General features: G+C 52.6%; 5 protein-coding genes across 7 annotated transcripts; 3 read left to right on the top strand and 2 right to left on the bottom strand.

Annotated features, from left to right (window-relative positions):
• The first annotated feature begins 14,642 nt into the window (after window positions 1-14,642).
• Window positions 14,643-24,118, top strand: DHCR24 (24-dehydrocholesterol reductase). Its single transcript, XM_041483462.1, has 9 exons — window positions 14,643-14,981; window positions 16,081-16,236; window positions 16,680-16,785; window positions 17,018-17,136; window positions 17,231-17,494; window positions 18,180-18,323; window positions 19,243-19,440; window positions 20,197-20,375; window positions 21,933-24,118. The coding sequence occupies exons 1-9, from the start codon at window positions 14,724-14,726 to the stop codon at window positions 22,084-22,086; spliced, it is 1,578 nt and encodes a 525-aa protein (XP_041339396.1). The 5' UTR covers window positions 14,643-14,723; the 3' UTR covers window positions 22,087-24,118.
• Window positions 24,119-29,535: 5,417 nt separating this feature from the next.
• Window positions 29,536-32,307, top strand: PARS2 (prolyl-tRNA synthetase 2, mitochondrial). The gene is made up of 2 exons (XM_041483345.1): window positions 29,536-29,606; window positions 30,275-32,307. Exon 2 carries the CDS (start codon window positions 30,292-30,294, stop codon window positions 31,702-31,704), a length of 1,413 nt encoding a protein of 470 aa, XP_041339279.1. The 5' UTR covers window positions 29,536-29,606; window positions 30,275-30,291; the 3' UTR covers window positions 31,705-32,307.
• A 278-nt stretch (window positions 32,308-32,585) lies between these two features.
• On the top strand, window positions 32,586-39,886 carry TTC4 (tetratricopeptide repeat domain 4). Its single transcript, XM_041483346.1, has 8 exons — window positions 32,586-32,749; window positions 33,573-33,650; window positions 34,409-34,533; window positions 34,815-34,901; window positions 35,756-35,970; window positions 37,087-37,168; window positions 38,232-38,314; window positions 39,200-39,886. The coding sequence occupies exons 1-8, from the start codon at window positions 32,599-32,601 to the stop codon at window positions 39,297-39,299; spliced, it is 921 nt and encodes a 306-aa protein (XP_041339280.1). The 5' UTR covers window positions 32,586-32,598; the 3' UTR covers window positions 39,300-39,886.
• A 381-nt stretch (window positions 39,887-40,267) lies between these two features.
• On the bottom strand, window positions 40,268-41,531 carry TMEM205 (transmembrane protein 205). The gene is made up of 3 exons (XM_041483379.1): window positions 41,148-41,531; window positions 40,893-41,056; window positions 40,268-40,711 (listed from the first exon to the last, which is right to left on the bottom strand). The coding sequence occupies exons 1-3, from the start codon at window positions 41,245-41,247 to the stop codon at window positions 40,412-40,414; spliced, it is 564 nt and encodes a 187-aa protein (XP_041339313.1). The 5' UTR covers window positions 41,248-41,531; the 3' UTR covers window positions 40,268-40,411.
• A 2,729-nt stretch (window positions 41,532-44,260) lies between these two features.
• ACOT11 (acyl-CoA thioesterase 11) lies at window positions 44,261-58,454 on the bottom strand. Of its 3 annotated transcripts, XM_041483241.1 has the most exons (18): window positions 58,330-58,454; window positions 54,151-54,226; window positions 52,543-52,741; window positions 51,576-51,645; window positions 49,690-49,740; window positions 48,623-48,683; window positions 48,342-48,443; window positions 47,953-48,088; window positions 47,511-47,667; window positions 47,047-47,166; window positions 46,827-46,971; window positions 45,922-45,977; window positions 45,727-45,793; window positions 45,558-45,641; window positions 45,336-45,469; window positions 44,916-45,047; window positions 44,717-44,843; window positions 44,261-44,628 (listed from the first exon to the last, which is right to left on the bottom strand). In XM_041483241.1, the coding sequence occupies exons 1-18, from the start codon at window positions 58,350-58,352 to the stop codon at window positions 44,473-44,475; spliced, it is 1,896 nt and encodes a 631-aa protein (XP_041339175.1). In that variant the 5' UTR covers window positions 58,353-58,454; the 3' UTR covers window positions 44,261-44,472. The 3 variants fall into 3 exon arrangements, with proteins under 3 accessions (XP_041339175.1, XP_041339176.1, XP_041339177.1); XM_041483242.1 differs by lacking the exon at window positions 49,690-49,740; XM_041483243.1 differs by lacking the exons at window positions 49,690-49,740; window positions 54,151-54,226 and having other exon boundaries at window positions 58,330-58,443.
• Between the last annotated feature and the right edge of the window lie 8,996 nt (window positions 58,455-67,450).

Raw genomic sequence — 67,450 nt, 5'->3', positions numbered from 1 at the left:
TTATGTTATTTCAAGGTGTTAGTTATCAGATGGGCCCACTGAATGGAAAGCCAAATTACCTTGTAGTGAAAGAAACACTACCTGATCTAATCAACGTTTAATGAAGGAATCTGATGAGAAGTGAGATTTAGGAAAGCTGCAGGAGTGGGAGCCCCAACAGCCCACTCCAGCTTTTGTCCCAGGGTCACAAGTCCAAAATGCCACCTGGGCTGGCTGTGGCCAGTGGTTCCCAGCTGTGGCCACCCGCTGGGAAGGCAGTCCTGTTCCTGGTCTGAGAAAAGGCAGAGCTCCCCTCTGCAATGGGGGCATGTTTGGATGCTCCCTCCTGAATGGCAGGGGCTGGGCTGAGCTGAGATGGGGAAGAGACTGTTGGAGATGGTGTTCGATGCTGTCAGGGATCAGCATCCCCAAACCATCACTGAACACGAGCAGGACACAGCAGAAGAGCTGGACTCGGGTTGCCTTGCAGCAGGAGATGCTCAGGAGAGCACAAGGACCCCAGTGACTTGTGAATGCAGCTCCTTTGGACAGCAATGCATTTTCATGTAGAAATTTCAGCATATTGTTTAGAGGAAAAAAAAAACCCATCACCCAAAAAAACCCCTACAGCAAAACTCTCAATCCAACTGCATGGAAATGCCAGGTCACTCCAAACTGAGACGCTGGACTGAACCTGCACTAAGAGTTGAAATGTTCACCTCCTGCAACAAACACTCTCCTCATCCTGGGGTCAGACTGGTGAGGTCTGGGAGATGCTCTGAATTCCCCGGTGAGATTTAGGAGATGCTGTGATTCCCCTGCCTGGGCACGGGGAATTTTGCAGCCTCCAGCGCTGAGCACATCTGGGAGAGCTGGCAGCGAGGGGGAGGCGGAGGGAAGGTGGAGAAGCCTCCGATGGAGGAGCCTCTGGGAGTGATGGATTGACAGCTCCAGAGAATAAACTCTTCTCCCCTGACGAGCCCAGCGCAGCGCAGGGAGCTCCCGCAGCGCCCGTGCGGGGGCAGCTCCGCCGCGCTGGTGACACTGCCACGGCTGGGTGACATTGCCACCGCACCGTCCCCTTGCCGAGGCCCCTCTCGGGCTGCCACAGCCCTCCCGAGCCTCTCTGAAAGACCCGCGGTGTTTTCTCAGCACAGCAAGCGCTGGAAGAAGAGTCTGAAGCAGCAGGGAGCGAGGTGCGAGGCTGGGGCAGGACCCGAGGCTCCCGCAGCCTCTCCCGGCTCCGCTCAGCATCCGCACAGCAGCTCTCCCTCCCCACGAGCATTCCCAGCACAAGTTTTCACGGAGCCACAGCAACTGCCGGCTCTCAAACAGCCCTCTCCACTCTCCGAGCCCGCCCTGACATTTTGTTCTGCCCTGTCTCCTCCTCTGCCCTGCTCTGGAATAGTTTTCCGGGGAGTAGATTTGCACGTTTCATGTACAAACAGATAATGTTGATAGTTTACATAGTTCCAGCGAGCCGCTGAGAACAGCAGCCCCCATATAAAGTTATGCAGATGGTGATTCATAGGGTCTACTAAGCATTACTCAGAAAAACGCTCTTTTCAAGCAACACGAGAAAAGAGTTTTGAACCTCTCCCACCGCCATCAAGCAGAAATCCACCTCCAGGCACTTACAGACCGTCCTTCCGTGCGGGCCGGACACCTTTAATCACAGGAGAAGAACGCCGGGCAGGGATGCACCAAACACAGCGTGAGCGCGTCTTTAGGGAGATCCCTTCCTGCCTCTGTCCAAATCTGCTGTTTTGTTGTGACAATCACCAGCGAGGGTTTGCTCCCCATTCAAAGCAAAGTAACAGCGATGCCTCGGAAAAGCTTCCAAGAACTGCGGCGCGCTCATCCTCCCGAGGCAGGCGCGGGCAGAGGAGAGCCCGTGTGTCCCCTCAGAGCCTGTGTGTCCCCTCAGAGCCCGTGTGTCCCCTCAGACCCCGTGTGTCCCCTCAGAGCCCGTGTGTCCCCTCAGAGCCCGGGTGTCCCCTCAGCCGGGCTTCGGGGCCGTGCCTGAGCCCCGCGTCCCCTCTCCGCCGGTGGCGTCCCCTCGGCACCCGCGGGGTCTGTCCCCGGCACAGCCCCGTCCCGCCCGGCACAGCGCCCAGCCGGGGGTTCCCGTGTCCCTCCCCGTGTCCCCCCGTGTCCCCGCCGCGTACTCACCGCCGCCGGCAGCCCCGCTCCGCCGAGCCCGGCCCGCGGGGCGGGCGGGNGGCGGGGGGCGGCTCGGGGCGGGCAGGGACCGGAGCTCCCTCCCGGCACGGCACGGCACGGCACGGCACGGCACGGCTCCCCGCAGCCCGCTGCCGGTCCGTCCCGTCGGGATTTGGGCATGCAGAGCCCGGGCGGGTCCCCTGCGGCTGGGACAGCCCTGCGCTGGGGACATCGCCGCTGTCCTGTGTGTGGGACAGCCTCGGCAGGGTCTCAGCCTTGCTTTGTGAGCACTTTAGTTCTGCTCACCTCTGCGTCAAAAGCTAATGTTGTCCCTTTTCCTCGTTTATGGAATTAAAACGGTTTGGAAGGACCTTTTAAAGTCCGTGTAGTCCAACCTCCCCGCAACCAAAATCTCCACTTTGATCAGGCTGCTCAGAGCCCCATCCCACCTGGCCTTCAGTGTTTCTGGGAATGGGGCATTCACCACCTCTCCGTGCCAGTGTTTCATCAACTTCACTGTAAAAAAATTTTTTTTCTTTATAGCTAATCTAAGTCAACCATTTTTTTAGTTTAAAACCATTACCCTGCAGCACTCAGGACACCTGGATGTTAAACAAGCTGAGGGTGCTGTGATCTGAATCTCAGGATGGTCTGGTATGACAGCATCTGGATTCAGGCACAATTCCTCACCACGGAGCTGGAGGGAGATTTGATCAGGAGCTGCTGTGCCGTGCTGTGGCTGTGCATCTCACACATCCACAGATGCGCCACAGATGCTGCCCTTGGGCTACAGCTGAGCATCACTGACAGGTATCCATTTCTCTGGGTACCCTGGGCTGCTGTTCCTGCTCTGCTTGGAGCTCCCCATCTCACCAGCTCACAACCAGCTCAAGCCTCACCCGCACGTGCTGCAGGGACTGATGCAAAGCCCCGCTGTGGAATTCACATCTGCTTCCTACATGATTGGAAGTCACTCAGCCCAGCTGAGAACCTGTGGGTGTACAGCTCCATTTACCTGCAGCTACTGTGGAGTTTTACAAATGCAAACTGAGGCACACAGAGGGCTGGCTCACACAGGAGTGGCCCTGCAGCAGCTTGGGTCTCCATCCAAGAGAAGCATGGGGCAGAAGTCCCCAAGGCCAGCACCCAGTGATGTGGGGGCACTGTGAATCAGCAGCCACCCTGTTGAAGGACAATAAGACAACTTTTTCTGCTCCTTACCTGCTCAGATATTGTATTTAACTGAAATTTGATTGTCAAACAGCATCTGAAGCACTTCAAGGTGGTGTCAGTGCATGGCTCCATGCTATTCCCAGCACAGGGCTGCAGAGGGAGATGGCTTTGTGCCAGCACATTGGTTTTTCATCCCCATAACCATCCACAACCTTCTGCCTTGCCCAGAGATCTGGTCTGCAGGCGGCCACGAACCCATGACAAATATTCCACCACAAGGTAGAGGCTGGAAGTGCTGAGTGCTGCCAGCACCTCTGTCTGCTTAGCAGCACCTTGGCCAAAATGTGTTTTCCCTCTCTGAGAACTTTCCTGCAGGTGGACAAGGTGCTGAAACACAGGGCAGAGGGAAAAAGCTTCTCCAGAATAAAGACAGAATATCTGTGCAAAATATGTGAAACATCCCATCTACAGTGAAACTGAAGTGGAGAAAACAAGGAGATATAAAAGACAGTTACAGCCCCTGCAAGAACAAGAACAAAGGAGGAACGGGGAAGGAGATTGTTTCAGTAATTGCCTCCCCCAGGTAAGGATGCTGAGCCTGAGCAACGCTGCTGGCACAAAAAAAAAAATCTGCTTTTTGATTCATTGTTCACCTAATTTTGCTGCTGCAGCAAATCACATGTAAAATAGTGCATTTCACTGTATAATCAAGATAAACAAGCCAGCTTTTTCATTAGGGGTGTGTGTGCAGATGCATGCACTCTCTGCCCTCTCACGACAGGATGGGTGACACCAAGAGCACCAAGTCAAGAATGAATTTGGATGCACCAAGTCCAGAGCACAGGCTCCCTGCCACAATCCTTATTTGTGGCACCTGGGCCAGGCCACAGGTGTCTACAGTGATTTGGCACACAGGACACTCATCCCATGCCCAGCTGCCCCCAGCAAGCACCTCTGGTCACAGCCCCTGTGACAGAGTCACTAAAGATCCACTGATGTGGCTTCAGGGGTGACATCTCTGCAGGCACAAGGTGCCCACGTTGTCCAGATCCGTGGAGAAGCCATTCCCAAGGCTGGCACACCTCGTGTTTCCCTGCACACTGGGTGCAGCCTGCCAGGCTGATAAGGGGCTGCAGCACACAGCCATGAAGATGTGCAGATGGGAGAGAGTTCCTGCATCCAGCACGTGGAAAGCAAAGGAGAAACCTCCTGCTGTTTATCTTTGCCTTAATTTGCATCTTCTTAAAATGCCTGATTAGTCGTGCTAGTTGATATACTGGCTCAGGCACTCCTACTTAATCCAGTCAGCAAACCCAGGTTTGGAAATATTTGTCCTACGTCTTCACACGAGGCAACATTCCCCGGTGTCCTTTGGGGTTGAACCTGCAGCTGGACCTGGATCTCTCAGTGGAGGTCCTGCTGCGTGGGCAGCTGGAGGGTTTGGGAGCCCTCCTTTGTGGTCTCCATCAGGAAATGCCAAGCATTTGGATGTGAAAGGGGATCAGCCCTCTGACCTCAGAGTTGTGGATGGTTTTTTGGCTAGTTCACCTAGAAGTACTCCTGCAGATCTGCTGTGGTTTTGACCCAAGACTTTATTGAATGCCAAAGTCCTTTTTGTACCATAATTTGTACTTTGTAAGATATCTTAATATTTAGTTCCAATGGCTTTACTGAGTTTTAATTATAATAGGAGAAGAAGATGTGCATAAAATTGTTTAATATCAGTTTCTGTTGTGGTTCCTCCACTAGCTTTGTCTGTCATCTAGCAAGCCACTGGACCCAAGACCTTTGAGTGTTTTAAAGCTTAAATGTTTCCTTACTCAACTGTAATGATGTCCCAGCCAGCAGCCTCTAAATCTGCATCACACTGAGGAGCACAACTGTGGTGGAAAGTTTTGGAAAGGGACTGGGAAAGTACAGACAGCATCGTCCACAGAGGGCTTTTTGGACAAGCAATGTTCTCAAATTCCTTCAGCTCCTTGTCTGGGACTTGTGTCAGTAGAGGAGCACCTGGCTGAGGTGCCAACTCCTCTTGGGGCTGTTGTGTAGAGAAATGGGTGTGACAAAGCTTTGGGTTTCCTGTAAGGGAAATTTCTGTGTTGCAGATGAGGACAGAAGGAGCATCCCAGGAGCTTTCTAACAAAATCTGCAAAGGATTTGAAATTTGCCCAACAAGAGGTGGGGGAAGAAAATAGTTAAATCCTGATGCCTCATCTCAGCCTTTACTCAGACAAAACTTTTCCTGAGCTCCTGGAGATTTTTGCCTCGGGGAAGCCCCGTGTCTGAGCTTCTTTCCTTCTCCATGAAGAGGCACCAGGGTTGTGTTACACGTGGGTAACCCACCATGCAGCGTGCTTTACATGCCACAGCTGCTGCAGCTCTGCTGGAGTGTGAGCTGCAGCGAGGAAACATTGATTTCCAGCCCTGTGGGCTCCTCAGTCAAGCTTGATGTCAGTCACATCCATCTCACCTGAGCAGAGAGGGCTGTGGGAGACAGGCCCTGGCTGCCAAAGCACAGCAGCAGCTTGATTTACTCCTCACATTGGATATCTGAGCTTGAAGCTCCGTGTGTATCCTTGATTCCAAATGCTGATGTTCAAAGAAGCAGCAAGGACTTTGATTAAACACAAAACTGGCTAAATTTGCTTCCCAGTGAGCTCAGCATGAGATGTGAGATGAACCACAGCTATGCTGACATCTCCAGGACCTGGTGCTTCTCCATGCCTCTGCTGCATCACAGAGCTCTCCAGGGAGCAGGGAATGGGTTGGGCTTTGTTTATTTTTCAGCACAAAAATGCAAAAGAGAAGCTCAAAACAGCATTAATTACAAATTTTAGAGGAAAAGGGTGGAGCAGCCATCTAGCTCTTCTGGTTGCCACCACATGTGAAGCCCTCAGTGTCCAGCACACATCTGTCCCAGATGTTCCACAGCTGTTTTCCAATGCCCCTGCATTATCCCACTGCCTGCCTTGGCACTGGGCTGCCCACAAGCCCTTGTTCACATCAGTGTGCTGTGCTGGGAGGTGGCTGAGGCTACAATGCTGCCAGCAAACCTTGCAAACATTTTGTTGGAAGCATGACAGCCTGGGGAGAGACACAAGGAATGGCTGAGAGGAGGAGGGTTTCAAGGTTTCTCAAAGAATCAGCAGCTAAGGTATCAGCAAAACCAGATTTAATAAGAAAGTGACAGCACAATGAAGTTTGATGGCAAGGTTGACTCTATTACTTACTAATGGTTAAAGCATAGAGAGGAAAAAAGCAGATAAAAAATCCAATGTCAATCAATCCAAACTGATAGAAACACAACATTATCTATGTGAAGGCTAGGCTGGGGAGGGGGAGACAAAATGACAGGAGACAGTAAGGATAAAAAGGAATACATCCAAAAGGCACAACAGCTCTTCAATAAACAGCATTTAAACTTAACAGCACATAAACCTAACATATTTAACTTATGTTGTCAGTTAAGCCAAACAATACAGCAAAGAATTCATATAGGATTTACTATACCACAAGAGTAACTTACCTACAGGCCTAACTTCCTTCCAAATCTAAAGCACTTCAGAACCCAGGAGAGCAGCATTCCCAGGATATTTGATGTAGCATATGCACACCTGCATGCACAATGACATCAAGAGTCTGTACAAAATACCTGTAAGGAATTCCCTTCTAATTCAGTGAAATACTCACCTGGGATGCCTTTGGTGCCCTGCTGTGCCCAAAAGCCTGTCTGCTTTCTTCACAGCTCATCTGCAACATCAGCTGTTGATGTTGGGCAGAAATCCCAGTAAGAGCTCTGGGATTTCTGCCCGCACACCTTGCCTCGCTTTAACCCAGAACATTTTCATCTCCTTACACGGGTTTCTAGGTAACTAGAAGGATTTCAAATTGTCTAGGAAGACAACTTGAAACTCTCCAAGAAATGACAGGAGGTGAGTTTGGGAAATAACAGGCTGCAGCTTCTCTGTAATGGCATTAGAAGGGTCAGAGGATATCAACGCCCATCTCCAGTGCCACAGCTCCCTCAGGGGGGAATTTGCCTCGCACTCTGCTTAGCTCTGTGGTGTGAGGCTCTGAGGAGACCCCACTGCTGGTGTTCTCCTGATTTCTGCTTGAAAGGAGCAGCACTAGCAGGAGATTTCCCCTATGGAGGTTTACAAGCAGGTTGTTCCCATCTCTTCCCTCAGCCTGTAAGAGAAAAACTGACTCAGTACTGACTTGGAAGAAAGAGGGGGATGTGAATGTGAGTAACAGGCATTTGCAAAGATGCCTGTGAAGAAACAACTGGAAGACATTGCCTAAGTTAGCTACCTTCAGACTGAAAGACAGGTCTCAATTTACCATCTGCAGATGACTTAGATCAGCACCTCAGACTGCAACAGGACATCACAGAAAGCACCCATGAGCAGCATCCCTGAGACACAGACCTGCCATCCCACATGGAGAACACAGGCTTCCCTGCTTGACCTCCCTGGGACGTCACCCAGGATCCAGAGAGTTAATCTTGCTCCCCAAAATGTATCCTGTCCTTTTCTTTGGCTATTTATCTACTTGAAAAGGTGTGGTTTCCCTCCCCTGGCACTTCTCCTCTACCAGAGAAGTGCCAGCTCTTGGTTGCCTCACAGAGGGATGAAACTCTCCTGCCCTGATTCCCACTGCCAGTTCCACCATGAGGGAAATCCATCCCAGCCCTATAATCTTCATTGGCCTGGATGTAAGCAGACATCTGAGTGCAATAAAAGTTCAGAGCTTATTACAGGCTCTGGGCTGATACCGTAGATAATGGTAATTAACCACTCTGGGATGGCAGTGGTTTATTGCTGGCTGATTTCTCAATGTTTTCCTTAAGCATTATGTAACAAAAAAAAAATGGGCACTGCCAAGGATGGAGAGGGCAGGAGGAGACAGAAAGCAGCTGAGTCTGCAGCTCAGCCCATGAGGGGCTTGGAAGTGCACCTGGAGTTTACCATGAGCTGGGGCAGGTTCAGTGCATTTACCCATTCTCAGATTTATTTGTGAAATTTGCCACATTTGGGTGGGCATTTAAAGGCCACTCTTCCCCATGGACAGGGTGCTGCAGCAATCATATTTTGATGCTTGCTGAAGTACTAAAAAATTGGGGTTTGGTTGTGTCAGAAGGCGCTGAAATTGCTGTCTCATTTTACTAGGTATGGCTCCAGCCAAGTTTGCCAAGCTGGATTCTACAGAAATTCCCTGTATTAAAGGAAACTGAGCAATCACATCCTCATCACCTTCTGTGCAGACAGCTTTTCCAGCCACTGATTTGCAGAGCTGAGGACCAGTCAATTTATCCAGTCCTCAGCCTGGAAATCATTCTGTATCTCCATGAGATGCTCCACACACGGGAGCACATCTTGTTCCTCTCCACAGAAAGGGGCAGGAACCTCTTCTCAAAGCCTCCAGCTTCCTTCTGCTCAGTTCCACACACGTGGGAGTCGCTTCCAAGGCACATCTGCTGTTGAAAGGAGCCGAGCAACGTGGAGGGAACAAACACTGGCAATCAGCTTTCGACCTGATTTTGTACTGAGTTTTCCAGTGGAAAAAAAAAAAGGACATTTGTAGTCTATCAGCATAGCACTGAACCACGTTAAATACGCCTCCATTTATCTTCAATAAGACCAATAACAGTTCCTTATTATTGGAACAATGGTATATTTTTGTCACCCTTAATTATTAACTTACCTGGCTGCAATTTCTTCGTTTATTAAAAGGATATTCTAGGTGACTTTAACAGCTATACAACTCTTACATAACCAACATATTAAACTCTTTTTTTTTCCAGCCATTCTTTTCCTTTTTTTTTGCTTTGCTCACAGGTTTTCTATTTTTCTTTGGCATCAGTAAGTAAACCCAAGGGGCCAGATCCTACAGTTACACTGATGTTTTTGGAGCATGGCCTGGAGTTTTATCAGTTTACATCGTCTGGGAGTGGGCCCATGAAATTTTTAAAACGTTGAAATAAATGAAAGCAGACAGGTGACAGAGTGACAGCACCAGGCAGAGAGAATGGCCACAGCCAAGGCAGTGCAAGCCTTAGCTTTATTTGGAGGAAAAGGACCTGCAGCTACATCTGGTACTGGGAGCCTAAACACACAGGCAGGTTTGCTGGGAGCTGAAAACGGGAGAAAAACTTGGCCTGTACAGAAAAACAATTTGCAGTGTTTCCTCAGGTGACACTGGCAAGCCTTCACCATCACCAAAGGATTCCTGCATGTTCCCACAGCATTTGCCACTCCAAGCAAGAAGAGTCCAGAGGCAAGTGACGGGAGAGGGTACCCTGCAGTCACTCCCCACCAGCTGTGATTCACAACTGCCTTCATGACAAAGTTCACCCTGAGCATCCTGGAAGCCACTGGCACTTGTGTCCATTTTGCCATGAGTCTGAAGTAATGCATTTATTGCCTTTCAGTGACTGCAGCTGGTTTCTGCTGCCCAGCACAGTCGCTGTCCCCAGGATCTCAGCGACAGAAGGAGATGGGAGCATCACAGTTTCTTCACCCACTTTTTCTCCTCACTCTCAGGGCTGTGAAGCCAACTGATGGCTGCCATGAGCTCACTGTCCCCCCTGCTCACCCAGAGGAGTGTGACCTCCCTCAGCCTGTAGTTTGAGTTCTGGAACCCCAAATTCTCCGGTGACCAGCTCTCCACACCCGCTGCTGTGCCACAGCCATTTCGTTTCGGCCACAGAGGACATTACCCTGGTGACAGTGAAGGGAGGGCTGAATTCCTTTCCCAGTCTGGCTCGCTGTTTTGACAAGTGATTCTTTTTATAAATCCCAGACAGGGTATCCCTCCAGAGTCAATTGTAAAGCTGGATTTAATGCACATCACAGAGAATACACGAAAGCTCTCGTACGTTCTGCAGCACTGGGGGGGTTTTTTGGGCTCTGTGAATGTGCTGACCAGCAGCTGACCTTGTCTCCTGATGCAGAGCACAGCCACTGAAGGATAGGACACACTCTGCCATCGTCAGGATTCCCAATTTCACTTCACACCCTGCATCTGCTGCCCCCCAAGGTGGTGATGGGTCCCACCAGACACCTCCAATAACACAGTAACTCATCACAGGGGCATGATTGCTGTCAGAGCACAGGGGATACAGCCCAGGTATCCTTGACTCCTGCAGCACCAATTATTGCTTCTCTTGGTGAAGCCCTTCCCAGTGTGAACAGGGTGGCTGCAGCCTTGAGAGGACAGAGGAAGGCAAGGAAAAAAGAGAAAAGTCACCCCAAGGACTCAGTGTGCTTAGGGTGAACCAATCCACATGGAGAGCTTTGCCCACCATAAATGTTAAACAAGTCCTTCCACATTAGGTCCACCTAAAATAGCCTCACCAATCTCACCTTGCCTAAGCCTTTAGTTGGTGTTTCACTTCCCCTGAGAGCTATGTGGAAGTTTCTAAAGTAACTAAAAATGCATTTTCCCTTTTTGACCGATTTTCCAAGGGCCACCCCAGCTACAGCTGCTGCACCAAACCCTCTGCCCTCCTCCTCTTCAAGCCACCACACACCTCTACTCCCTCACACGAAACAGCTGTGAAACCTGAGAAATCGGTCCTGGGCAATAGAAATCCCATTGATAAATACCTTTCAAAAAAAACCCATCTGGAAGTTGGTCAGTTGAGTCCCATCAGGAAAACACAGGGCCACCACGTTCCCCTGCTGGCTTTTCCTTCAGGGTGACTGAACATACTTTGGATTTCTCAGCAGAGGGAGCTTCTCACAAGCAGTTTGAGCACCACCTCCCTCCAACCCTCGGAAACGCTCCCGTTTCAAACAAGCTTTTCACCAAACCCACGTGCAAAAACCAAAGGCAGCTGACTCCTAACCCCAAGTAACCATCGGCTGGTTTCTTTACAGATTTAAGCAGGCTTGCAGCCTTCCCAAAATTCTTTATTAGCTTTCATAACTATTCCTATTAAATGCTTATCCCTTGAACATCCTGGTACTGCTCAGCAGCAGCTCTGTGGCAGTCAGTACCAGGGCTCTGAGAGTTTGCAAGAAAAAATGGGCTTTTTAGTGCTTTTCAATGCCTTCCTTTGGTGCCACTGAAGGCCTCTTGATATTTTTCTTATGGAGACAGAGTTCTTCAGCCTACTTTTGTGTGCAGCTCAAATGCTCTGTATGTTATGGCCATGCAGTGTGGCCAGCAGGATCAGGGCAGGGATTGTCCCCCTGTGCTTGGTGCTGATGAATCCATTCCTGGAATCCTGTGTGCATTTTGGGGCCTCTTGTGACAAGAAAGACGTTGAGGGGCTGAGGTGTGCTCAGGGAAGGGCAGCAGAGCTGGGAAAAGGGCTGGAGAACAAGTCTGAGGTTGAGGGAGTGGTGGGGTTTAGCCTGGAGAAAAGGAGGCTCAGAGGGGACCTTCTCAGTCTCTACAACTCCCTGAAATGAGGTTGGAGCCAGCTGGAGGTCAGGGTCTTCTCCCAGGGAACACGGGACAGGACAGGAGGAAGCAGCCTCAAGCTGTGCCGGGGAGGTTTGCATTGCGTATCAGGAACAATTTCTTCACATAAAGGGTTATCAAACACTGGAACAGGCTGCCCTGGCAGTGGTGGAATTAGCATCCCTAGAGAGGTTTCAGAGCTCTGTGGATGTGGCATTTGGGGTGGTGGCCTTGGCAGTGCTGGGGGAACAGCTGGACTTGATCTGAGGCAGCTTTTCCAGCCTAAACAATTCTATGATTCCATGACTCTGTGTCCCTTCTCCCTGTCTCCTTGGACAAACAGCTGCATCTCTTATCCAAAAACCTTTTCATGGTCACCACCAAGCTGGGTAAGGAGCAGAGTCCTGTGCAGGGCTGGCAGCACTGTCTGGGATGAGCTGTCCCAAAGAGGACAGGGAGCTCTGGCACAGTCAATTCCAGCCCCCTGCTCTGCTCCCAGCACAAGCATCAGTGGGGTGAGCTCCACCAGGGAGCTGATCCAGGCAGGAAAAAAAAACTGATTTGAAAAGAAAATGTTTAATTCTTCAGTCAGATCAGTTCTCCAACCTGTTTTACTGAGTGACAGCACTTGTACTGCACAGCATGCCCAGAACAGCATGAGTGGGCGGATGGGATGGCAGGAGAGGGAGGCAGGGAGGAGAGGAAGGGAAAAGGACTGCTTTTTTAAGAAGCACTAACAGCTTAAACACACTTAAAATGTTAATTTAATTGAAGAAACCAAGGATTTTCATCTCACCAAGGTACCAAGAGAACCTTAGCTCTTCTAACCAGATTTGCAGATGATGTCTTCCTAAGCCTACATAGATTGCTGAATAATGGTTTGCCCAAATAATTAGAATAACTAGAACTGAAAACCAGCAGCATTTCTAATATCTATCTGCCCTTCCCTCATCCCCTTCTCATCCCTGTGTTTTCTATGTTTGGCATCAGTACCTACACGAGCAATTTGACCATAATCTGAACGTGGTTCACTCCTCTGCTTTAAAGGAGTTTCACATCACAATCTTTGAGCTCACCTACCCCCTTCTTGTTGCCTAGGGCCTTACAAAAACAAGAGCAAAACATGAAAAACATTATAAGCATTTGTAATGGTTCTTCATAAAAACAATTTCAAAATAGCATTTACACTGAGGGCATAAATATCCCCTTATGAATAAATGATGCTGTTATTCAGTAAGCCTAGTGCTTGATCACATTCAGATCAGGAATAATTATTTAGGTCCTTCAGAGAGGTTAAAACAACCTCTCTTAGAGCATGGGAACCTTCTTTTGCATGAATAATTTCCATCAGCAGATGAACTGATAAATAAAAGCAGATAACATCAATCAGCTCAGATGTAAGAAGAGCTAGTGAGCAGACTAGGGACAAGTGCAACAAATATAATTTGGCTATAAATAAATTTAGTCTCAAAATTAGGAGACCCTTTCCAAATATAAGAGCTGTGAAGTCTCAGTCTAGCCCTTCAATAAAAGCAGTGGGACAAACCCCAAAAGAGCAGTGTGCTAAAATTTCCATCCCTGGAATTGTTCCAGGCCACGTTGCGGGGGGACCTGAGCAAACTGCTCTAAGGGAAGGTGGCTGTGCCCATGGCCAAAGGGCTGGGACCAGGTGATCTTTAAGGTACATCCAACCCAAACCATTCTGCGAATGATTCCATGAAATCCTGAAGTGGGCTTCAAAGCAAAGCCTTCCATGTGTCTGAAGAGAGCTGGAAGGTGTGGCCGGCTCACAGCTGAGCTCTGAACCTTGATCCCTCCCTGTCTGAAGTTTCCATCTGCCAGCTATCAAACAACTAAAGGACAAGGTCAGCATTTCTCCTGCAGGCAAAGAGGAGTCACTTGTGTGACTCCTGACACTTGTGTCACATCACCATGGCTGTGTCCTCATGGAACACCTGGATTCCATGTTCCTCTCTGAACCCAGTGGTGCCATGGCAAAGTCTCTGCCATTCCAGGGTCCCTGGCAGCGCTGGCTGTGCCAGTGGCTGTCACTGGACCTCTGTCACTGTCCTCTCAAGCAGCACATCCCTTGAGGGATTTTAACTTCAAAAAACAAAGCCTCATCTTTCTCACAGGCTTTATTTATCTTCTGTCACGTGGTTCCATCACGGATAGGAGTTTTCTGCCAGGGTTTTAGAGAGTAAGCCGTGTTATGAAGGGAGGTGCCCCCTTCTTTATTCTAGAAATGGAACTGCATGGCACTTCGGAGACACCTGCACTGCCGGGTTGTTGTGCCTACAACACCAGAGGGGTGCACAGGTGAGGGATGCACAGGTGAGAGATGCGGAGATGTTCTGCTCCAGACCCCGACCTAAAGGCACCAGGATGCATCCCTCGCTCAGGGGACACTGGTCACCACAGCACCACCACGGGCCTGTCCCCACCGTGACCGGGGAGTCCCCTCTGCCTCAGCCCTTGTCCCAGCCCTGTATCCCCATTCCCGGCCCCTGTCTCAGGACCAGCGCCCAGCCCTGCCCGGGGTCTGACCCGGCTCCCCCAGCCCTCACTGGGTCTGATCCCCATTCCCAGCCCTGCCCGGTGTCTCACCCTGTCCCGGTCCCCATTCCCAGCCCCGACTGAGGGTCTGACCCTGTCCCGGTCTCCATTCCCAGCCCTGACCAGGGTCTGACCCTGTCCCGGTCCCCATTCCCAGCCCTGCCCGAGGTCTCAGCCGAGTCCCCCTCAGTCCCCAGGCGGTGACACCCCCGCCGCGGGGGGGGCCCTGTGGCCGCGGCGATGAGGGGGAGCGCGGGGCCGGCCGCGCGCAGCCAATCGGCGCCCTCAGCGCCTGGTCCGATCTCCGCGGAGCTCTCCGATTGGCCGCCTCCCTCCCCTCGCCTCACGCCTCGGCCAATGGGGGCGGAGGGGCGTGGCCCGGGCGGCGAGCGCGCGAGCGGCGGGCGCGGCATGGCGGGGTCCCATAAGGGAGCGCGGCCGTGATGGAGCGCGAGCGGGCGGTGGGCGTCATGTCGGCGCTGTGGTCGGTGGGCGCGGGGCTGCTGCTCCTGCTGCTGTGGGTGCGGCACCGCGGGCTGGAGGCCGTGCTGGTGCACCACCGCTGGGTCTTCGTCTGCTTCTTCCTCCTGCCGCTCTCCATCCTCTTCGACATCTACTACCAGCTGCGCGCATGGGCCGTGTGGCGCCTCCACAGCGCCCCGCGGCAGCACGCCCAGCGCGTCCGGCACATCCAGGAGCAGGTGAGGCTTGGCCGGAGCGCGGGACACCGCGGGTGCCGCGGCTTGGCGAGGGGACAGCGTGTCCTTGTCCCGCTCTCTGTCATCCCGCCATTCCGCGCCCGGGGCAAAGTGCAGCCGGAGCGGGGAAAAGCGAAGGGATCAGCGGCGGCGGGGCTTTCGCCCTCCTGCAGGAACTCCTGTGGAACTCCGTCCGTGCGGCCGCTGGCGCTGCGGTGTGCTCGGGGTGTGCTGAGAGCCGGGCTGGGCACGCACCGGGCTCAGGGACACACGTGTGTGCAAGATGGAAAAGCATCTGTCTGGATCTCAGGCTCAGAAGCGTGTTCTGCCTGCACTCACACCCTGCTGCTCGGCACCGCCAGCCCCAGGAGCTGCTTCGTGGGCAGATTAAACTTTTCCTCCACCCAGAAATGCAGATGTGTGTAGTTGTGATTCTGTGCTCTCTGGTGTTTGTGGTAATTCTGTCACGTCCGCTTCTGTTTCCTGCCTTGTCTCTCCCGTCACTGATACAGATGGATATTCATGTGCATGGAATTATTCTCAGAGGGGTTGGGGTTGTTGATTGGGTTTTTTTTTTTTTTTTTACCAGCTGTAGTAGCAGCTCAGCTTTGAAGAAAATGCAGTTGTTTGTTCTCTGGGTGTTAACCACTGTGGCTTTGCAGAATTCATATGGCTTGCACATTTTCCTTCTCAACTTTTCATAGAATCTTAGGAGGCTTTGCGTTGGAAGGGACCTTAAAAATTATCTTATTCCAACCCCACCTGCCATGGGCAAGGGCATCTTCCACTAGACCAGGTTGCTCAAGGTTGATTCTACTAGACCTGGTCATTTGGAGGCTCAGACCACTTTTTGTGTGTTTTGGATTAGAACTAAGATTACAACAGTGATAATACCTCCCTTAGAGGAGGGGTTTTTTAACTCTGTTAGTGTCTTTTTATCTTTCTGAATCCTTCTTCCAGAAGAAAACCCCAGAGCTACAGGATATTAGAAATGTGTCCTCTACATAACTAAACCACTCTGGTCATACTTTATTTAGAAGTTCAGAGATCTGCAAAGAGGCTTCCCGAGCATCGCTGCTGTGACAGCTGTTGGCTCTTGCAGGTCCGGGAATGGAAGAAGGAAGGCAGCAAGAGGTACATGTGCACGGGCCGGCCCGGCTGGCTGACGGTGTCCCTCCGTGTTGGCAAGTACAAGAAGACTCACAAGAACATCATGATCAATTTAATGGATGTTCTGGAAGTAGACAGTGAAAGACAGGTAACAAATCCCACAACAAAGCATTCACTGTAATGGATTTTGTACTTTTCTTCACGATACTCAGAGCTGAAGGGATTAGATTGCACAAAGAACAAAATTTTGTAGCAGACCTATCACATTTCAAGGGTTTGCAATGTGGGCTTGGATCGTTCCATCTGAAAAACCCAGCATATGGAATTGCTTGGCTTTTATGTGCTGAAGTCTAAAAGACCAGATTGATTTATGGGTTTGGGCACTGAGCAACAAGATGTTGAGGCAGAGGAGGAATCACTAAACAGTTCCCACTATTTTTAGTAACTCTCTTAGGAAAGTGAATCTCTGAGTTCTGATAACAGATGGAGGTGTAACCAGTTAGCCATGTTTTGTCATCATTAATGCTGAACTCTTAATTTGTGTTTGTTGAGAACTTGGGGGTGGGTTTTTGTTTTTATTTTTCCTTTCAGGTTGTTCGTGTGGAGCCTTTGGTGTCCATGGGCCAGCTGACTGCTTACCTGAATCCCATGGGCTGGACCATTCCTGTGGTGCCAGAGCTTGATGATCTCACAGTAGGTAAGGATTGCTGATGACAAGACTCACTGATTTTGCTGCACTTTCATTAGGGATTTTTAATTGCATTGTTTTAAAGATTCTAGAAGTACTCTCTGTTGAGCCTTGTTCTTTGTGGTATTTATGTTATAAGCACTTTTTTTTTTAATAGTCTTAGCTTATAAAGTGGAGGTTTATAAATCACCCACATTTTGGACTGTGTTTCATTTGATTTGTTGTGTGCTCTCTTAACAAGGTGGCTTGATCATGGGAACTGGCATTGAGTCTTCATCCCATATCTATGGACTTTTTCAGCACACCTGTGTGGCCTATGAACTTGTTCTTGCTGATGGAAGCCTTGTGAGATGTTCACCAGTAAGACAAAATGTTACTTTGCTATCATTTACAATGTCATTGACAGTTATTGGTGTGGATATATGATTTAGTATGACATACATACTTTTTGCAGACTGAAAACTCAGACCTATTTTATGCAGTGCCTTGGTCTTGTGGTACTCTGGGTTTCCTGGTTGCAGCAGAAATAAAAATGGTTCCTGCCAAGAAATATGTCAAAATACATTATGAGCCAGTAAGAGGACTGCAGAAGATTTGTGAGAAGTTCACTGAAGAGTCTAAGAAAAAGGAGAATAGTTTTGTGGAAGGACTTATGTATTCCTTGGATGAAGCAGTCATCATGACAGGAGTCTTGACTGATGAAGCTGAGCAAAACAAGGTAACTAAAGGGAAGTTACTGGCAATGACAAAAATACTCCCAAGGTCTAACTGAAGCTAGGATAAAACCATTATAGAATTGGACATGATAACATAGGATTAAAATTTGGATCAGTCCATCAGAATATTTTAATTCCTACTATGACAGAATCTGTTCTCTAAATCTCTTTTATTGGTGAGAAATGACCCACTGATTTAATTGTTCTGAGAAGGAGGAAGAGAAGGATCTTTTCTCATAGACTGAACAATGCTGCTTTGAACTGCAGTTATTCAGAGTAACTCTCTTTCTAGCAAGCTTTTAATGCTGGTAATATTAATAAAAACACATCAGGGGCATGCACAGGAGGGTCATGCTAAGTGTTCATGCAACCTTCCACCTGGATGTTTCCTCTCTGCCGTGTGAGATTTTGGATTAATGGTGGGTTTGGAGATTGGCATTTTAGGAATTCAGTTCTGTCACATTCATGGGTTCTTAAATAGCTTGTCAGTGGCAAGCCTTACTTAAACCTTAATGGCAAGAAAGGAAAGAAGGAGCCTTGCAAGTGGGGTGAAGGCTCCCTAGATGCCTTGTCACAGTCTTATCCAGAGGGTATAACACAGATTCCTCCCAGAAAAGGAATTTGGGGACATACTCTGTTGTCTAGCAAGGTGTAACTGTTACCTAATGAATTCGTGTTTTCTTGTAGATAAACAGAATTGGCAACTACTACAAGCCATGGTTCTTTAAGCATGTGGAGAAGTATTTGAAAGCTGACAGGACTGGAGTGGAATACATTCCTTCTAGACATTATTACCACAGACATACACGCAGTATCTTCTGGGAGCTCCAAGTAAGACCAGTTCCAAAATTCAAATATATCTGCAGGAGGGTACTCTGCCCTTTCCCAGTGTAGGTACAATGTGCCTTCTTCCCCTTGGCAGCTACTTCTGTCTTTAATGGCAGAAAAAAATGGCAAAGTTTATGGCAAATCCAAGGACACTTCTTGACATATAAGGTGTTGTATCAGAAACTCCTAATTTTTGATTTAGTGCTTTTCTGAATTTAGACCTTAAGCATGTATGTTACTTACATAACTAAGTATTAAATTTCAGCATTATATTTTTGTATCTACTGAGTGATTTCCAAATTCAGATAGTGGAAAAAACATGAATGTGAAATTCTGGCTAAAAAACTGCCCCACCTAAAGTAATTATGTAATCAGGTCATTACTCAGAATTTTATAAATGTGTTTATTGTTGTGTGTACTTACGCAAAACTTGATTTGACATTCTGAAATATTCCTGTTACTACATTTTGAATCTCTGGAGTGAGGTACCAGATCCTTTCAGCTCCTGCAGAAGGTAAACAGCAGTTGGCTGTGCGGGTGGTAATTAAAATTGTACAGCTTTAAAATGCTATTGAGAAATTTGGTTATTCTTGCAAAACTTCTGTAAAGTTAGCTCCTTTTGCACTCCTCCCTTGGCTGTTGCAAGATAATAGCCTGTTGCTCTCTTTATTTTCTGACATTATTTGGGGCTGGGTATGTTGTGATTCATACAACTGAAAACCAGAGGAGGCTTGGGGCAAGGCTCTGTACCGAGTGCAGTCCATGCCCCCTAATTTGCTAATTTGTGTTTTAGTACTTTAGCAAAGTATCACCAATTAAATTTATTGAAAATCTGGCTTAATATTACCCTGAGGGCTCTGAAGTGTTATTTTGATCCACTCACACATTCTTCAGTCAGACTCTTCTTCTTTCCTCTTGGAAGGATATCATTCCTTTTGGCAATAACCCCGTGTTCCGTTACCTGTTTGGCTGGATGGTGCCCCCAAAAATCTCTCTGCTGAAGCTCACCCAAGGAGAAGCCATTAGGAAGCTGTATGAGCAGCACCACGTTGTGCAGGACATGCTGGTGCCAATGAAGAGCCTTGAAAAATCAATCCAGACCTTCCACGTTGACCTTAATGTAAGAACTCATCTCCTTAGAACCTGGCAAATCTTGGGTTCTTTGTGATAAGACTGTGACTGTTGATGTTAGACATAATATCCTGCTTGTGCAAAAGGTCATAATTGTGTCCTGGGGAGTGCTGTGTTTTGTGAGTCCATGATGCAAGGCTGCAGCAGAAATAAACACAGCTTTCTGAAAAAGAGAGGCATTAAATAAAAGATTCAAGCTTTGGTAGAAACCGACACTTCTAAAAGATTTTATCACTTACTGAAATTTGAACTGATCTTCACATAATGATTGGTGGTCTCCCCAAACACCAACTGTGGAGCTTCATTTCCCTTTCTTGCTTTTATTTCTGAATTGATTTTCGTTAGTGTAGAATTTCAATTTTGATAATTTCAATTTTGGACTGACCTGGAAAAGAAAACACTTCCTTCTCTCTTTGCTCAGAATGTTTATTCAGTTGCTGCTTTGAGATCAGGGGGTGATTTATTTGTGGGTGTTTTTTGGGGTTTTTTTCCCTTTTAAATTCATATGTTTAAGGGGAGGAGATACAATTCTAAGAGGACATTTTCAATCTATTTGTGTTATGGTCATTAGAAAGTGCAGCTAAAAACAACACCAGGACAGCTGAGAAGGAAGAGCTGAAAGCAAAGTTTCAGTCCAAGACTGGGAGAAAGTTCTCTTAACTCTTTATTTTGCCACATGTATTAAAGAGCTTAAAGGATGATTGTGTTAAAAAATAAGTGATAAAGTGTTTTCCTGCCCCTGCAGGTGTACCCTATTTGGTTATGTCCTTTCATATTGCCCAACAATCCTGGTATGGTCCATCCCAAAGGAAATGAAGCTGAGCTCTACGTGGATATAGGAGCTTATGGAGAGCCCAAAAGCAAACAGTTTGAAGCCAGGGCTTCAATGAGGCAAATGGAAAAGTTTGTAAGAAGTGTGCACGGGTAAGGACCCCACTCCTCAGAATAGTGATAGTGTCATATAATTCACACTCTGTGGTTTAATCACAGTTATTTATCCCACAGAACTTTAATGTTTAATACTGCATTAATTTAATAACCACAGTAATTGAAAACTAATTTAAATTTCTAATTTTGGTGAGTTTTAAATATGATTTCACTTCATTATTTGATTGTGAAACCAACCATACAAAAAAACACACTGGCTGAAGTCATTGCGGTGTAGTTGGGAGCTGGGTGACTTCAGATCACCTTTCAGCTCCAGGCTGCTCTGGGAGTACACTCTGCTGCTACAAAAGACACCCTTGGAATACATCATTGAGGAATCCCAAAAGTTTGGACAGCTTCCCTGCCTGCCCTTGGGACTGTTCTCCCTGCAGTCCTTGCAGCCTCATGGAGCCGCTCTGCCCCGTCCTTGCACCGGGATGTCCTTGCCCAGGGGGCCAGCCTTTGCTGTCCCTGCAGTCAGTCCCTGTGTGCTGGTGGCATTCTTTCATCCCTCAAAACTTGTGCTCCAGAGCTTCCTTTTCCCTGCCTGGGTTCTGATTACACAGGACCACAGTGGGCGTGAGGCATGTGCCCACCATCTGTCACAGACTCGAGCCAGCCTAATTTGCTGGAGCGGTGTCAGTGGAGAAGCAGCCACAGGCTGGTTTCTCAGGAACAAAAAGCAACTACATGGTATTTTTACACCATCAGTCTAATTTATCCCCGTTTCTATTTTGACCTACTTCTCAGTCTAACAGTGATCATGTCCCATGTGGCTGAGCAGTAATGGCAAGGCTGCTTCGAGATGATTTGGGGACTGCAAATTACTTTGAGCTGCAAGAAGTGATTTGCCAGAGAACAAAGCAACCCAAAGTCAATTTTAAGCTTTTTTTTTTTTTTTTCATTAACTTGAAATTGAGATTTTAATTTAAAGCTCTTTACTGGCAAAGTTTGGTCTGTTTTCTACCTGTCACTGGGAAATGAACAATGGATAAATGCTTAATCTTCCAGTTTCGTAATCACACAAAACAATAGAGCTTCTATGTTAGGTTGTGTTTTGCTGCTGTACTCTGATGGTAGCTGCAGCTTAGAGAGCACACTGGGAGTGAGGAAGAGTCCACAGCTGAAGAAGGATTTAATTTGTAAATGGACCTTTGTTACACCATGGTTTGTTTACACTCTGAATTTATCTTCTTGGCCTGGTCTCATTTTGCCTTCCTAGTTCTGTTCTTAATGTCCAGAGAAATGAAAAAGTCAAAGGATGTATTGTTACATCTGTCTTGAATGGATATTGTAATACGGCAAATATGAGATTCTATGATTGTACCTACAGGGATCCTAAGAAAAAAACTACTAAATCCACAAAGTATAGTTGGCTGAGTGTCCCAGCATAATCCACATGAGCTATTGTATTTGTTTTTTAAAAAGCATTGTTGATGGTTTTGTTTAAAGTATTTGCTTTTCATAGCTTGCACTGATTTTTTTTTAAACATTCTGTATCAAATCTTGTGGCTCAATTAACACTGAATCTCTGTCTCTTTGCCTTCTCTCCAGTTTCCAGATGCTGTATGCAGATTGTTACATGACACGTGAGGAGTTCTGGGATATGTTTGATGGCTCGTTGTACCACAAGCTGAGGGAGGAGATGAATTGCAAGGATGCCTTTCCAGAAGTGTATGACAAAATCTGCAAAGCTGCAAGGCACTGAGCCTGGCTGAGCTCACCAAGCAATCAGGGAAAGAGGAATTTACTTATAGCTAGTCAGTATATCCTTTAAAAAAAAAGCTTTATCGCTCTCCAAATAAGCTCATTCTTATTGATGTTTAAAGGTACGAATTCCTGCTTTACACATTTATGTTTAGTATTTCTTCGTATGTTTTAAAACCATTTTTCCAAACTCAGAGTGATTGTTTATAAAAAATCTGAAGTGCTAGCCTTTGTATCTAATGTAGTGACATAGGTGAGTTCACCTATTTCCAAGCAGAAGAAAAATAATGGGAATGGATGAAGACACTGGAGTTACACCAGCTATATTTAACATGACTTCTGAAAACAGGACGGAGGGCTCAGAAATAGGTGCCAAAGCTGAACACATTATCTAATTAATCATGTTGTTAAAAACATTTGCCTCCAGTCAGTGTCCTGGAGCAGCTCTGCAGTGGCTCATCCCCACTCCATCCTCCTCCAGCTGTGTGATGGTGGTGCTGGGCTGCTCACCTTGTCCTGCAGGGCAGCTGAGCTCCCCAGGCCTGGCTTCTGCTGGAAAACTGAGCACTGAGGTGTGAAGAAGATGCTTTTTACTTGTGCCTATCAGATTTGTACTGATTTTGATTATGAAGTGTGAATGGATGTAGGTTTTTAGGTGTTTTGTAGTTGGCCAACAGTGCATTGGTGTTTTTTTTTTTTTGCCCCAAAGTATCAATGTTCTGGCTTTGTAGACCACTGATAAAAAAATTGCTGCTATTTCATATAGCCAAATTTTAATTTCTTTGTGGGTCAGTTCGTTTGGGTTTCTTTTGGGTTTGTGTTTTTTGGGGTTGTTTGGTTGTGGCTTAATTTTAGTGCCTTATAAGTACTCAGTTGGAGGAAGATATGGCTCATCTCAGATTGTTCTGTCCTGGCCAGTGGGAGAAGGAAGTCAAGGCTGCATTTATGGGAGGTTTGTTAGAGCAAGTGGCTGTGGATAAGAGCTCTTGATGTGAATCTTGATACACACAGGCTTTGGTTCTGACTTGAGTGACATTTTTGCTTTTCATTTTAGCTGGGTTAGGTTGATAGGCTTTGTAAAAGGACTGTTTCAGTCACCTGGAGAGGGAATAACAGCAAGTACTGTTAGTTCCCTCTTCTGCTGCTCGCAGGTGAAAATGGCACAGTCATGGACTTGATACAGTTGAGTGTAGAAGTGTGGAGATGTTTTGACCCTGTAGCCAGAATCAGGGTTCCAAACCAAGCCTGTGTCTTGTCCAAGCAGTACTGAAAATTGTAACTTGAAACCTTACTAAGCCTGAGGGAAAAGAGTCATTTTCTTGAGGCTTGTGTAGGAGGTAACACGGAGAACTTCTCAAACAGTTACCAATGGGAGGTGTAATTTTATTATGTGTGCTAAACCAATGATTTTATTTATTGATAGATGGATGTTTAAGGTCCAGATGAAACCAATGATAAAGCAGTAGCAGGAATAAGCTTGGGCTGTAACTCAGTGATGCAAGTAAGGTACCCCCTCAAATCCTGCACAGGGGCAGCATTCCATGGGGAGACACAGCCAGTGCAGAGTGTCCTCAGTGCTGCCCGGGCCCTGGAGCTGTGTCAGTGATCCAGGAGTGCCTGCCATGCCTCCTGGCTGCACCAGGGGTACACAGGAAGGCAAGTGTTGATTCTCAGGGTGTGACCTGCCTTCCTGCCCCCACGAGGGAATTGGCCCTGGGGTTGAAGCTACGATCAGCCCAGTGCTTGCATAGTCTGCACAGAGCAAGAATGGTTTGGTTAGCTTTGAAAGGGCAATGTTAAAACAGCTAGAGGATATGCAAATACTTCTACTTAGGCTGTGTTTCACTTATGTACTGATGATCTTTAGGTATGCACTGTGTTTGTTTTTTCACTCCTTAATTTATTGGCAAACTTTGTATGCCGTGATTGGGTCCTGCACTCTATCAGTCACACATACACACCATTGCTGTTGCTCTTGGTTTTTGGTTGTATGGGCTGTTGAAAATAAAGCTCTGGCCGGCGTACTGTTCCAAGGGGTGTCTTTTAATGAGTGTTTGCTTGCTTTTCAACAGCTGTTTATCATTTCTCTCGTGCTTCTTGTGTCGTTCCACATGGCCTTTGATTACTGAGAAAAGTCTGGGTAAGACACCCAGGGCATTGTGAGGGAGGTGGTGGGAGGTGAGGTTTGTAGGAATGTCTTTGAAGTCTGTGAACCTTCACTTATCTTTTCCCCAAGATACACCTGCAATAAAAGAAATACCTCATAGCTGAGCCTTTAACCCTTCACTTATGCCCCACTAGCTCCACACAGCCTCATGATGCTAATTGTCCTGATTTTTCACACACACCACTTCCTTCTTTCCCCATGACATTATGTCTAAGGAGGACAAACTCCCATTTTGCATTTAGGTGCTACCTATTGACAGTGGGTAGTTACTTCATTCTCATTTCATGCTAATAACTCTAATCCCTGCCTTGAATGAGCAGCCAAAAGTGAGACTGAAGACTCAGTGCACTCTTCAGCCTGGGGAGTTTCACACCCACCCCTTCTGTCTCCTTGATAAATGTCTCCAAGCAGCTCTGGAGGCTCAGTGGGAGGTGCTCCTGCCCCTCCCTGATCACAGCTGGTACACCTTCTCCCAGGGTGCACACTGCTCTTTTCCCAGGGAGAAAGCCAGGCTGCCAAGTGCCTCAGCCCTGCTGAAGCTGCAGTTCAGGTGCCAAAGCCCTTCCATGCTGGCCTTGGCTTGGGCTGAATTTCACAACCCTCCTTTGTTGCCCCGGCAGCATTTCTCTACCCTCCCTCACTCCCATCACTGCTCAGGCATTTCCCTTCAGAGACCTCCTCCTTTGGAACAATAGCCAGGATTTCCTTAAATCGCTGCAGTTTTACCTGTGTTCCATTATCTCCCCCCACCAAATGATAATTGCAGATTAATTAGCATACTTAATCAGCCACAACTAACATGTAATTACATCTAGATTTAATTATTCCTGTCTGGTCTAAACACTTGTACAAGACCTGATAAACTCAACTCTAGGAGAACCAATGTGCTCCCAGTACATTTTTATGGCCAGCTTTTGTTGCTACTGACATTTTCCACTCATCCCACTTTCTCCACTGCCTCCAGGTTTTCTTTCCCTGCTCATCTTTGCTATGGTAGCACTTTTCCAGACCCACTTCTCTGTGGAGTTGTGGACCTGGGGCTGCTCAGGTGTGGTAACACCACCCAGAACAGGTGTGTGCAACTCCTCTAGGTAGTAGCAGGGTTTGAAAGGATGTGTTTAACCCTGAGTGAGCTGTGTGCACCATCACACCTTCATTGGGAGGATGTGCAGGATCTGGCATCCTCTTCTCATGTATGTAATTTCTGTAAAGTCCCAGCTGAAAATAGTTAATTACTGCTCAATTACAGTGTCATTGCCCCCCCCCCCCCACCCCTCCTTTAACTCTCTGTGTTCAGCCAGGCAGAGTGAGGACGGGGAATCCTCTCTGTCATGCTTCCTGTCAGCCCTATCTATTGCAGGGAAGGCATGGTACAATTCCAGCACTTTGTCTCTCTTGTCTTTTGCTCCTGGGCCTCCCCAGCTCCCATCCTGTGAATGGCAGGCTCCTGAGGTTCCCCCAGTTTGAGAAAGCCCCTGAGGAGCAGGCTCATTGTGCCAGCAGCAAGTGATACAACAACAGTGGCACATCTCAACCAAAGGGAGCCCACACTGCAAGGAGGGAGGAGGACACAGAGCCCCACCACTCCTCCAGAAGCAGCTCTGGCCACAGCAGGCCATAAAGAGTTGATTACCCCTGCAGGCTTGAGCTCACTCTCCTGTCCCCTCCTGCCAGCTGCAGTGAAGGGCAGCAGTGTCACAACCTCCCCACTCAAGTGTAATCTGAAAGTTCCCCACCAATTACCAAGATGTCTTGACCTCTTTCAAGCTGCCTGTTCCTCACTCAGCTGGATAAAGGAGAGAAGCCATGTGCATTCCTGCTGATCATCCCTAGCCAAGGTGGACTATTTCAGACTAAAGCTTTCCCTGTCTGCTTTGAGCCCTTTAGGTTTTGTTCTGGTTCTCCATGGGGAAGCTGCAAAGATGAATACAGCTCCAGGAATGGGTACTGAGGGAAGGGCTCCTACCTGCACTGGCTCTGCAATGTGCTGCTGATGCTGCTAGAGGAAAAAAAATGGCTTTTAAACAGCAAAGTATGACTTTTTTTGAGGATACAAGGAGCTCCTGGCACCTGAAAGGACTCAAACCCAGCCGCCCTCATCCATGAAGTGCATCCGCTTGCTTGCAGGTGAAACAGAGTAAAACTAATGGGAAGGGTTGTCCAAGCATCCCTTGAAAAGGGCAAAGGCCTGAGGATGCAGGCAGAGGCAGTGTGGGCACTGCTGAGCTCCTGCCAGGCTCACCTGCCTGTGGGCAGCCTGTGCTCCCTGCTGGCTGCTCAGCACATCCCGTGCTTCCACCCCAGGCTGCTCCCAGCTGGAGCTGCGTGTCCTGCACCATCCTGTGCAGAATCCCTGTGCAAGGAGCTGCTTCAGGCAGGCACAGACAGTCTGGGAGGTGAGAAGAGCTACCCCCGTAAGTCCAGCTGCCCCCACACATCCAGCTCTCACCTGGCTGCCCGTGTCCCCAGGGCTGCCTGCAGCCACATGCTGACAGCTCTGGTCCCCAAGGACCACGGGGATGGTGGCAGCCCTTGCCATGGCAACCATCACCGTGGCACCCAGCATCTCCATTCCCCAGGGAATGTCCCCTCCCCTGTGCAGGCAGGGCTGGAAAACAGCAGGGAAAAAACAAAGTGTTGTCTGCTCAGGAGGAGCTGTCTGAAAGCACCCGAGGGTTACCCAGAGGGACCACCTTGGGCAGCTGCCAGCATGCAGGGGCTGTGCAGTAATTTTATATTCCTCAAGGGGCAAATCAGAAGCAGGACCCGTAACCACCACTCCACTGGGCATAAAAACGTTGTCCAGCAGTTACAGTAACATCACGGGAGGGGATCAAATTGGTGAGCCAAGGGTGTGAGCCAGCACTGGGGGGTCACAGACCCTACAAGCTGTGTAGGAGCCTGTCCACGGGTGGATGTGATGTGCCACCAGTCTGTGCCCACCCCAAGCCCAAACTGCAAATCCTCTTCAGGATGGAGAGAGGTTTGACCCTGAATGACTTGGCCTCTCACCTGCCCTGACTTCTCTTCCCTAGCCCTGCCCTGGTGCTGCCTGGGGATGCTGCTGGAAAGGGAAGAACCATTTTCCACCAGCCAGTGGCTACTCTCACACTGACCCCTTGGTCTCTTTGGTGCTGTGCCAGGCACTGATTCAAGACAGCTGCTGTTGCCTGCTTGGTCTCTCATTTATCTTCTCCCCATCCTCAGCGTTTTCCCTCCCGGAAATCCCTCTGGAGGCCCCAGACAGGAGCTGAGCCCCTCCTGTGCAGGGCACGCCCCTCTCAGGCCAGGCCTTTGGCCCCAGTGCCATAAATCAGCCCCAGCAAAGCAGCAGGGGAGCAGTTTGGTGAAAGGCTGCAGGGACGGCAGTACCTTTATTAGGTTCCCCCAGCACAGCTGGAAAAAATAAGGGGCCCAGACAGGCTTTGAGGCACATAACCCCTGAGCTGAGCCCCGCACTCAGTCCTGTCTGCTGATTTAATAAGAGATCAGCTTTCCCCACAGACCACGTCTCCTGTGCAGCCTTAAACCCTCCTGGTTAAAACACTGTCCCGGAGAATCAATCCAAGATGGTTTTGTCCCTTTGATCAGCACAGCAGGTAATAAGTCACCAATGGAAATGTGTTTCACTTCTCTGGCTCCAGCAATGGCAATGGAGACAACCCCTCTGTCACGAATGCCTGGTGAAAATCTCACTGTTCCTGGGGAGATGGACAAAGGGGTTTGCAGAGTGGCTCTGGAGGTCCCCATGGACACACAGCAGCACCTGGGTGAGCAAATTCCCTTCCCACAGGGATCCATCCTGATCTCCAGCCTCACAGCACAGCCACAGCGTTTGCAGTGCCTGTCTAATTGTGGTGACAAACACGGAGGGAGAAGTGATTGCCTGACAGAACCAGGGCAGGCTGGTCTGGGAGCTGCCAGGAAACCTGGGCCAGATCCCAGCTCCAGCACGGAGCTGCCGAGGGACTGCCACAGTCCCTCTGGGCACACAGGATATTGAGTCACCTGGCAGAACTGACTCAACTGTTTAATGACTTTAATGCTTCTAGATAACCCGGAGCATCAAAGATGTGCTCTTTAATTCCTTGCTTTTGCCCATTTCCAGCCCTCTGTAAACATGAGGACTTCACATTATAAAAGAATTGTGAAGATTTCTTCAAATCCCATTTTTAAAATAAGGATTTATTCTTATTTCCCTATACTCAAAGAAGATTATTTAACTCTTCCTTGAAGTGCTGTCTCCTCCTCCAGTGGAGTACCTTATACTGTGTGCTCCAGAGATGTTAAACTCCCTCTGAGCTGAGGGAGGAGGCTGAAAGCGCAGTGTGGAGATGGTCACTGGGTGTCAGGCTATGCCTGGCTGCCAGACAGGGTTGGAGAAAGCTGGAATGAGCTAAGAAGATGGCTTTTGATCTCTCAGCTCTCCCTCAGGCACCCTCCAAGTGCTTCCAGCCCTGAACACTCAGGACATGCTGCCCCAAGACTGAGCCTGGAAGGGGAAGCAGGTGGGCCCATTACTTTCAAGGACTCTTTTTGTCCTGTCCTGGCTCTATTTACTATTTTTTACTGTTACACGAGGGTGGGCACTGTGCAAAAACTGTTCCTGGTGGACAAAACTCCTGGGCCAAGCCGTGGAGTTTGACCCGGGTGATGCAATTCCCAACCTGCAGTTCCCCAGGGACAAACAGAAAACATTTGGCATCGAGTGCAGGTCATTGCCCTGGGCAGTGTGGCTCCACTGAGAGCTTGTGGTGCCTGCTGCAGACACAGCTTTGGGCAGGTGAGGCTGGAGAAACACCGGGGCAGAGATGGAGCAGGGGGTTAGGAAAGATGAGGAATTCCCAGCCGGCGCCTGCGGAGCTGAGGGCGGTCTGCCATAAGCACCCTCTGGACATGCCCCAGCGTGGAAAGCCATGACCAGCGGGGGAGGATGGAGCTGCCAAAGAGCTGTTTGAGGTGATGAACGCCAGTTCTGCCAGGGGCAGGACGGACAAGCGGCCACAGTCCCTCAGAGCCGGTGGGACGGCAGCAAGCTCCACAGCAGCAGCCTCTCCCAAGAACCAGCACCTTCTCGGTTTTCCAAGCCTTGGGAAGGCGTCCCAGTTAGGAAGGGACACCCAAATCCTGACGGTGCCGGTGCTGTGCGAGCCCTGTCCCCGTCCCGGTGCCACCCGCTGTCCCCTCACAGCGCTGCAGCCGCTCCTCCCGCCCGACAGGGAGCGCCCGCCGCGCCCGGCGGAACCATAGAGAGCGGCGCGCGCCGCCCACCTCCCGCGTGTGTCCGCCCGCGTGACAGGGAGGGGCTCCCCATTGGCCGCGCCGGCGGGGCCGGCCGCGCGCCCCCCGCGGGTGTAAGTGCGCGCGCGGGTGTGCGTGCGTGAGTGTGCACGTGTGTGAGTGTGCGTGTGCACGTGTGAACGTGTGTGAGTGCTCAGGTGTGCGCGTGCGCGTGCACGTGTGTGTGTGCGCGTGTACGAATGCTCAGGTGTGCGTGTGCACGTGTGTGTGTGCGTGTGCGCGTGTACGAATGCTCAGGTGTGCGTGTGTGCCCTTGTGTGAGTGTGAGTGCTCAGGTGTGCGTGTGCGCACAGGTGTGTGCGTGTGCCCTTGTGTGAGTGTGAGTGCTCAGGTGTGCGTGTGCACGTCTGTGCGCTCAGGTGTTCCCCCGCGGCATCCCTGACCACACCTGCACACCCCGCAAGGTGTTCCCCGGCTGCCCGTGCAGCCAGGTGTGCGTGTGCCGGTGTGCCCGTGCAGCATTCCCGCGTCCGTGCCCGGGTACCTGTGCGTCCCGGAGAGCGTGCAGGGGGGTGAGCGCTGTGCAGCGCTCGGATGTGACAGGGTACCTGTACGTGCACACCTGGGTGCGTGTGCCGGTGTGCCCGTGCAGCATTCCTATACCTGTGCATCCTGGAGAGCGCTCACCTGTGCGCCCCCAGGTGTGCGTGGGTCCGTGTGAGCCCTGCTGCCCCTGCGGCTGCAGACCCTGACCCCTGCTCCGTCCGCTCTCCCTCCGCAGGCTCTCTCGGTGCTGCCATGGAGGCCTTGCTGAGGAGCTGCCGTGTCCCGGCGCTGGGCGCCCATCAGCGCGGGGCCAGGGCCCGGCACGGCGGCACCCCGGGCAGGAGCAGGCGCCTGCTGCTCTCGCAGCTCTTCCAGCCGCTGGCCCTGCCCGTGGGCGGCCAGGCAGGCTCCGAGGGCCGGCCCGGGGAGCCCACCTGCCGCAGCCAGCGGCTGATGCTGCAGGGGGGGCTCATCCATCCCACCAGCCCCGGCTGCTTCTGCTACCTGCCGCCCACCGTCCGCGCCATGGAGAAGCTGATCAAGGTGATGGACGAGGAGATGCAGGCGGTGGGTGGGCAGAAGCTGAACCTGCCCAGCCTGTGCTCGGCGGAGCTGTGGCGCACCAGCGGCCGCTGGGATCAGATGGGGCCGGAGCTCTTCCGGCTGGTGGATCGGCACAAGCACGGCTACTGCCTGGGCCCCACGCACGAGGAGGTGGTGACGGCGCTGGTGGCCTCGCAGAGCGGCCTGTCCTACAAGCAGCTCCCGCTGCGCCTCTACCAGGTCACCAGGAAGTTCCGGGACGAGCCCAAGCCCCGCTTCGGCTTGCTGCGCAGCCGGGAGTTCTACATGAAGGACATGTACACCTTCGACAGCTCCGAGGAGGCGGCTCGGCGCACCTACGAGCAGGTGTGCGCTGCCTACTGCCGCCTCTTCGCCCGCCTGGGCCTGCCCTTCGTCAAGGTGCAGGCGGCCACGGGCAGCATCGGCGGCACCATGTCCCACGAGTTCCAGCTGCCGGCGGACATCGGCGAGGACAGGCTGCTGCTGTGCCCTCAGGGACATTTCGCCGCCAACGTGGAGACGCTGAACGGGGAGCGAACCTCGTGCCCCACGTGCGGGGAGAAGCTCACCGAGAGCAAAGGCATCGAGGTGGGGCACACGTTTTACCTGGGCACCAAGTACTCCTCCGTCGCCAACGCCGTCTTCTCCTCCGCCGAGAACAAGCCCCAGCTGGTGGAAATGGGCTGCTACGGCCTGGGCGTCACCCGCATCCTGGCGGCCTCCATCGAGGTGCTCTCCACCGAGGACGGCATCCGCTGGCCCAGCCTCATCGCGCCCTACCAGCTGTGCTTCATCCCCCCCAAGAGGGGCAGCAGGGAGGAGGAGGAGGGAGCAGCGCTGCTGGAGCAGGTGTACGATGAGCTGGCCGAGGCGCTGCCCCGCCTCGCCGGCGACTCGGTGCTGGACGACCGCAGCCAGCTGACCATCGGCAAAAGGCTGAAGGATGCCAAGAGGCTGGGCTATCCCTACGTGGTGGTGGCCGGGAAGAGGGTCTGCGAGGACCCCCCGGTCTTTGAGGTTTGGAATCAGAATGCCAGCGAGGTTTTGTTCCTCACCAAAGAAGGGGTAATAGAGCTGCTGAGTAAAGTGCAAGTCCCTTAAAGCTGAATCCGTCATCTCTGCTGCAGTGAGTTCGTCTGAGCAGCCCTGGCAATAGCTCTGGGTGAGCAGAGGCAAATCCAGCTCATGTCACAGAGCCAGCCATGGTGTCCTGGGTGCACCAGGTGCTGAGGTTGAGCTGGAATCAGCACACATTCCACCACGGGGCTGGGGACGTTCCTCCCTCTGGGTACCGGTCCCTGGAAGCTGCTTTTTCCAGCACTTGTAGCCTCGTGTGGCTGTGGGGGCACTGGCAGGGCCATCCCCTCCCTGCCTGGCAGGGACAGACTGGCCATGGCCTCTCTCAGGAGCACAGGACAGCCAAAGCTGCCCAGGGAGACAGGAGGACTCCTGCCACGCTCTCAGCATGAAGGATTCTGAGAGACAAAGGAAGGTGACTTTCCTCTGTTTGCATCTCTTTGGGAACACCCAGGTCCCACGAAGGTGGAAACTTGGGGCTCCTGTGAGGAACTGCTTGGTGCCATCCCAGCAGCACTGATGGGACAGGGAGCTGCTTGGAGGGGCCACCTCACCCTGTGCCACAGCTCCTCGGTCTGAGATCTAGAGATCATGAGCAACACTGTAATAAAATCACAGAATCATTTAGGAAAAGGCCTTTAAGATCATTTAGCCCAGCCATTAACCTAAGCCACCACTAATCCATGTCCCCAGGTGACATATCTACTGCCCCTTAAATCCCTCCAGAGATGGTGACTCCATCACTTCCCTGAGCTGTTCCAACGCCTTCTGATGAAAAACAGCCCGGCCTTACCCTGCCCTGCCCTGTCCTGCCCAGCCCTGCCCTGTCCTGCCCTGCCCTGCCCGGCGTTGCCCTGCCCAGCCCGGCGTGTCCCTGCCCCAGGCTGACCCCGCTGCATCCCCACAGAGCTGGCCAGGATGTACAAGAACGAAGGGAACGAGTACTTCAAGGAGAAGGACTACGGGAGAGCGGTGGCCGCTTACTCGGAGGGGCTGCGGCGGCGCAGCGGGGACGCCGAGCTGGACGCGGTGCTGCTCACCAACCGGGCGGCTGCACATTTCCACTTGGGTAAGGAACGTTGCCACATTTCCACGCGGCTCCACGCTCCAGAGCTGCTTTTCCTCCCCTTTTGGGGTTTTCTTTTTGTTTGTGTGATAGGTTATCCGTGAGAAGGAGGCTCCTTGAACGCTGAAGAGCTGGCTGGCTCCAGCGCATGGCTGCGTGCAGGGTTTGTTCTCTGCTCCTTCCAGCTGTTACCTGCTGCTCGAGCCTTGGCTCCAGGACAGACAAAAACAGTGGGGTTTAGGATCAGAGACTGGTTTGGGTTGGAAGGGACCTTTGTAGGTCATCTGGTCCAACCCCTCTGCAAGGAGCAGTGACATCGTCAATTAAACAAGTTTGTTCAGAGCCCTGTCCAGTCTGGCCTTCAATGTTTCAAGGGATGGGGCTCCTACCACTGCTCTGGACAACTTTTGCCAGTGCCTCACCACTCTCATTGTCAATTTTTTTTTCCCTTATATCTAGTGTAATTCTACCCTCATTTAGTTTAAAACCATTACTTGATGATCTTGGAGGTGTTTACCAACCTTAATAATTCTGTGACTCTCTTCCTACCAACAGGGAAGGTGTTCTGCGCCTTTTAATGCTGCTGTGTGTTGCAGCAGGGAGGTGACCTGCTCACACCACCTTATTTACCTCTCACCTGTATGATTGGTCCCTGTCCTTGCACTTCTTGTTCTTAATTTGCTCTTTTTTTACCTTTCTTTCACCTCGCTGTGATTGTAGGAACAGTGAATTACCGGGGCTCTGCATAAACCTTTTTGCCACCTTGGTGTCTGGTTGGATTTTAAATACAAGTGGAGGGTTCTGAGCACTTTTACTTGCTTTACAGGGAACTACCGTTCTGCTCTGAATGATGCCATCCAAGCCAAAAAGCTGAAGCCCACCCATCTCAAAGCCATCATTAGAGGTGAGAGTTAAAGCTGGTGTTGCTGCATGGAGCAGGACTCCTTTCCAAACACTTGGCTGATGTTATCTTTACTGATTGGGTTGTTATTGTTACCAGCCCTGAAACAGACTGTTGTTACTTGTTGCCTTGTTTCCTTGTGTGTTTCTGGTGTGTAATAATTGTGTTTATAAAGCTTTAATTACTGTGAGGGGCATCATGCTTTGTTTCTGGACAGAATTTATTTCAGAAAGGGAAAGCAGTTACTGGAAGAGATCTCTTCACTTGTTATTGCTGTTTCTCCCCAAAACAGAGCTTTGCCTTTTGCTTTGCATTTTCAGTCAAAATATCCTTCTGTTCTTCATCTGCTATATCTATCAGAGGCACTGGACCCATTTCTGTGGAGTATGGGATAACTTTTCCTGTTTTCCACAATACTCTTTTTGGGGTCTGTTATTTTTTCCCACTCCATAGAAACCCCCCTTTTATTTTTCCTAAAAGCCAAATACTGAAATGTTAATTACAGTGATAAAATTTAGTTTGTAGAGACACTTTTAGCATAATTCTGCTGATATCTGTGTCTAAGTGATATGAGAACTGACGAAATACTTTACATTTTCTTCTCAACTGACCTGCTGGAAGTTTCTGGTTGAACATGACCACACAAGACAGAAGTATTTAGTACAGAAGCACCAGACCTAATGCTGTCTTTATAATAACCACTTTTATAGTAGTTGTACACTGACTCCAACACTGGAAACTTAAAATATTAATCCTTCCAGGAGCTCTCTGTCACATGGAGCTAAGGAATTTCGTGGAAGCAATAGCGTGGTGTGAGGAAGGCTTGCAAATAGACTCAAAAGATAAAAAGCTTGTGGAAATGAGAGCTAAAGCTGACAAATTAAAGGTAAGGATGAGGCAGCCTGGCATGTGCAGTGCTTGTCCCTTGGGGATCCCTGGAAGGAGGAGGGAGGCTGCTCCCTTGGGGTTTCTGTGTAGTGTGGTGTCCCCAGACAGCACTGAGTGGTGCTTCCGTGGGCTGTGTGCTGGGATGTGCAGGGAAACGAGCTTCAGGGGACCTTCCTGGGGACCCAAACTGATTTCTGCAGCAGGAGAAAATGTCAGGGGAGAGCAGTGATGGGCACTGACCTGCTCTGTGTGACCTCAGCATCCTTTTCTTGCCCGTAGCGAACCCAGGAGCGGGATGCCAGGAAAGCAAAGGTGATGGAGAGCAAGGAGCAGTGTCAGAAGGAAATTTTGCTTGCAGCAATAAAGGTGAGTCACTGAGAGGAGCTGGTTTTGTGTGGTTTGGGTTTTTTTTTTCTCTCATTTTTCTCTAAAAGTTGGTTCTCATACATTGGCTTTTGAGGGCTAGAGCAAAAAAATTTGAGTTAAAACCATCATTCTCCAGGTCTGCGTGGCTCTAGCCCCACCTCCCAGCTTTCTGTATTTCAGGTAATAACTAATGCAAAAACAGACCCAGTGTTAGGAGATGGGCTGAGCTTTGTGAGTGCTCTGGCTGCTGGGCTGTAGCATCACATCAGCCCAATGAACCTGGCTTTCTTTGCTGGCCACAGGCATTAATTGTGGAAGAACAGAACATAACCATTCAGTAGGGTAGAACAGGGAATCAGTCCTAAATCCTCTCCTTCCTCAGTGAATGTTTAAACTGCATTAAAATATTCTGGGCTTTTACAGTCAGATCTCTTCTGCTGTTTTCCTTTCTCCAAGGAAAAGAGTGAGCTTTCTTCAGTTCTCTGAAAGAGGAGATGTTCTCAGGAGCTGGTGTGTGTATTTGCACCCTGGAGTGGTGCCTGGCAGGCGACAGAGAAAAGGATTTTAGGTGCATCCCTTTCCACGTGTTTTCTCAGGCTCTTCTCTCCACACGTGGGTTCCTTTGGATTCCCACCTCTCCTCATTTGTTTGTGGATGTCTGGCTAAGGTTCTGGATTCTACTGGGAAGTCCAGTCACCTGAGTCTGATACTGAGGGAAAGCTTTGGAGCTGACTCACTAACAAGGACAACATAATTGGACCTTTTACTGACTGCTAATTTTTTGTTCTTATTCTCCCCACCATAACTGTTCGATTTTTAGTTGGGTTTTGGTCTTTCCCCTCCATCCCCTCCAGGAAAGAAATATCAAGCTGGTTCTTGAGCCTTCAGATGAAGAGGAGGAAGTGTCAGATGGCCTGGCTGAGATATCCTTGGATGGGTTCCACTCTGGCAGTGCCACGGGGGCCAAGGTGCACTTGGATGCTGATGGCAGCCTGAGCTGGCCTGTCCTCTTCCTGTACCCTGAGCACGAGCAGACAGATTTCACTGTGGCTTTCCACGAGAACTCCAGGTAAATGCACTGCCAGCAGCGTTCTTGCAGGTGTTTGAGGAGATGAGAACAGCAGCAAGTGAAACACTGCCATGCTGGAGCAGTCCCAGATTTCTGATCACACAGCTGACCCTGCTTTTGAGCAGGAGGCTGCACTAGATGTGCTCCTGAGGCCCTCTCCCACCTGAATTATTCTGTGATTTACCTAAATTTATGCTGCAGACAAACACATTTAGCCAGGGTGACTGAAGGGGCTTGCAGTTCAATTACTCAGACCAGTAATTAATTAGTTGCCAGGGATACCTGTGACCATATGTGTGGATTTTAGAGATTCATTAAGGTGCTGTTTCAAAGCCCTCCAAATATATCTCAGAAAAAAAAGTTTAAAATTATGAGAAGCTTCCAAAGGGGACCTCTCATAACCAGCAGTGACCCCAAAGTTCTCCTCAGGGCCTTCAGCAGATCTGAAGTGCTGCAGACCTTTCAGACTGGGAGTGACTGGCAAGGTCAGAATTCCACTCTCCTTGATGTTAACTTCAATTTCTCATCTTGTAATGTTAAACAGACTTGGAATTGTAGCTTTTTGTTTGTTGGAAGGCATATTCCTCAGATTTATTAATAAGTTTAGGACTTAAAATTACAGTGCAAGCAGGTTGGTGAAGTTGTAGTACTTTTATGGTAGTGTTCACTGTGCTTTTTTATGACTCAAGGAAGTGGAAATGGATTTTTAGGACAAACTGGCCTCCCAACACTCCTCAAGTACCAAAATAAAGAAGGCTTTGACACACAGACATATTCTCATCACTCTGATCTGGTGAAGCATGGGACTGTGTAGAAGGAAAATCCATTTTGGACAAAATGCAGGATGTTTATTTTGACATCTTTTTCAGTATGAAAATGTGAAGTTAATAATTAGTTGTTGCACTGCTCAAATTTGAAGCCAATAACCTGAGTTACAGGGCCTTGGATTCATTGGGAAAGTGAGTTTTAAAGAAAGGAACTATTGGTGATCTAAACTTTCTTGCAAATCTGTTGTTAAATTTGCTAATGTATTTTTGCCATCATTCAAATGCAAGTATACAAGTTACTGAAGCTGAGCACTTTGTCTAAGCTGACCAAGAGTATTTTGGCTTTTAGGTTTATTGATCATTTAATGGTGATGTTTGCTGAGTTACCTCCCTGGGATTTAGAAAAAAAGTACCTTCCCAACAATCTTGAGGTGAGAATTTTGACTTCCTTTCAATTTCAGGGTTGTTGTGTTGTGGGTTTTTTATTTCTGGAGTGAGAAAGTGCACAGCTCTGAGGGTATGGAAGTGTTGGCATCTGTTTACCTTGCACAGATGTGAAACAAGAGAGCTGCCCTCACTTATAAACTCAAACATTGTCTGCACGTGCTGACAGAATTCACTGATGAAAATGGAAGTTGTCTTCCACTAACACTGTATTTGACAGAAGGTATTTATAGCTATTGCTTAGATTCCATCTTTGTAACAATAATTAAGATTTAAATCATCAGGCTGATAGATGGCCTGGTTTTTTAATTGCATCATGGAGTTGCTCAGTACAAATAAGAAAGTTTTTTTTTTTTATTATTTTCAGAACAAAGTGGATTTACTTGAGCACATAATCAGATCTAGATAATGTATCTCTATTAACACTTTAGCAAAGGAGGGTTGTGAGTTGGTGCAGCAAGTTTTGAGAATTTTTCTGAAGTTGTACACAAAAGGATGGGAATGTTTATTTTTCATTTTCCACTTCAGTGTCATCTGTGCCAGGCAGCAGCAGCACAACCCTGTGTACAGTGAGCAGACAGGTCCAGAAGGACAGTGGCTGTGTACTTTTCCAGGTTAAATCCTGTGTGTATTTACAGTCTAAGGCACCATTGCTGGATTTTAATCTCTTAAATCAACTCTGTTTTGTTCAAACACCTCTAAACCTACTCAGTTTATCTCACAACATTGCTGCATTTCACCTGTAGAAATGCAGCCCTTAGATTTGGATTGATTGCCTGTAAAGCATGGGAACAGCCTGTGTATTTTGCCTTCCTGCTGCCAGGAGAGCCTAAGCTGCTTTTTACAGGGAAAACTTGGAATTCACACAAAACTTGGAATTCAAACCAATTTCTGCCTTGCTGAATTTTGCATCCAACAGTTGGGTCAAGCGACAGAGGTTTGATAAACCCCCAGCTGATAATGGTGTGCTGTTACTGGGCTTTCAGCAGCTTAGTGCTTTCCTTCATGTACCTTAGGCATTTAATAATCCCCAAATTTTTTTTTTCCCAGCTCTATTTTGAAGATGAAGAAAGAGAAGAAATGTATGAGGTGAACCCAGAACACACATTGCTACAAGTGCTGCAGCACGAAAGGTGAGGCTGTACCTGTCCATGTCCAGGGGAAAAAAGGCAAAAAGTATGAGTTTGTTCTTAAATAGTCCTAACTTTTCTCTGACTTAATAGTCCTGCCTCTTGAAGGTATAAAGCTGCATGGATTTTGTGCCTGGCTTTAGCAACTGACCTGTGTTTTCCCCCCAAAAAAATAACAACTCTTTCCAGGAGTGGATGGAGATGGGAAAGGGAGCTGGGCACAGCTGAGCAACACAGAAGAGCTATTCCAGATCCCATCTACACAATACTACTTTAAAAAAAAAGAAAAGAAGAAGAAAAACAGGCAGCAGCCTATAAAGAGCATGTTGAAGGTTAACAATGCTCTCGCTGTTCCTGCTGCTGCGTGAGCAGCCCCTGGCGCAGCACGCTGCACTCTTCTGCTCTGAAACTGCCTTTCAAGAGTTGTGCTGTTATTGAGAGAGGAATTTGCTGTTTGGGAAGCCAGAAAGTTCCTGTGCAGCCTGTGCTGTTGAGCTGCAGCATCTCATAGCTGGCTGGAGCTGCTGCACAGCGTGGGGGGCTCGCTCTGTCGCAGTGGGAGCGGGGTCTCTGTCACCCCATAAAATTCAGCAGTGTCCATAGGCCCTCACATTTCAGGCTGTAAGGGCAGTTGCAAAAGAACCCTCCTTCCAGAGGGAGAATAACAGCTGCCTTAATTAAAAGAAGCTGTTGGGAGAGGAGTTGATTCATAAAACACTCCTCCTCAGATGTGCTTAGCCCTGGCTCCAAGAGGCTCTGCTAATCAGCACAAAATCTCGTCACCAGCCTTTGGGAGGTCAGTCTTTATGGAGCTGGGCAGGAGTCACTTGCTTTGCAGGACACTGGGCCAGCTACAAGAAAGCCAAGGACTCCTTTTAATCTTTGCAGGTATTTTGTAAAGGCCGGGACCCCGACAGTTTTGGTGTTTGCCAAGCGTTCTCCTTTCTCTAAGAAATACTTCTCTGGCAAGAAAGTGCATCGACTGTAATGAGCAAGAAAGAAACAAGGAATCCTGTGCAAGAGGCTGCTGTTTGTTAGCCCAGCTCCAGGCTGCAGACTTCTGCTTGAACAAAAATACCTTGCACTCTTCAGGGGAGGAAAACAATCTTGGCACACAGAGAAGCTTCCAGGGGAGCAGCACAGGAGAAGGAAGGGCTAACATGAGGGGATTATTTGTTTAAAAGGGAACCCAGCTGGCTTGCAGAAGGTCTCCTCTATGATAGGCTGCATGTGGTTTTGAAATAAGCCTGAAGCAGTGCCAAACACTGGCTGTGGCTGCAGTAACAGCAGCTGGGAATCTACTTCCCTACCTGAGAAAATCACAGATCTGCTCGGAGGTGGGCTGTGGCTGCTGGGGTCAGCAGCAGTGGCCTGGGGAGATAGCTGCCTGCTGCAGCAGGGTCAGTGCAGTCAGGTGCCTGCCTGGGACAGCAGCTGCTGTTTTGTCCCTGCTTGGCTGTGCTGCTGGCCAGGCTACAGCAGAGCTCTTTGTTTGGAGCAGTGTTTGACTGACCCTTTTGATACCTTACTGAACATCCTACAGAACCTGCAATAAACATGGCTATTTTAAGTAGACTGACTTCTGCCTAATGAATGAGACGACGCTTTGTAAATACCAGAGAAGGACAGACACTGATTGTAAACCCCAACATAACGAATGAATGAGACAACGTTTTGTGAAATATCAGAGAAGGACAGACACTGATTGTAAACCCCAACATAACACCCTTATCCATTACATTAACTGGTACAGCCAACACGCAGGGTCTTCTGCACTTCTGTATTAGCGCTTGGCTTTTAATCAGAAGTAATTCTCAATCTCTCATTGCTTTCTCTTCTGCAGGAATACACTGCAGCTTTAGACACAGTCAATGCATGGGGCATTAGAAAGCTGTTCAGCCATAAAACACTCCTGCTTCAATCACAGAGGCTGGCTGCAGGCAGCTCTGGAGAAAACATTTCCATTTCACTATTCCTAAATTTCAACACAGCAAGAGTATCTCCACCCGAGGATGCTGCACTTTAATGCCCAAAGCTGGGGGTTGCTTTACAGCGAGGCAGCAGGGGCTGGGCACTGTCCACCATCCCCTGGCAGTGCCCTCAGAGGGCAGAGAGCTGGCCAGCCAGGTGGTAGAGGCTCAGCCCGTTGCACACGATGCACAGGAGGTTGCAGAGCGAGGACAGAGCGTGGTAGAGGGCGAAGCTCCGGGCCAGCTGCCTGTAGCCGGGGTTGGAGGCACGGAGCTGCCTGCGGGGCTCGCTGGCTGCCAGCCCCACCTCCTGCCCCAGCCCCTGGCTCTGCTCCACCAGCTGCAGCTCGGCCACCAAGTCAGAGGCCACCTGCCCAAACCACTGCGTGTTCAGCACCGCGGCGGCGACGCAGACGAGGAAGACGATGATCTGCGGGGAGCGAAGCCACCCCACGTGTGGTGGGTTAAATTTCTCCCCCAGGCCCCCTGGCTCGCTGCAGTTTGGGTGCTTGTGGGGTTCTTTTAACTGTGCGTGGATCTCCGTGGTTTGCAAGCCAGCCAGAGGAGCAGAGGAAGGGGTTTGGGCTGAGTGTGAGGAAGGGGGAGGCTACCTGGGTCATGTGCTGCTCGCCGAGCTGCTCGCTGGGGTGGGACATGGCAAACAGGGTCAGGTTGAGGAAGGCACAGGTGGAGCTGATGTGGAAGTAGTAGGGGAAGAGCTGCCGCTGGATGGAGCCGAAGGTGTGGCGAGGGAGGTGCCTGCTCATCACAAACCCTGCGAGGGGAGAGCAGGGAGAGAGAGTCCTCCAAAGCCCCGTGCCCTGTGCCACCCCCGTGGGCAGAGAGCACAGCACAGCCCGACCTACCGGCCACGAAGGTCACCCACACCTGCATTCCCCAGGAGGTGGAGAGGAAGAGCAGGTGCAGCAGTTTGATGGTGTTGGAGGGCTCCGTGTCACTTGCCATGGCGTCCTGGATGGCGACAGGTCCCTTCGTGTCAGCCGGGTCACCCCAAATTCGGCGCTGAACTGTGGCTGCTGCTGTCACCTTGCTGCTCGCAGGGCAAATGCAGTTCAGGTTCACAAACCTGCTTACTCAGGGAAAGCTTTGGAGCTGGCACAGCCCCGTTCCAGCCTCACCACCACACACCCGACCGGGCTGCAAAGCCGCTGTTCAGTCCCCTCGTATCTCAGGGCAGGGCTCTGCGTCAGCACCTGGGAGCCACATGGCTGGGGTGGACTTTTGGCAAAGTCCAGCCAACGCCCCACTGACCCCTGGCAGCAGGAACAAGCAGAAAGTCAATAAAAAGGGGAAGAGAAAAGCTGTGACAAATCCACCTGCCCACGCTGTGGCCACCAGACGTCTCTTGGCCAGGGGGAAGCCCCCTTGTTTAAAAACAGCAACAGCTTCTGCACTGCTTAACCAAAAGCAGGGGGGCTCCCAGGCTCACCCCGCTGCCCCAGACCCTGCACAAGAGCACGGGCAGTGGGTGGAAGGAGGCTTTGAAGGAGCTGCCTGATCCACTGCAAGGAGCACTCTGAAAATTAATTAAAACAAAGCTTCTGGGAGTAGCCCATCAATACTGCTGCCTGTAGAATTCCTCCTCCTCCTCCTCATCCTCCCCTCGGCTGGCTGCCTCGGGGCATGAATTACAGCAGGGCTGGCCTTGAGAGAGACACTGCCGTCTAATTCTATCCCACTCGGGCAAAGCAGATAAATGTGCCCTGTATTGTGATATATTAGCTCCAGGTATTTATTTAGGCATCCATAAAATCAGCTCCTTAAACCTTCTCATGATGGCAGCACACCGGAGAAGGCGCCCACATCCAGCCTGGAGTGCTGGCCTGTAAATCCCCAGCTGTATTCATGGCCTTTTCTTTTCCAAAAGCTTCTTGGTGGTTTTGGGGATTTTTCCGTTCTCCAGGGGCCCAGGGAGGCAGCCGTGGTGCTTAGGTGGGGCTTTGTTCCCTGCATCATCCCGGGCAGGGATGCCAGCAGCCAGCACACAGCCCTGCTGCTCCCAAGGCCCCAGATCTGCCTCTCCAAATGCTTTGCCTCCATGCAGGAATTAGCAGCCAGAGCTCCAAGGTGTTTTCATGCTAAGCTGCAGGTTGGAAGGTTGCTCAGAGAAGAGGGGTAACTCCCTTGTTTTTTTAAAGAGATTAAGAAAAATGGTGATTGATTGCTGAATTGGTCCTAGAGCGGTCCCTCCTTCTCTGTGGGATGAGGCAGTCGAGATGGGTGCTCCAGGGATGCTCCAGGCTGCCCAGCCCTGCTGGCCATGCCCCCGAGGGCCAGCAGATGCTGTAGGGCTGCAGTTTTCTAGCAGAAGTGCCCCCAGGTCACTCCTGCTCCATCACCCTGCACCCCCGGGACCCAGCCAGGCTGGAGCCAGGGCTGACCGGGGCCTCCCAGCAGGAAAAAGCACAATACTTAAGGAGAAGGAGAGGTCAGTTAAAGTTTAATGTTCAGGCAAATACATCATCCCCTCCACTTAATCAAGCAGCAGCAATTCCTAACGGGAAGGAGAAAGGATGGCTCTCCTCCCAGTGATAACAAGGCAGGATTGCTCTCAGTTTTTGGCAGATAAGAGGGCTCTATAAAAATTGAATGTTTTGTACCATGGTCAGCCTAAGATGGCTTTATCTGTTGGAGGTGAGGGCCCAGCCGTGCCAGGCCTTGAGCTGAGATGTTTATGATGGGAGATGCAGCAGAGATTAGGGGTTTATGGCCACAGCCAGGGGTGGGAGCCACTGCCTGGTGGCCACAGGAGAGGGGCAGCAGCTCCTTCTGCTTATAAACTGGGTGGGGAATTTGAGTGGCAAAGGGACTGGGTGTTGAAAAGGGACACTTGGAAAAGACCCTGTGGTCATTTCTGGTGACCCCAGTATGGCATCACCATCACTTGCTCATGGTTAAGCTCTACACACACCTGGAAAAGACCCTGTGGTCATTTCTGGCACCCCATGGCCTCACCTCATCCTGAGTATGGCATCACCATCACTTGCTCATGGTTAAGCTCTACAAAACCCATGCTTGGGGTTAAGCACGGGGCTCTGCAGGCAGAGGCAAGGGCACAGCTGGCACCTGTAGAACCTGCTGTGCCCAAAGCTCTGCGTGCCTAAGGGCTTCCAGGGCTCGCTCATTTTCTTCCAGAAACCCCAATGCCATCAGAAAACCTCTGGCTGTGTGACCCAGGAAAGCTGAGGAGGGGCCTCTCCCAGGCCTGTGGCTGAGGGCAGATGTCCCCTGTGCTGTGACTGATGAGCAGCACTTCCACTGTCACCCCTGCTTCATGCTGGTGCCCTTCCCAGAGCATCCCAGACTTAGGGGAGCAAGGTTTGGCTCTGTCTTTTCCTGTTTCAGCACCTCTGAGGCAGTTTGGGGTTTACATCTCAAGCTGTTGGTGCACCCAGCAGAGGGGGACAAGGAGGGCAGTCCCAGGCATGAGAGCCACACCTCCAGGCAGTCCCCAAAAGCCACTTGCAGGGAGCACCACCCCTTTCCTGCAGCACAGTCCTGCCTCAAAGGACCCCACCTCCACCTGAGCCCCAGGTGAGCTGTGGGTGCAGGACCCCTGCTCCAAGCTCACCACACAGCAAGCCCCTGGAGCAGACACTCACCCAGAGCAGATATGGGTGCCTGTCCTTTCAAAACACTTTAATTGCTGCTCCTTCCACAGCCCCATGGGGTGGGATTTCAGCCCAGGAGGAGCAGGGGCTCTTTGCCAGCTCTGCCCAGGAAAAGGAGCAGCACTGGGAGAGTGGGACGTTCCACCAGCCACCCCTACACCAGGGAGAGGTACAGCACCCACCCCACATCACTGCCCCCTTTCTCCCTTTGCTGCCTCAAAAGGAACCAGTTATGCCCCACTGAGAACTAGTGAAAAAAATAATCTGGTTTGGGAAGAATTTTGGATGGCATAAAGATTCAAGTAGCGTTAAGTGAACTAGAAAACCAAGTCCTGTACATCAGCTTATAAAATTTCTAAATAAATTTTTTAAAAAAGAAAGAAGAAAAGGTATGACACATCAGTGCAAGGGATGAAGTGGTACAGTAATGCCCTCCACCCCAGCCCCTGGGACCAAACCCCCAGGGAGGCAGGGTCTGGCTGCCACCATCCCACGTTCCCTTCCACCACAGAAGTGTCCCCTCATCTGTCTGTCCGTCTGTCAGCAGGGGGCCGTGGCTCTAGAAGTCCTGCAGCCGTGAGATCAGGTCCTCCTTATTCTTCAGCAGGAACTTCTCACAGGCTTCGAAGGTGGAGCAGATGTCGGAGGACAGCCCCGCCACGTTGGTGGTGACGTAGGTGAGGTACCCTGGCATAGCCTGGTTGTAATAAGCCACCTGCGAGGCACAGGACGAGGTCAGCAGGGGCACAGGGGAGGGAGGAGCCTCCCCCACGGGCTGTGGGAGCACAAACACATCATCCCACCTTGGTCATCTCCTCTGACTCTGGCCAAATGCAGAAGCCGGAGCAGAGCGTCTCCCCGCGCGTGAACTCGGCTCTGGCGGGGTGGGTGGGCAGCGTCACCGACCGAAAGGCCACCACGTAGGGGTCCCTGGGGACGGGAGAGCCCGGTGAGCTGGCACAGCTTGGATGGCAGGGAGCAGGGGTCGGGCTGGACACTCACCCCTTGCTGCAGGGCTTCCGCCGGGACGCCAGGATAACGAAGTCCTGCGGTTTGTTCTCGTTCCTGAGCTTCTGGCTCACCACGTGGTAGATCATGTCGTCGTCGTCGACCTTCTGGACAAGCTCAGCACTCCTGTAAGGGAAGGGGACCGGTCACAGAAACCCTGCTGTACCCCTGAATCTGGGCCTTACACATTTACAGCCCACCACCAGACCCAAAATATTTGGGGTGACCCAAAACAGATGTTTGCTCCCGCAAAGCGCAGCCATCAGCCCAGATGGAGCCAGGACGGGGACACACCGTGTGAGGGTCTCTAGGAGCAGGCAAGGCGACACACTGGCTCCCAGGAAAGCCCAAAGGGATGCTCAACCACGAGGCTGAAGCTTGGGGGTGTGATGGTGGGGAGGCTGCAGCACTCACACGTAGTGGCTGTCCCACTCGTGCCGGCGCCGCAGGTTGGAGAGCAGGGAGAAGGCTCGGCCGGCCGGGATGCAGACGGACATCTCGATGCGGAAGGACAGGAACTTGTCCTCCTCCAGCGTGTACATCCGCACCTCGGGGAGCACAGGGCACAGCTGGGACCTGTTCCCACCGGGATTGCCCATGCTTTGGGGCCGAGGGAGAGGGGACAGCGTTCAGTACCTTTTCCTTTTCTCTGGCGAGCACCCAGTTCGCTTTGGCCACGAGCATCTTCAGCGCAGAGACGTTGTTGTAGCTCAGATAAACCTGGGGCAGGGGCAGCGTGTCAGGGGCAGGAGGGGGAGCAGGAGGAGCAGGAGGCAGCAGCTCCCATGGGGGATCATCCTCCTACCTTGTTGCTTTGGTCCCAGGGCACGGAGAGCGGCACCTCAGTCTGTTTGCAGGAGACGACGTATTTTCTGCAGCAAGGGAACAGCTTCCCTTATGAGGGGACACAAACCACCCCCAGAATGTCCCTGTCCCCCCAGTGCTGAGCCCCCCTTTCCTCCTTCCTCCATCCCCACATCCCACTCGTTTTGGTGCTCACCGGTCCAGCCGAATTTTTTTCCTAGCACTGGCTTCTCTGTACCTCCTTTCTCCATCCTGAGGAATGGGAAAAGGCAATTAAGTGAATAGGAAAAGGAGGTTAAAAAAAAACCAAACAAACAAACGAAAAAACACGCCCTTTTGGGAGTGGGAAAAACATTCAGCAGGGAAGGGCTGGAAGGTGAAGCCCCCTTGCTGATCAAGTGATGGGCACTGGCACATTAGGGAAAACCCTTGTTGTGGCTGCAAACCTGAACAAAGCCCCTGAAACAAAAACTGGGTACCCTAGCACCTACAAATGTCCTCTCCTGGGGAAATAAAAGCCAAAAAAAAAGCAGCTTATTTTGAAGAAAGTGCCAGTGTAGTGTTTTAAAGTGGGTGAGAGGAGGTTTCAGGGGGCCCAGCTTTGGCCATGAGATTATCTCCATCACAGTGGGAAACCCTAGTTTTAAGACATCAAAAAAATGAGGGAGCTGGACAAGGATCAGCCCAGGAGAAGCTGAGACACATGAGTTTGCTTTGTTGCTGTGCTCGTGCAACAGATTTCCTTAAATATTTGGATCCCAGCAAATTATGGATCAGGATGCCTTGAAAGGTACAAATCAACCTCAACATTCCCTCCCCTAAATTATAGAAAATATGAGGTGGAATTTGCAGACAATACTCTGCTAAGCCTTGCATGGCTAATACGTCTCCATCTCTGCGCAAGGCAAGTGGTTTATTTTATTAGTTCTACCGAGCAATCAATTTAATTCACTTGCTATTGAGCAATTTCATTTCCACCGCCACAGAACTGCATTTGTTGTGCTGCGAGTCCGAGAGCCCTTGAGTGGGGGGCTTGAGTGGGATTTCCCTGGGGGTCCCGTGGCTCCAGGCTGGGGAGAAGCCAGCCCTGCCGGTCCTTACCCCCGGCTCGGGTGCCAGCATGGGCAGCGTGCGGGGATGGCCCTCCTGGTCCAGCACCACGAAGGTCATGAAGGCGCTGTTGATGTGCCTGCGGCTGACGGACATCTCCTGGCCGTAGGCCTCGGCGCTGACCCCCACCTCCATGCTGCCAGAAAGAAGGGATGAGGGAGCAGAGGGCCGTGGGGAGGGCGGGAAGGGCACCCCCGGCGCCGCCACCCACCTGTTCTTGAAGGCGTTGTTGACGATGGCTTTGAGCACCAGGCGGTCTCCGACTTGCGACGGCCCCCGAAAGTGGAACATCTCGATGGCCCTCAGCGTGGGGTGGGCGTGGCACAGCCGGCTGTGGGGACAGGTGTCACCCCCCGTGTCACCCCCCGGCCGCGGCCCCGCGCCATGGCAGCCCCATGCACCCTCCCCGACCCAGCCAGGGACAAGGAGACCCCAAAAAATGTCACCCCTGGATCCCAATGGCCAAAGCCAGCTGTGAGAAGGAACAGTGAGCCAACTGCAGTGAGTGTGAACCTTTCCCTGGGGTCCCTCAGCACCACACACCTGTGGGACTCCCTGTGCAGTGTCACCCAAGGGTGACATGCTGGGCACCATCCCTACAGTCCAGCTGTGGCCAGACCCAGCCGCATGCGTCCCCTCCAGGCACGTCATCCCCCGACCCCCTTGTCAGGTCACCTGGCTGCGATGGTGGCCACGTTCTCCATCCAGGCCATGATCTGCCCACCAAAGGTGTTGCCCTGGTGGTTGGCGTGTGGAGGCAGCACCAGCTCCACGCTCTCCACCCGCGTCCTTTCCGCCGGCACCGCCCCGCTGCCATCCCGCGTCTCCAGCTCTGCCACGGGGGGATAACAGGGTTCAGTGTGCTGTACGGCCACTAGCACCCCTCTCCCTGCACCCCACCAGCCCCTGTCCCTCTCCCCACAGCTGCCCTCCCACTGCATCCACCCCCCCAAACCTCCAGGCCTGGCAGTCTGGGATGGTGGGGCTGATCCCTGCCACGGCCAGGGCATTCCCAAACCTCCCTGTGGTGATCACCACCAGCACGCTGCTGAGGAAGTGGGATGTCACCAGTGGGTGTCGGGGCTATTTTGGAAGCCCAGGCTGCGGGGCACGGTACCGGTTTCCTGGGGGCTGCTGGTGAGGAGGTCCTTGAGGGTGTCCTTGTGGACCAGGCGCATGCGGCGGCGCTCGGCGGCGATGCTGTACTCGATCTTCTCCTCCTCCGTCTGCGGGGTCAGCGGCTCCAGCCTCACCTGCAGAGGGATGGGACAGGCTGCAGTCCCGCTGGGGGACGAGCAGCAGCGAGCAGGTGCCCTCCATGCCCAGCATGGGGCTGAGAGCCGCCCACCGTGCACCCCCCCAGCACGGGACAGGGGATCACTGACCCATGAAAAACAGCAGTTGCCATGATGGAAAGCTGAGCCCAGCCCAGCCTCACAGAGGCCATTTCCTTACTGCCTTTGTGTAGCAGTTACAGAGTCCCCCTGGCCGCCAGCCACTGCTCACCTTGCTGCCCAAGGGGCCCTGTGCCACGAAGGTGGCGTACGCCTTGCAGATGCTGCAGTGCTTCCCGCTGCACAGGTCTTCGTAGCTCACCTGGATGCCCACCTGGGAGAGGGCACAGCACCCCTGAGAGCTCTGCTCCCCAGGGACACACATCCCACCACACACCCCCGGCCAGAGCCAGCCAAAAACGATGAACACATGGGATTAAAGCTGGGGATTGCGGGAGGATTTGGGGATTTGGCCACGTGGCTGGTGGGGACAGGGCAGGGGCACACACCAACCTCCATGCTGGAGTTAAAGGCTCGGTTCACTTTGGCTTTGATGTTGACAACCTGCCCGACGCTGCAAAACAGGAAGAGAAGAAAGGGTGTGGGGTTACTGGGGGACAACAGCAACCGAGCGGCTCCCTCTGAGGTGCCACAGCATTCCAGCTCACTGCCTGCTGTGGTGAGGCTTCCTGGGACTGTGGGACATGCCAGATGGCCAGCAGGACAGGGGGACAGCCACCCCCGAGACGTGAGAGCAGTGAGATGTCAGCCCTGAGCAGCTGTGTGCAAGTGGGTCCCCAGCTCTGGGTGCTGCCAGGACACCCGAGGGGGGCAGAGGTGCCCAAGGCTTGCTTGGCACCCCTGCCCATGTGGGCATGCACGTTCCTGCCAGAGCGAACGGCTCCTCCAGCCTTGCATCCACTGTCCAGCACACAGGACCAGCCACGGGGCCTCCCCACAAGCAATGGATACTTTGGGATGCTGGGAGATGGCAGGAGGCAGGGCCCAGCCAGGGGCGTTTTGCACCATCTCAAATGAAAAATCTGCTGGCAGCAGGCTGCTGCTCTCCTCTGTGCCTTCAGCAGGCTTCAGAGTACACACAGACACTGCAGCCTGAGCTACTCCAGGCTGGCACCCATGGAATGAGCAAATTAAACTTTTTAGTGATGCCGACAGCAGTCTTTACCAAACACATTTTTAATATTCTTCATTCCCCAAAAGAGGCCAGTGCTAGGAAACTCAGTGGAATAATAAACCCTGTAACCACCACATCTCAAAACCAAAAGAGAGGGAGAGTGTGCTTTGACACCAGCTTTTCCCATGTGCTCCAGGCTCAGGCTCAGGCTGAGCTCTGTAAGTGACACGCTGTGCACGCTGGCTCTGGCTGGAGCAGGAGTGGCAGCAGCTGGTGCCTCTGGCCGTCCCCAGCACGGACCCCGGGCCGGTGACATGCCAAAACGTTAGCAGGGTTACGTGAGCAGCCTCTGTTCACATGCCATGCCTCGTCAGTGGGGTTAAGGCTCCCAACTCACGGCAGCACTGTGCTAGGCTGGCTGCTCTAGGGCAAAACACATCCGTACCCGACACCGCTCCTCCCGTCCCGCTGCCCAGCAGGGCTTGCAGACGGCTGGCTGGGGCAAAAAGAGAAAGCAAATGTGGGGAGAGGGTTAGAGGCGATGGAAGCAGCCAGATGGATGCTCTGGATGGGTTTGTGGCGAGGGGCATGCAAGGGCAAGGGGCCAGGCAGGCAGACTGGCAGCCCCACATGTCTATATATAGCCCCAAAAACACTTTATCTTCTCTGTCCCTATCAAACATTAGAAGCCAGTGCCATAAATGCCACACAAATCCCCGCTCAAGGGTACGTGTGATCCTCCCCAGAGGCTGCACTTCCACACAGCAGGGCACAGGGATGGGGCAATCTGCTGCCCAGCCAGTGAGTTTTAAGCCAGTGATAATTTGGGGTCTCCTCTGTGCCCTCAAGCACCCACAGCTCCTCCCTGCCTCTCCCCCACAGCACAAGGGCAGCAGAAGGCACAAACAGCCAGGCAAGGAGATCTGACACAAAACTCCTCCACCCTCCAACAGCTCTGCAGGAAATCCTTGCCAGACCCCTTGCTCGGAGCCTTAAGCTGGACCACAGCAAGTGGGATCTGAGCCAGGAGCAGCACAAATTCCCTGCCCCTTGGAGCAGTGCCCAGCTCACCCCCGAGGAGGGACAAATGCTTTGCAGGGCTTGATGTAATGCTGTGGAGTGGGCTTGGGGCTGTTCTTCCCTGCTCCTGAAACCCACGGGGGAAAGATGCCCAGGAGCAGGGAATCAACCCCAGTGGTGCCACCTCTGCCAGCAGGAGGTGGCACCATGGCTGCACCACATCCCCACACTGTGGATTTCTCATGGAGCTGAGCCCAGGGTGATGGGCACCTCATGTGGGAGGGCAGAAGTGTGAGTTCAGCGTTTCCTGGGAATGACAGTAAAACCCAAGAGTGAGTCAGACTTCTCAGTGCCAAACAAATCAGCTGACAGCCGGGGACCCCAGTGCCAGCCCTGGGTACCCACACTGGTGCCTGCCCCAGCAGGCAGGCCTGCACAGCAGGGAGGGGGCAGTATGGATCCTGTATGGCATGGATCCCATATGGCAAGGCAGGAACTGCTGGGCAGGTGGATCCTATATTGCATGGATCCTATATTGCATGGCAAACCCCCAGGGAGCCCACTGGAAGGGTACCCAGGTGGGAACAGACAGGCACAGGGGGTGTGGGGACCCTGAGATGAGTAAAGGTGGGTGGCAGTACCTGGGCTTACTGGGGGTACAAAAGGAGGAGACTGCTTTGGGAATGCTGGGTGGGAATAGTCTCAGTACTGGGAGCCTGCAGAGAACACCCTGGGAGCATTTTTGTCCCCTCTCCTCCCACCCTCAGGTCAGGAGAAACATTATTCCCTGAAACACCACATCCCAAGGGCTGCATGAATCAGAGGGGGCACCTCTGTGGGGCAGCACCCAGGGGACGCCAGCACCAGCCTGGGATGGAATTTTGAGCAGGCAATGCCCATCCCAACGCATCCCACAAAGCCGGGAGCACCCGCTGGGTGGGTGAGCCCCACCGCGCCTCTGCCACCCACATGGCCGCTCCAGAGGCACGATCTGCAAGATTCCAGTTTTCCAGAGCACTAAATCAGAGCTGTTTCCTGAACAAAGCCAGGGAGGAGCTGGCGTTGGGGGAAATACCGGGAAGCCAACGCAGCAGGAGCTCCCCAGGCGACCGCAGTGGATAAATCAGAGCAGACAGCCCTGCGAGCCTCAGTCCCTGCTGCCCTGCCAGCCTGGCACTGCCACTGCAGCTCCTCCTCTGCCAGGCACGCTGCTCCCCGCTCCAGCTCCAGCCCCTGTCCACGTTGCAGCCGGCAGATGGGAAAAACCCCCGCGTTTGCCTGCGCGTGCCCCGCGGTGCGCGCAGCATTTACCTAATGGTGTGCTCAAAATAGATATCATCCATGGAGGCTGTGACGCACGGGCAGCCGGCGTGTCTCTCGGCTGCAAAGGGAAAACAAACTGCATCAGCAACCTGCAGCAACGTGCTGAGGGTGTGTGGGGCACGAGGGCTCCTCTGCCCCAGGCTGGTGACACCGGTGACACCCAGCCAGCGTCCCTTTCCCTGCTGATGCCCACTGCTGCGTTTGCAGCGGACCCGAGTGGGATTGGGGGTTTTTCCACCCACAGCAGCGTGGGTTTGCAGATGTTTAAAGGTTTGGAGAGTGTGCTGGTATTTTGCCTTCCTTCCATGAGTTTGCAGCTGTGGAGATGCACCAGCAGCTGATTCCATCTCCTCGTACACAGCAAATATTTCAAAGCCGCTCTGCTGGCGCAGCTTTCCCTTGGGACTCCAGGAACCTTAGCCTGCAGGACTGCTCTGGGAACCTCATCCAACTGCAGAATTGCACCCGTTTCCCTGTCATAACCTCCCCATGCTTGGCTAAGCTGGTGAGCTCCATTGCCTCCTGCTGAGTGGAGGAGCTCAGCCCACTCTGTCTGCTGCTGGGCTGCCACCAGCCTGCTCTCCCCACGCCCTGCACAGCAGGCAAGGAAAAGGGCACCATTATAGATGAACCAGGCACGGATTTTGATCTGTCCCCAAGCCAGCATGCATGCTGCAGTGCACGTCTCCTCCCCTTCTTGTCCTGCTCCTCTTTGCTCTCTAATTACTCAGCAAAATGACATGACGTGGGTCCCCAGCTGGCGTCACTCCGAGGCACACACGCTGCTGGACTGCCAGGGATGCTGCCAACGAGCTGGCTCCTGTGCATCCTGCCTGGTGCCTTCCCTGGCAGCCCAGCAGGACGAGGGCTCCAGAGGGACAGGATGGCTTATCAGCAGGAGAGGATGGCTTTCCAGAGGCAGAGGATGGCTTTCCAGAGGCAGAGGATGGCTTACCCGAGAGGCAGGCGGCCGTGTCGATCCACTTGAGCAGCTGGCCAGTGCTGAGCTCGCCGCGGTGGTTGGTGTGGCAGGGCAGCACCAGCTGGCTCATCTGCACCTCGGTGGGGTTGCGGGTGGCCGAGGGGCTGGCCATGGCCCCCGGCGCCTCCTCCCACTCCCCTGGCTCCCGGGCACGGGGTGGAGAGGTCGAGCCCTGTGGGGCACAAAAGCTGTGTTTCACCCCATTGGGAAGCAAATCTCCTGAGGGAATGGTGACCTGTGAAGACACACCTCACACAGAGCTGGGAGAACCCCAGCCCTGCTCACCCCTGGACACCAGCAAATCCATCCAGTCCTTGGCAAAGAAAAGATGCCTGCAGCCGAAAGAGAAAAAAAATCCCTCTAAAAAAAGCTCCATGGGGGATTACTCCAGGTTTTCAGGCCATTTATCACCTAACCCCACTGCTCCCTCCCAAACACCACAAAAAATCTCTCCCAAAGTTAATCACTCTCCTTGAAGGAATTTTTCTCCTTGACAGCTTCATTTTTAGGGTGCTGCAGCACAGGGTGGGTTTGCTCTGGGGCTGGACAGTGCTCCACACCTTCCACCAACACCCCCCCTTCACCAAAGGAAGCACTGGAAGCTGTGTGGTACGAGCAGCAGAGGAGGAGCATCCTCAGTTTGGGGTTGTTTGGCCAGTAAAATCTGTTCCTTGCTGGCTTGTCCATTTGCTGGGCGCAGAGCAGCTCCCCCGGCACCCCGGTGGGAAGCAGGGTGGGAGAGAGAGGAGGCTGAGGTGGTGCTGGCAGGAAAAACAGCTGATGAGAGATGTCAAGTGAGTCGTGTTACACAAGGGGTGAACTCAGTTAGCCTGGTGAGTAACTGAGGAGACACGAGGAGCTGTCTGGGCTTCGTCAGAGCCCTTCCTTCCGCTTTCTGCTCCCGCTGCAGCTCCTGCTCTCAGCACTTGTTGCACGAGTCCCACTGCAGCAGCCTCTCTGCCCTTTGCTTCGCCCGGATTCTTTAAAGATGGGTTTATGCTGAAAATGAAGCTTTCCCGATTACCCTGAGCTCGCTGCCTCTCAGAATAGCATTTTTCTCCAGCAGGTCTAACCTCTGTTTCCATAGCTACTGGTACACGACATCCCGGGAACGGCACAAACCTCGGCAGCGAGCGAACCGAGCCCAGCCGATGGCAAAGGTCCCCCCATCCCACAGTGAGACCCACCCCCGGCCACCAGAGCCCCTCCAGAAGCCTCCAAACCCCTGTGTGAACCTCCTGGGCTGTTTCCCAGCACCTCAGAAGCGCCTCCACGAGTACCACAGAGCTATTTTGGGAAGCCAGCAGGCTCTGGGGTACGAGCCAGCAATGCAAAGATCTCCAAAGCCGCCTGCTGCAGCGTGAGCAGACAGCCTGGCCTGGGATCCCGCCGGTCATTTTCCCGGCGTTTGACAGTTCTGAATCTTAGGGAAGAAGCTGCTGGCTGTGGGAATGTGTTGGGAGAGGATGCAGCCAGGTCTGTGCAGCTCCTGGCACAGGGTGGCATCCCCCTGGCACAGCCTGGGTTAGTAGCTGGCGGCACAACGGGAGCCACGGGTTAGTTGCACGGCACGAAGGGTACCTGGAGGCCATTGCAACAGAAGCTCAAGATGTCTTCAGGGACTATAATATTCCCCTTGACCATTTTTAAGAGACACCTGGAAAGGAGCAGAGTGGCTCTGGTTACAGCAGGACTGGCAGAGATGGGGGTGGCTGTTTCCCGGCAGGAACGAGGCAGAGCGTGTGGCAGGTTGTCACACCCTGTCCCCACATGCCATGCCGACAGCCCTCCCACACCACTGACCCCACGCCAACACCTATCAGGGAGCTGTCAGAGCTGAAACGGAGAAGGGCAGAGCTGGGGCAGGTGCCTGCCATTCCAAGGGGGTCAGGTCCCACACCCACCAGCCCAGGTGAAAGAGTCCCAGCTATTTTGGGCAGCTGGACCAAGCACACGTTGCAGGGCCGTGGCCAACCCCTCAGTCAGCGATGCTGTGTCAGTGTTGCTACATGTGACAGAGGGCTGTGCCTCGAAGCTGCCCTGGCCGGAGCGGTGACACCGCTGCAGTCACAAGACAGCCAGGAGCATATTTTTGGCAGCAGGCAGAGCTGAGGCTGCCATGGGTGGTACTGGGGGCAGCAAATGGGAAGCACCCAAGCCCAGCAATGCTGCTGTGCCCTGCTCCATTCCCTCTGCCTGGCATTCCACAAGGGCATTGTGTGTCCTTGGGTGCCTGCAGGCTCCCGGGCCACGTGCGCAGTGACTGTGTCCAAGCTGGACATCGTGGTGGCATTGCAAGGAAAGGCAGTGTGGGAGCTGCAGCAAAAAAAAAAAAAAAAAAAAAAAAAAAAAAAAAAAAAAAAAAAAAAAAAGGGAAGGGGCTTTTATTAAAAAAAAAAAAAAAAAAAAAAAAGTGGAAGAGGCTTCATATTTACAGTTTGCTTTTAAACACAACACTGCCAGGCCCTTGGCATACCCCCAGCTTCCCAGCACACATCTCTCTCCCATGCAGCTAAAACCAGGCTGCTGGAGGTAGCAGCTTTTTTCCCAATGTATGGGATTTTGTGAAGGGGTAAAAAAGTGGAAGCTGTAGATTTGCCTCCTGCACCATCAGGAGCTGGGGCATCACACAGAGTGCACCCAATGTGGTCAGTACAAAACAAGACACAAACAGGAGCCTCTCGCAGCCTCCCACCCCTGCCTCAGCAGCACCAGGTTTTGCTTTCCCCAGCCCTATGACCTTTTCCCTAGCCCCATGACCTCTCCAGGTTTGTTATTGAGATTTGGGAGCTTCCTGGTGGCTCACCTGCCCTTGCAAGAGCCCGCTGCAAGAGTTATCTCCTGTTTAACAGGACGGTTTGCTGCCCAGTGCAGGCACAAGGCGGTGCCAGTGGCTGGGGGTGGTCCTGTTACACCCCACAGCCCCAGCCAACAGCTCCAGAGGGACATTCCTTGGAAACCCAGACCTGCTGCTGGCTCGGCAATCGTGTCACCTTGTCCCCTGGGTTGAGTTAGCAGGAGGGGGAAGAATACCCAGAGCTGTCTGCTTTGCATCATCCCCCTGCTATCTCCCAGGCAGCCCCAGCCCCGGGAAGGGGAGCGCCCGAGACCCGGAACCATCCAGCTGGTGGGTATTTATGGAGTATTTGTTATGGAAACCAAGCCAGCAAGTGTCTGTCCTCATTAAAATCTTCAGCCTCACTCAACTGTCACATTTTTAAAGCTGTTGACTGATGCAGCCCTCGGGTCACCATGGCAACAGGATGCAGTACCCAGGCGAGGATGCTCTTACTCTGTCACCCCTCGAGTGACCCATTTCTACCCAAAAAAAAAAAAAAAAAAGTTTGCATTAGGAAAAAAAACCCTTCCAGCAGAATATTTTTCTTGCCTCCTGCCACACTCACTTCCTGTGCTGCTGAAGGCGTAAGGAGCCCACAGAGCAAACCAGGAAAGACACAGAGAGGAAAACACACCAACAACCCTGCAAATACTGGGGAGAGGGACCCCACAGCTCCCCACAGGTCTCCTATACCCTGGAAGAGGGGTGTCCCACAGCACCAAAACACCCACAAGCTCCAGGGAATATTTCTGCTGTGAAATTCAGTGCTGGCCTCTTCAGAAATCATCAGGGACCACCACTGTGCACAAACCTCCATTGCAAGCCCTCGTGGGTGCCACAGCTCCTCAGGATGATGCTGGGCAGAGATGCAAGAGAACAGTTGTTCCCCCAAATCCTTGAGCCCACTGAAAGCAGGGTGTTTGCTTCAGCCACCCCCAAGACAGTGGATGAGAGGGAGAGACAAGAGTGAGGTGGGGTGGGGGTTCCAAGTGCTGGGCTCTGGGGGGGTCTGGGCAGAGCAGGGCACCCTCACACCTTGAGCCACCGCCAGCTGCCCTCAGAGCTCTCTCACCACCCACTGCCACCTCTCAAATACCTAATTCCCATTTTCCCTCACCTGGCTCTGTCTCCTACCCCCACCCCAGCCCCTCTCTGGAAGTGTTTAAAGAAAAAAAGGGGGGAGATGGTGGGGAAGAAAGCGGCGACAATGAAGTCCTCATGGCGGATTATTGGTGTATAATTGAGCAATATCCATGGTAACAAGCAAATCTGCACGCGTTAAAAAATTACCCTGACCTACTTTGGGAAATTCTGCCATCTCGACAGGGCAGTGAGGGCTGTCCATCCCCTGAGACGAGCCTGCCAGTCCCACTGCCAGCAGTGACAAAGCCCTGGTGCCAGCAGCATTGGAGATGCCCAGCACAGCCCAGCCCCATCACCCCATGCCCAGCAGGATGGAGCAGGGTTCCCAGCATGAGAGCTGCTGCTCAGGATGTGACCCTGCTGGGACAAGAGGGACTGAATTGCCAGGTGAGGAAACACAGCAGCCCCCTGCAGTGGGTCTCAGTGGGACCTCAGGAGCGTGGCCAGCCCAGAAAAAAGGCCAGGACACACGGCAATGGGTATTTTTGGGACCACACATCATGTTTCCTTAGAGTACATGGAGCAAAGCAAGGCACGGGGCCAGGAAAGTGCAAACCAAGGGTCAAAGGCAGGAGTGGGACACAGGAGGGCTCCTCTTACAAGGGGCTGATGGTTTTCCAGCCACCACCCACGGGAAAGCATCACTCAGTGTGAGCACAGCGGGGACACCTCCAGCACCCTCCCACCCCTCTCCACCACAGGGTGAAGCATCCCCAGCCCCAGCTGTGCCCACAGCCCCATCCATACCCCTGCCTGAGTGCTCTTTGCAGCTCCCATGAGGCTCCCAGGAAGGCTGGTGCTGCTTTGCCAGTACAGGGGCGAAGTCCCCCAGGGAGTGTCCCAGGGGACAAAGGTCTGGCTGCAGTGCAGGGGGAGAACAGAGCCGTATGTCACCCCAGAACACCTGCAAACACCGCCAGGCCCAAAATTCACACGCATGGGGACACCAACAGCACCGCCCAGCCCAGGCACCTTTGCCCTGCCACCCACGGCGTTCCCAGGGAGGAGACTGCCATAACATCAATACCACCACGTTTCAGACCACCGCAGCCAAGCCCACCAAGCTGGAAACCACCACAGTGGAGACCAAGCTGGTGCAAAGGTCTACACCCTGGTGGTCTGAACTGTGTGGTCTCCGCAATGGGGGTCACGGCTGAGACCACTGGAGTAGGAAACACCCAGGTGAACACCACGGTGCTGTGGTGGTCCCCACCGTGGTAGTCACCATGGTCAAGACCACCTCATTTGAGGCTATTGGGGTGGAGACCACCCTGGCATCGTGCCACCCACACTGCCCGCACCAGCCCCAGCACATCCCTCTGCCCTCCCCATGCCGCCACCATTCCCAGCAGCCCTGCGCCCATGCTTCCCACATATCTGCCCCTACTTTTAAGTGAAAAGAAGCTGATTCAAGCCAAAGCCCCCAGCACTCCTCCTGTCACACCCAGAAAGACCTGGGGGGTTTGGCGTTCCCAGCTCCCGCCCGCTGTCCCCGCTGCAGCCGGAGGATGCCACGTCCCCATGGACAAGCCGCCAGTGCCGACCACGATGGAGCAGCAGCACGGCTCGCTGCAAACCCCAAAGCCAAGAAAGCATCACCCGGGTGAGCAGGGGGTCACACGGGGCTTTCACCCCACATCTTCCCCCGGAAGAGCCGCCCAGCGCCGACGCATGCCAGGACAAGCCGCCGGCAGTGGAAGTCTCCCCAGCAGCTCCCGCTCGGCCAGCCTTGCCGTTCCCCCCGATCCCCACCGTGCCCAGCTCCCCCCAACCCTCACCTCAGCCAGAAGAAGCTGAGCATTTGCGGGAGGTGTTGAGGCGACGGCTGGCTCGGAGGAGAAGCGTCCGGACACCTGCGGGCGCGGGCGTCGAGGCCGGGCTGGCGCGGAGCCCTGGGACGGGGCCAGCGCACACCCCCTCCCGCTTCCTTAAACACGGCCACGCACAACTTTCCTTAAGGTAGCGCTTGGCAGATCCCAGCTCGCCTGGAAAATGGCCGGCGCTCGGGAGCTTGGCTCTGGATGCAGCAGGGAATGTGTCGGGCTGGCGGCAGAGCCGGGGAGAGCGGCGGGAGGCTCCGGCGCGCTGCCAGCAGCTCTGCGGAGCGGGGTGATGCTCCTGCTGCCTTCATCCCTGCCCACGGAGCTGCTCCTGGCGTGAGGTCCCCCTCCCCAGCCCACTCATCATCCTCTTCTGCCCCCATCACCTCAGCCGGGGGCACTCAGTTGAGCTTACCCGAAAATATCAGTTTTTTCCCCAGAGCCGCAGGTGCCGACACCAAGCTGACTGTCCGGAAAAACCTCGGCAAACTTCTCCAAAGTCCATCCAATCCACCCAGCTGCTCCCTGGCCCTGCTGCCTTTGAAGTACCTCTGACAGGGCTTGTCACAAAACCACTTTTTTTCCTTTTTTTTCTTTTTTTCTTTCTTTTTTTTTTTTTTTTTCACAAGGAAATAAAATGCAAATTGCCATGTCACCGCATTAATGACTGTTGGGTTTAGTGGAGATGTTGTTCTATTTGTATTTGATTTACACACTTTTACAAGTGACTCTTGGTTATCAACCTACAAGAGTTTGATCAAAGCTCTTGGCAGGCACCAGCAGCACAAGTAGTGCCACTGGAAAGCCAGCGGGGAAATAATTAAGCCATTTCAACAGGAAATAAGACCCCACACTTTTTTTTTGGTAAATAATAATAACAAAGCACTGAAACAGGGCAAAAGCCCCTGCCTCAGCCACCTAAATTTTAGGCTGGTTGTGGAAAATGTTCATCAAAATCCTAGATGGAAGCAGAGGGGAGGTGGGACACCAGGACACCTCTGCAAGGGCTGGGCCGGGCAGGGGTGGAGATGGGGCACAGCTCAGGGTGATGACCCCCTGAGGGGGTTTGGAGCCTTTGGGGGATGGAGGAAGCACTGCATTGCACCAGGTGATTGATCAGATTATGGCGATGGAGATTCTCTCTGGGAGAAGATTGTTGCCTGAGGACTTTAACCCCGCTGAGCATTCACTGCTCAGCTGCTTGGATAAAATCTACATTCTTCATTCCAAGAGCAGGAGCAGAGAGGCCCTTCTGCCCTGCACAGCCCCTTCCACGTCTTGCAGGTGGCTTTGCACACCCAGATGCGATTAAATTCCATCATTTCAGAAAACAGCATTTCCTCTAAAGCATTCTATTTTGGGACAGCAACTAAGATATTTCTCACCAGGATGGTTTTCTACCCATTTGTAGCAGCCCAGGTGCCCTGCAAACCAGATGGCAGCAGGCATCCTCCAGAACATCTCCCCACCTTTAGCACGGAGGCCCCTGGCCAGGAAGATCTTCAGGGATTTCTCCCTCCCTCCTTAGGACTGTTTGTTTCTGCAGCCAGAGATTAGGATCAAAAGGTTTGTGAAAACGATTCTTCCCACTCACCAGAGTCAGAGGGAACAGCACAATTAGAAACACTTCAGATGCTTGACCCACGCTCGAGCCTGCAAACAAAAGTTGCAAGGAGAGGCTGATGTTTTCCAGGCCCAATTAGCATAATGTTGTAATTCCCGAGCTCTCGGGCTGCCTGCATCCCTTCGCCCCGGCCGCTCCAGCTCCCTCCTTCTGATCCATCACCATATGCCCGTCTTTTACAGTTCTTTGGTGCGTGATGCTCAGAGAGTGGATAATTAGCTAAATGAATTAATTGACATTCATACTTGTAATTAGCAACCGGTTACAAGCAGCTATTCTCCTTGGGACAGCTAAAATTTCTCCGGGATTGGTGTTAAAACACTGGAAAATCTTTGGGGGTAAATTACGAGGGCCGTGAGTGCTGATGGCGCCCGGCTTCTGCCCGGGCTGTCGGAGCCGCACCGCGGTAAACAAGCCCGTGCAGAAGCGGAGCAGGCTGTGGAACGTGTTGGGTATGCCGCTGCTGCTCGGGAGGAGGAGGAGAACTTTCCGGCTTCGGGAGAAATGCGGGCCAGATGGGCGGCCTCCAGCCGGCGGCTCCCACCCGCTCCCGGCTCACCCTTTGCGCCCCCGCCCGCCGGGGAGCTCGCAGCCGGGCCCCGGCAGCGGAGGCTGCTCGTGCAAAGCCGTGGAAATTGGATGTCGTGAGTGTTAATTAAACCATTAATTACTGGGGAGAAAAAAAAAAAAGTGACCTATTGGTTTTATCGCTTCTCGGAGTAGTTGGGAGGATGAAGTGCTCGGGGGTTCGGCAGTGGGCGAAAGGGGCTGCGGCAGGAGGTAGATCTTTGTTGAAATGTAGGCTTTGTCAGATTTTAAGGGGATGCTGGCGATGGTGCTGATGCAGCCACAGCTAATCCCAGCACCCTGTGAGGCCAGGAGTGGGACTCACAGTAGGGACAGGGATAGTGGAGACTGAGCAGCTCTCCTGTACTGCTGGGAGGGACCACAGGGGCTGGGACAGGCTTTCAGGGTGTCCCGAACTGCAGGGATCCCACTCCCACCCACAAGCCCCGACAATCTGCACCCACAGCCCCTGAGAGGAGATGTGCAGGGACCCCACACCCCCAGAATGTAGCAGGGGTGGGTGAGCTGAAGGTCTCTTCTCCCTGGAAAAGGCATCCCGAAACCTCGACAGCGATGGGAAGAAGGGAGGGCAGGCACCGCCATACAAACGGCTCGTTATGGAAAAGAGGAGAAAAAGTGATACTAATGCACTTCATAAATCAAACTCTCACCTCTGGCTGCATCAGGAGCTCTGCACCAGCAGGGAGGAGAGCCTGGGCTGGGGGTACGAGGGACACCAGGGAGGGTGAGCTCTCCAAGCACTCAGGGACCAGCGCTGGGGTGCCCTGCCCTGCGCCACCCTCTCATGCTGACAGGCTCTGCCACCCACGGTGGCTGCAGCAGCTCTGGCTGGCACAGAGGCAGCGGCAGAGGGTGACAGGACAGGGTGATAAAGTGGCACCCCACGAGTCTGGGTCTCCCTCAGAGAAGGGCTCTCCCACGGCTCCTGGCACGGGCTCAGGGCTGCATCGCTCTGCCAGGAGTCCTGTTCTTGGCTCCTCCAAGCTATCAAAGCTTTCGATTTCCCTGGCAGCGCCTGGAGTTTAACTGCTGGGGAAAGGGACAAAAAAAAAAAAAAAAAAGCCAATCTCAGAAGAGAGGCAGTGGGAAAGGCTGGGCCAAGGAGCTGTCATGCCACCCCTTCAGCTACTACACACCCCGGTACGTTCTCAAACACACTGCACAAGACAGCAGAGAGGCTAATTTTTCTTTAGCTACAGGCAAAAAAAAAAAAAAAAAAAAAATCAATTACAAGGTAACCTATTTTTCAACTCCTCCATTGGTATTTACTTAATTTCAAGGCCGACTTGCCCACCCTGCCAGGGAGAGGATGAGGGAAACGGAGCTGAGCCAGGCTCGGGCTCGCTGCGGGTTTTAGTTTGGGTTTAATTGAGACACCAAAGCTCAGAGCAATGAGGGTTTGTTTGAATGGGACAGCAAGTGACATGGGGCACAGCCCAGCCCTGATGGGATGGGGAGCACCAGGGGTTCCCAGGTGCTTGCAGGGCAGCAGGAAAAGCCCAGGGGGAAGCACGACTGTCTGGAGAAGGTTTGGGAGGTGCTGGTGGCCCATGTGGACAGGGACTGGGGGTCCACGGGGACAGGAATGGCTCCAGGTGTCCACAAGAGCCAGCAGAGTCCCAGGGAATCTGTGGGGACAGGAGCACTCAGGGGGTACATGAGGACAGGGCCATCCCAGGACAGTCCACGAGCACTTGGACATCCAGAGGGGTTACACAGACACAGGACAGGACACCGGGGGTACACAGGGACAGAGACACGGGACATTCCTGGACAGAGGGACATAGGATCCCGTGGGTACACAGGGACAGGGACCCCCGGGGGACACACGGACACAGGGGGACACTCGGACACGAAGGGACATACGGATATAGGACACAGGGGGATACACGCACAGGGGAGGACACTTGAACACCAAGGGACACTCGGACATGGGGGGACACATGGACACAGGGGGATACACGGACACGGGGGGCACACGGACACAGGGGGACACACGGACACGGGGGACACACGGACACGGGGGACACACGGACAGAGGGGGATACATGGACATGGGGGGCACACGGACACGGCGGGGGCACAGGGGAACACACGGANGAGGGGGCGGGGCGGAGCGAGGCTCCGCCAATCAGCGCGCGGCGGTTTCAAGAAGCCCCTTCCGCGCCCCGCCCCGCCCGCGCGGCGCCGCGCGGCCCCCGGGGGGGACCCGGCCTGAGGGGGGAGGGACCCGGGCCGGGAGAGGCACCGGGACTCGGCCCCGGGACTCGGCCCCGGGACACGGCCCCGCCGCCCGCCTTCCCGCTGCCGTGGGGGAGGGGGCGAGCGGGAGGGAGGGCATCGCCTCCACTCGTGCCCGCGGCCGCGGGGGTTCGGGTGCTGGCAGCGCGGGGCTTCGCCACCGCGTCCTGCGCTGCCGGGCGAGGGTGGCACTCGGCCCCGGGTTATGGTGGGGACGCCCCCCAGGCCTTTATGAATAATGCAGTGTTATTAATTATGCAATTTAATTAATTATGCGCATGCAGCCTCTACCAGCGGATCGCTGCTGCTGCCTACATTAGAAGCCTTTTGCTGGTTCTGCGCGCAGGCCTTGCACCGCGGAGCCTTTAGGGCGCCCTTGGGGCACCGGCGATGTTTTGGCCAAGGCCGACCTCCCTCCAACCGCCGGCACAGCTGCGCGGGTAAACAGGAAACCCCAACACCGCAGCTCCCGCCAGACCCAGAAACCCCAGCCCCACGGCAGGCAAATACTCCTGCCCAAAAACATCGGGGGCTCGGCGGGCGAGGGGCCGGGTGGGAGCGGGGATGGGTGGCAGCCCGCCGGCAGCGCTGCCCGCCTGCCTGCGCCGGGTTCATTTGAATGCGAGCCATGCAGAGCGCTCGCCACCGCCACTGAGGTGTGGAAATCTCGCCCAGACGAGGAGGGGGTTCTTCCTGCTCTCAGGTTTAGCGGGGAAAAATGCCTTATTAGAAGACAGGGAATTTTAGACACCAAATCCAGCAGCTCTCAGTGGCTGCGCGGCGCTCCAGGGAGGCTGTGAAATGGAGGGGTGCAGGGAGTGTGTTGGATGGAAGCTCCTCTCCCGTCCTCCCCCATTAGCATCTCCAGCAGTCATCGTGGAGTTTTGGTTTTCCCATGGGAAAAGGGAATACCAGGCTGGCAGCAACATGAAAATAAAACAACCCATAGCTTGGTCAAATTTAAAGTTCAAAATCCAAACTGCCAGTAGCAGTGGTGGGAGGACAGTCCTGCAACAGGCTGGGGTGCAGTGTGCCAGGCAGGAATGCAGCCTGTACAGCCAGGATGGCAGTGGTGTCCATCTGCCAGAGCACACTGCCCACACACCCACTGTGGATAAGGGCCATGTCACTTCGGGGGCTCACGGAGCCTTTAGAGCTGCTGCACCTTTGTAAGTGCCGGGCACAATTAAGGATGAAAATTTTAAAAATGTGTTTATTTTTTACAGGTGATGTTCCAGCAGAATATTCCCAGTGAATTGACAAGCACAGGCTTTCTTCCCAGCTATGGGCACTGTAAAGAGCCCTGGGTAGAAGCTGCCAGGCAGTGATGGACCAACAGTTCAAGGAAGGGGCCAGGAGAAGGGAAGCTGCTCTGAGAGGTCAGGAAAGGCCAGCTAACCACCAAAACTTGGGAGCACTTTGATATTCTGACGAGGCCTGGTGGCAGGGGTTTGAGGGCTCCTTTCTGCTCCCAGGAAGTCAGGGATGGGTGCAGAGATGTCGCCAGCCCAGGCCAGAAGCAATAAAGCGCCTGGAGTGATGCAGCAAAACAGGATGGAGTCGCGTGTCGAAATAAATCATCCATGGAGGCAAGGCAGGGAGGAGGAGGAGGTTTGCTGCTCTCAAGCCTCCCTATGTCTAACAAAGCCTCAGAAACCCCAGGTGGGCAGCAGGAGCCGGGGCAGGATCCAGCCGGCCGGGCCCCAGCTTTCCCAGAGCGGAGCCGGTCCTGGCCAGGCATCCCGCTGCTCCAGCTCTCCCGGGAGCTGGTTTTCCCATCCCTTCCCAGCTCCCGCGGCTTCACCTTGTGGCAGGCAATGCACAGAGCTGCCAGGAGTGATAAAATGGCTGTCCCCCAAATTTATGGAGTTTATCTGTGAATAACTCTTGGAGGTGAAGCGGCCGTTGAGCCGGGGAGGAGGAAGGCTTTACTTCGGGAAAAGCTCTCCCAGGGGCCGTGCAGGGCAGGCAGGAGCCCAGACCCGGCTCCAGGGACCAGCGGAGACGTGCCCCGTGCCCCCCAGCTTGTAGGGCTGGAGCATGGCCGGGGTGAGCTCGCCCCTCGCCCACGCTGGGGGAAGCCAAAGGCTCGTTTCCCATCTGCAGCGTGTTTATTAGGAGCTAAGTCATGAGGAGGCTTTGGCACATCTCCGTCGCTCCCGCCGAGCGTGTTTAGCACAGCAGAGATCGCTGCTTCTTCCAGCAGCACGTGCATGCCCGGGATTTCCACGCGGGCCAGGCATTGTGCCCCATGCTCTCTTCCCATGCCAATCTTTTCTTCTCCCCCACAAGAAAAGGTTGTATCAGTGAGCTATGGAGCAGCATCCTGATTCCTGGGGAAGCACAGCTGAGGCTGCGCAGGCTGGAGCCTCCCCCTCATACCCCTTCCCCACTCTGCTGCAGTAACATCCATCCTAAGTTTCTGAGCCTCTTCTAATTTTGGAGGCCGTTAGCAAAGCAGGCACTGTTGCAGCCAAACGAGGCTGCCAATGTTTCCTTTAAAAGCTGCTTTCACTCCGAAGGACTCTTCTAGATGGTTTGCTTTTAATAGCAGGCTGCAGGGTGCAACGCCCAGCTCGTGGCCAGGGCTCTCTTTGGAGCAGGAAGGAACTGGATGGCATTGGGAGCAGGACTGGCGACGTGCAGGGAGCCACACACATCTATCGTGAGCCATGGCAGTGCACACGTGAATCCCTTTCCTGGTTCAGACCAGCAAAGATCCTCACCCCCTCCTTTTGGATCAGGAAATGGAGCCCATTTCCTCCTTTCCCTCGCCAGCTTGTGGGGAAATCTTTATAGCAGAGGGGGACAGATACAGCTCCTAACCATGGTGATATCTCAGAGGAGAGGAAAGGCCAGAGGAGCCATGGAGAAGCAGGAGGCAGTAAGGTCAGCGCACTGGTAGGTGTGAGTGCTTTGCAAAACCCAGTTGCTGCTTCAGTACAACCAGATTCAGGAAAATGAAGCTGAAGTGTGAAAAATGAAAGTGAAAAGATAGGAACCAACCCACGGCTATTTATTCTAAAAATACTGACCTAAATACTTAAGCGCACATATAAAAGTAGTTGTCTTTGCTGATTTCCTTTATGAGAGTCTCCTGGTTTGGTTATTATTTCACTCAGAAACCAGAAGATGAGGATTTTTGGAGACATGGAGACTGTGTTCTAACCTGGCGCTCCAGAAGTCTTTTGCCCAAAGCTGTGTGCCCAAATGTCGTCTGAAAGCCCAGCTTTGAAATTCATTCATTAAGCTAACGAGGCCCTGTGGCGAGCAGCCCTCGCCTCTGCTGACCAGAATAGGAGGGTCTCGTGCAATGGCTCTCATGTTTCTCCGTGGGTGGGATGATGGCAGTGGCCATGGGCATGCTGTGAGCATGGCAAAGCCCCCAGAAGAAATTTGGGAGCAGAGGGAGGCACTGGGGCAGTGGTCTTGGCACAAGGCATCCCTCAGCTGGTGGCATTGGCAGAGCTGGGCTGCAGTTCCCATCTGGGCTGTTGTACACATCTGGCTGGGGTTCACATCTGGGCTGTTGTTCCCCATGGCTGTTGTTGCAGGCAGTCACCAGCCTCTGCCCCCTCCCCACTCATCTGGCAGCAACCAGGGCCAGGATGTGGGGAGGCTGTGGGCAGCCTAAGTACTGAGCCTGGCTGAGTGCAAAACTCCCTGGGACGAGTGGCACGACACGGCCGGCACAGCGGGGCCATCCTGCAGTGCACCTATCCTGCAGGCAACCCTCTAACTTTCCAAAAATACATCCCTGGTGGTGTCTGGGCCAAGCAGTGGGGTGGATGGTGAGGGAAGGCCAGGTGCAGGAGCCCAGGCAGTGCAGGGGGATGGACCCCTGCACGGTCACAGCCCCGATGCGGCACTGTGACCTGCTCTGCACGACCTTCCCGGGGAAGATTATGAAAGTGCATTATGTGTGGAGGCAAAACGGATGGAGGAGCGGGCAGGAGTGCTGGGTCAGCAAGTCGTGCAGGCTGGATGAGCAGTGAGTGCTCAGAAGGAGAAGGAAGACACCACGCTGAAAACAGTAAAGGTGAAATCCGGGTGGGGGGGAGGTGGCTCCCTGCCTGAAGGTCTCAGGGGGGAGACCCAGTCACCCAGCATTTCCATAGGACAAAGTGAAGGTGCAAGCCAGGAGAACATGAGCTTGATAAAATGGGTTGGTTTGGGGTTTTTTCAGTTAGAAAAAGTGCTGTGTGGGAGCAGGAAAGGGCTCCCTTTGGAATGTGGTCTATGGCCTGGGGGTGAGTGTGTTCCATACAGTGTTCTGCAGAGCAGGGGATGGATGAGCACCAGCCAGGTCTCCTCACTGGCTGCTGGGAAGCAAGGTGGCCATGCATGGCTGGGGGTATGAGCAGAGCCAGAGCAAGCCTTCCAAGCAGGAAGAGCTGGGTTTGAAACCTTGGAGGATGCTGCAGAGGCGAGCGTCCCTGAGGACACTGGCTCCAATGGCAGGCTGCTGACTGGAAAGCCTTTCCTATAGCCCTGAGGTCCCCCTTCCTCCCACAAAACCCCCAGGAGCAATGGAGGAAACCCTCGTGGGCAGCAGAGCCAGTTGGACCACAGTTCACCCTGCAGCAGCTTTTTACCTAAAATAAGGCTGCTAAAATAAGTACCCAA

This window comes from Pyrgilauda ruficollis, unplaced genomic scaffold (assembly GCF_017590135.1).
Source record: "Pyrgilauda ruficollis isolate IOZ18807 unplaced genomic scaffold, ASM1759013v1 scaffold6, whole genome shotgun sequence".
Lineage (NCBI taxonomy): Eukaryota > Metazoa > Chordata > Aves > Passeriformes > Passeridae > Pyrgilauda > Pyrgilauda ruficollis.
The sequence above is the reverse complement of the archived record's forward strand: the minus strand, read 5'-3'. Positions and strand labels throughout refer to the sequence as shown.

What these genes read in the sequence shown, in the direction of transcription:
- DHCR24 (XM_041483462.1), top strand. Translation starts at nt 14,724, where the DNA reads ATGGAGCGCGAGCGGGCGGTGGGCGTCATGTCGGCGCTGTGGTCGGTG. An exon ending in ATGAAGCTGAGCAAAACAAG is followed by an intron (nt 17,495 to 18,179) that starts GTAACTAAAGGG and finishes GTTTTCTTGTAG; the next exon opens with ATAAACAGAATTGGCAACTA. An exon ending in TTTGTAAGAAGTGTGCACGG is followed by an intron (nt 20,376 to 21,932) that starts GTAAGGACCCCA and finishes CCTTCTCTCCAG; the next exon opens with TTTCCAGATGCTGTATGCAG.
- ACOT11 (XM_041483241.1), bottom strand. Translation starts at nt 58,352, where the DNA reads ATGCTCAGCTTCTTCTGGCTGAG. An exon ending in CCTTTAACTCCAGCATGGAG is followed by an intron (nt 48,444 to 48,622) that starts GTTGGTGTGTGC and finishes GCCCTCTCCCAG; the next exon opens with GTGGGCATCCAGGTGAGCTA. An exon ending in CGGAAGCCCTGCAGCAAGGG is followed by an intron (nt 44,844 to 44,915) that starts GTGAGTGTCCAG and finishes TCCCGTCCCCAG; the next exon opens with GGACCCCTACGTGGTGGCCT.
- PARS2 (XM_041483345.1), top strand. Translation starts at nt 30,292, where the DNA reads ATGGAGGCCTTGCTGAGGAGCTGCCGTGTCCCGGCGCTGGGCGCCCAT.
- TTC4 (XM_041483346.1), top strand. Translation starts at nt 32,599, where the DNA reads ATGTACAAGAACGAAGGGAACGAGTACTTCAAGGAGAAGGACTACGGG. An exon ending in GGCTGCACATTTCCACTTGG is followed by an intron (nt 32,750 to 33,572) that starts GTAAGGAACGTT and finishes CTTGCTTTACAG; the next exon opens with GGAACTACCGTTCTGCTCTG. An exon ending in CAAGTGCTGCAGCACGAAAG is followed by an intron (nt 38,315 to 39,199) that starts GTGAGGCTGTAC and finishes TAATCTTTGCAG; the next exon opens with GTATTTTGTAAAGGCCGGGA.
- TMEM205 (XM_041483379.1), bottom strand. Translation starts at nt 41,247, where the DNA reads ATGGCAAGTGACACGGAGCCCTCCAACACCATCAAACTGCTGCACCTG. An exon ending in GTGGGTGACCTTCGTGGCCG is followed by an intron (nt 41,057 to 41,147) that starts GTAGGTCGGGCT and finishes CTCCCCTCGCAG; the next exon opens with GGTTTGTGATGAGCAGGCAC. An exon ending in GCGAGCAGCACATGACCCAG is followed by an intron (nt 40,712 to 40,892) that starts GTAGCCTCCCCC and finishes CGCTCCCCGCAG; the next exon opens with ATCATCGTCTTCCTCGTCTG.